The 68,786-nt window shown below is 35.6% G+C and overlaps 4 protein-coding genes across 5 annotated transcripts; 1 reads left to right on the top strand and 3 right to left on the bottom strand.

Moving 5' to 3' along the window:
* Positions 1-8,286: 8,286 nt before the first annotated feature.
* LOC132172663 (metal tolerance protein 2) lies at positions 8,287-16,261 on the bottom strand. The gene is made up of 12 exons (XM_059584202.1): positions 15,869-16,261; positions 14,785-14,854; positions 14,515-14,612; positions 14,171-14,316; positions 13,550-13,665; positions 11,952-12,048; positions 11,317-11,401; positions 10,196-10,258; positions 9,977-10,082; positions 9,232-9,377; positions 8,691-8,782; positions 8,287-8,599 (listed from the first exon to the last, which is right to left on the bottom strand). Exons 1-12 carry the CDS (start codon positions 16,226-16,228, stop codon positions 8,479-8,481), a joined length of 1,500 nt encoding a protein of 499 aa, XP_059440185.1. The 5' UTR covers positions 16,229-16,261; the 3' UTR covers positions 8,287-8,478.
* A 720-nt stretch (positions 16,262-16,981) lies between these two features.
* On the bottom strand, positions 16,982-30,034 carry LOC132170341 (homeobox protein LUMINIDEPENDENS). 2 transcript variants are annotated; one of them, XM_059581291.1, is made up of 13 exons: positions 29,650-30,034; positions 29,010-29,037; positions 26,574-26,704; positions 25,834-26,207; positions 25,664-25,757; positions 25,485-25,578; positions 24,657-24,786; positions 24,527-24,578; positions 24,396-24,439; positions 24,213-24,301; positions 21,449-21,880; positions 18,972-19,510; positions 16,982-18,390 (listed from the first exon to the last, which is right to left on the bottom strand). In XM_059581291.1, exons 1-13 carry the CDS (start codon positions 29,821-29,823, stop codon positions 17,497-17,499), a joined length of 3,075 nt encoding a protein of 1,024 aa, XP_059437274.1. In that variant the 5' UTR covers positions 29,824-30,034; the 3' UTR covers positions 16,982-17,496. The 2 variants fall into 2 exon arrangements, with proteins under 2 accessions (XP_059437274.1, XP_059437276.1); XM_059581293.1 differs by having other exon boundaries at positions 25,858-26,207.
* A 5,175-nt stretch (positions 30,035-35,209) lies between these two features.
* LOC132170601 (cullin-1) lies at positions 35,210-44,445 on the top strand. Its single transcript, XM_059581630.1, has 20 exons — positions 35,210-35,296; positions 35,864-36,037; positions 36,153-36,252; positions 38,395-38,580; positions 38,703-38,750; positions 38,844-39,047; positions 39,139-39,216; positions 39,814-39,903; positions 39,999-40,079; positions 40,181-40,240; positions 41,657-41,686; positions 41,768-41,854; positions 41,943-42,092; positions 42,169-42,224; positions 42,406-42,526; positions 42,634-42,795; positions 42,912-43,055; positions 43,168-43,386; positions 43,479-43,646; positions 44,016-44,445. The coding sequence occupies exons 2-20, from the start codon at positions 35,907-35,909 to the stop codon at positions 44,115-44,117; spliced, it is 2,217 nt and encodes a 738-aa protein (XP_059437613.1). The 5' UTR covers positions 35,210-35,296; positions 35,864-35,906; the 3' UTR covers positions 44,118-44,445.
* Positions 44,446-44,722: 277 nt separating this feature from the next.
* LOC132168836 (cysteine-tryptophan domain-containing zinc finger protein 7-like) lies at positions 44,723-55,836 on the bottom strand. Its single transcript, XM_059579892.1, has 14 exons — positions 55,306-55,836; positions 54,439-54,511; positions 54,200-54,330; positions 53,675-54,073; positions 52,219-53,576; positions 51,654-52,093; positions 49,681-51,560; positions 49,442-49,602; positions 48,295-48,455; positions 47,355-47,515; positions 46,224-47,005; positions 45,959-46,124; positions 45,742-45,874; positions 44,723-44,983 (listed from the first exon to the last, which is right to left on the bottom strand). The coding sequence occupies exons 1-11, from the start codon at positions 55,468-55,470 to the stop codon at positions 46,811-46,813; spliced, it is 5,124 nt and encodes a 1,707-aa protein (XP_059435875.1). The 5' UTR covers positions 55,471-55,836; the 3' UTR covers positions 44,723-44,983; positions 45,742-45,874; positions 45,959-46,124; positions 46,224-46,810.
* Positions 55,837-68,786: the final 12,950 nt, after the last annotated feature.

The raw sequence follows: 68,786 nt of genomic DNA, 5'->3' as shown, positions 1-68,786 counted from the left end.
ATTTTAGAGATATTAATTTGATGCTATTAATGTTCATATTAGGTAATGACATTTACTTTGGGGTTGAGATATTTATTGATGATATTAGGTAATAATATTTATTCTTGAGGAACTTATTAGATCTTATGAATATTATTGGAATGAATATTGATTTGAGGTTATTATATCATGATGATGATTTTATATTGATTATTTTATTGGGAGATTTAAGAGATATGATAATTGATGATTGATTGGTATAATTTGGAGTATGATTGTAATAATTGGTGAAATAATAAGATAGTAAATGGTAGGTATAAGGATGGTAAATTGAAGGTAGAATAGTATAGGGTTGGTGAAATAGTATAGGGTTGGTAGAATAGTATAGGGTTGGTGGAATAGTATAGGGTTGGTGAAATAGTAAAATGAGGGTATAATTGTAAATTGAAGGTAGAATAGTGTTTGATTTTCTCCTATAAATAGAACTCTTCTCCTTCACAATTTTCACAACTCATCTCCTCTCCCATCTCTTGCATATATTCTTCCTTCTTCCGCTTTTTACTCGGCCTTTCTTCTTTCTAAGAGTGTTTACTCAGAACAGAGAGAGAAAGGGCGAGACCAAGCGCTACAAGAAAGAAAGAACACAAGAGATAGCGGACTTTAGAAAGTAGTTTCAAAAGATATACTAGTGGTGTTAGTCATATTGGAGCAACTAGATTCCTTCATACCACTTCTAGCTTCAGTCTAGAGGTAAGTAAATTCACTACCCCTTCTAAAATTACTTCATGTCATGCTATTTATATATTCTTGTATCAAATTGTAAATGATTATTTTATTTACGTATTATGAAGTTATGTTGCATGCATGAAGGATTTCTAAAAGAATTATCTAGAAAGTTTCTATTTGTTTAAATGCTTTCTAAGCACAACAAGTTTATATTTGGAAAAGTTTTCATTTTAAGAAAAGAAAGTTGAGAAATGATGATGATTATAAGAAAGAAAAATGATGATAAACCCTCCTACATGTTGCCCTAAGATGCATCAAAAGAAGTACAAAGAAAAGTACAAGAGATGAGATAAATGTTTATGAAATGAGGGCACATGTATGGAGGAGAGTATTTTTGGCCCCAAGATAAGATAAGATGAGAGTTCGGTACCGATACTCGGATGGAGGCGAAACCACTGAAGGAGGCTATGCCAGAAGGTGGTATTCCATCAACTAGACCGATGAGTGCACCAAGAAAGAGTTAATTGACGGTCGGGCATGGCTGTGGCCACAGTTCAGTGCCATGGTCACAAGGACCCGCAACCCTCGTACACAGGGGTAATAGTGTACATGGGCCTATTATGAGAAAATGATACTATATTTTCAACGATGATATGCTATGATGATTTACAAAGATTATTTATAATGATGCATTATGATGATGATTTATAAAGATGATTTACAACGATGATCTATTACTAGATGTAATAGTATGTATATGTTACGGGAGATGCAACCGTACATACATATATTATTATGGCTAGAATTATATTTATTTGCGAAAACGATTTTCAAAACTGAGAACAAGGAGTAAAACTATTTATGGTTGTGGATTTTACTTGCTGGGCCCCCTTTGGGCTCATTCAGTTTTATTTCTTGTTTTCAGGTAGAAAGGATGCTGGAATAGGAGGCCGGAATGGGGTGGGAATAATTATTAATTTTCAAAGTCTTTTCATATAAGTTATTGTAATGATATGATATTCCGCAACTAAAGTTTAATGTTTTCTAATTTCGCTTGTAATAAAATCTCTTGAAAAATGTTTTATGCATTTTTCGTATCTTTCAAAATCAAGTACTCTGATAGACCTTATAGATCTTTGCAAAAACTTTTGTTGTGAAAGAAGAAAAGTAGCAAACTCGGCCTTAACAAGCTGGGGATGTTACAGCAATGGTTTGCAGATCTCTAATATTGGATCCTCTCTTCTTACTATTCATCATACTAAATTATCACTCAAAGATATTTTGCTACCTTGGTATCGATCTGTGTGGAAGTGACTAAGAATAAGCGCCTTCCCCGAGACCAAAAAATCTTCCTTTAGAGCGTGGATTCCTCGATACAAAGAGTGCCTCTTGTCCATTGGACGCGTGTCTGGGAGGCATGGTAGAGTCACTAGATTGTCTGCTGGTTAAAAACTTAAACACAGAAATGTCCCGTTGCAATTTGCTGGAAAACTTGTGGACTGCTTTAACTTGATGGAAAAGTTGCATCTCCACGTGATGGCTTCAATGCGTAGAACAGAATAGATGGCCTCAAACGGGGCCTTTATGAACACAGATGTTTCTTTTCCATCTTTCTGAAACTTTCCCTTTCTTTGCAATTTCTTCAAATTTTTTCATCATATTCTTTTATTCAGACGATGATCTGGCTTGCATGCTGTGTAGTGAATTCACGGTACATATGTTCTAGTTATTTGGATGGTTTAGATTTAAGTTTGGCATTTTAGATGAAGCAGCGTCGTGGGTATAAAAAAGAAAAAAGAAAAAGTAAAAAGCTAAAAAAAAATTTAAAATTCATTCCATTCTCTTCTCTGCACTCTCACTCCATCCAACTCGGACCTTTCCTCTCAACCATGCATTGTTTTTTCTTGCTATCCCTTCTTCATTGTTCGCTACCCAAAGTTCTTAGCCCAACAATGAAATTTAAAGTTTCCTTTAAGGAACTCTTTAAAAATAGTGCGATTATAGGAAAGGTAAATGAAAAGTTGCCAAAGAAGTTTCAGAAGAAAAATTTCAAGGGTTTGCCTGCTGATTTTTAGGATTTTATTCTAAAAGATGAACAGCAAAAAGAAAGTTGTGTGAAACCAAACAGAAAGGTTCTATCACATGCCCATGTAACATGGCCTTCCAATATATATGTCAATATTCTGCAACCTTATCTGATAGTTTGAATTAATGTGATTAGTGCATGATTATATGTTTTTTGTGGATCATTATTCATTTTGCTTATTATATACTTTTAATATGCAATTAAGCTCAGATGTGTCTTCAAATAAAGATTTGGTATATGCCCCGCAAACAAAAGGGGCAGATCCTTCACTTTTATGGGTTGAGATGGATGAAAGATGTTATACTAGGGAAGTTGTTATAATTCTTTGAGGGGCTTATGTGCTGGAGGTAAGAGAAGGTAGAAGAAGATGAGTTGTCGAGTTCAGTAAGTGGAAGGTTATGTGTGAAAGTGAGGTATTGGACACGTGGGCTAAGCTGTTGAGAACAGTTAGCATAATTGGAGAATAACTAATTGGAGGTTGGGTCGTTCGATGGCTATTTGGGGGTCAACGCACGTGGGCCTTTGAGTGGTTGGGTTGGTTTTAACTAGATTGGGAATAATTCTCTACAGCTGGGCTTATTGTATAGTTTTGTTTGCTATAAAAGGCCCAAGGCCTACGCTTTGTAATTCATTCAGACTTTTGGCTACTAGCTTGTATGTTTAGAAGTAGATGTTACTTAGCTTATAGATTTCTGTAGTGAGGAGACTGATCATCTCGAACTGATTATTGTAAAAATCTACTTTAAGTCTGAATGAAGAGTGAGGTTTTATTCCATTTTTCAATAGATTCTTCTTTCAAATCTTGCTTGAATATTTGGAGTGTAACAAGTGGTATCAGAGCACTTTCTTGGCACTAGAGCTTTGCTGGACGCATCTATGGCTGACAACAACAACAATGAATTGGCCCAATGTCAAAAATATTCACAAATGATAGAGGAATGGCATGAGGAATTTCGCCAAAGCATGCTAGAATATCATGAGGAAGTTTGACAGACCATGGAGGAATTTTGTGAGGAAAGTCCCAAGTACTGCAGTCAAATGAATTGCGAATTGGACAATATGCTTAATATTTGTCGAGAACTTGAAGAAGAAGAAGTGAACAACATGCCAAACCAAAAGGTGCTTGACACATTAAAGGGCGTCGACGATCAAATGGAAGAAAGCTTTGATCACCTCGGGTATCACGACGCTCACAACGATGATGACTTTGCCATGATTCTAGAGATCGAATCCATGGAGTTGCAGAGGGGACATCCGGTTCCTAAGCATGAAAATGAGCATTTAGATCTACCCATAGAACAAATCAAGAAATCGAGGAAGGAAGTCCAATAAGCTGCTGATCTAGATGAAGCATTTGCGAAGAAGATATTGTGCTGGGTCCAAGAGCGGCCTCTGATGGAGGAGATGGAACAAAAGTTGGCGATTGAAGTCTGGAGCTCCTTTTTGTTACAATATTTGATTATGTATGTTGTGAATGTCATTTTCTTCAAACATCAATGGCGTTGGAAGTTAGGTTCAGCTCCCACAACCTGGCTCCTTGCATTATGTATGGAAGAGGATAGGTGCTTTTGGCAGTGGTTGAGCTACTGGTTCGTTGGCAAGGCCAAAACCCTGAAGAGGCTACTTGGGAGGCTTTTCATCGGTTGAAATCATCTCATCCACACCTTGTGGACAAGGTGTTTTAAGGAGAGGGGTATTTGTTACAGTTCTTTTTAGGGACTTATGTGCTGGAGGTAGGAGAAGATAGAAGAAGATGAGTTGTCGAGTTTAGTAAGTGGAAGGTTATGTGTGCAAGTCAGGTATTGGACATGTGGGCTAAGGTGTTGAGAACTGTTAGCTTAGTTGGAGAATAACTAATTGGAGGTTGGGCCATTCGATGGCTGTTTGGGGGTCAATGCACGTGGGCCTTTGAGTGGTTGGATTGGTTTTAACTAGACTGGGAATAATTCTCTACATGTGGGCTTATTGTATAGTTTTGTTTGCTATAAAAGGGCCAAGGCCTGCCCTTTGTAATTCATTCAGACTTTTGGCTATCAGTTTGTATGTTTAGAAGTAGATGTTACTTAGCTTATAGATTTCTAGAGTGAGGAGACTGATCATTGTAAAAATCTACTTTGAGTCTAAATAAAGATTGAGGCTTCATTCCATTTTTCAGTAGATTCTTCTTCCAAATCTTGCTAGAATATTTGGAGTGTAACAGAAGCGAAGTGATCACTATTTTCGCATGGTGGTTGTTGGTGATCCAGGTATCATGCTGAGTGAAATTAGTATACCATATCATGTTGCAGAGAGGTTGCATATTTCTAAGCACTTGAACTGGTGGAACTTTGATAAGTTGAGTAATTGTTGTGGACTATGTTTCATTGAGAAGGAAGAGGTTTATGTGGGTGTGCATTGTATCAATGTGATAATAGCTTAAAAGTGTATTTTCTCTATTAAAATAAACTTGATCATACTTTATGTTATACAAATTCTTGCATTTTATATTTAATTGTGGAATAATGTTTAATTATTAAATGTGAGCTTAAAATGATATTATAGTGCAAGTTGTTGCCTTTTGTAGGAAAAATAAAAAATTAAATTAATAAAGACAACAAAAGAAGGCATGTTCTTCTACCTTGTGAGTGTACATAGAGAAGCAAAAGGCAAGAAAGATCAAAGCTAGAAGTCAAAAAGCCAAGCCAAACAAAAAGCAAGCCAGGCCAAAATAAAAGCAAGCATAGCCAATTACAACAAGAAGTCACGTGGAAGCCAAGAGAAGATAAAGCAAGAAAAGAAGTGGACCTTCAAGCCACTTACATGGGGCCATAAACATGAAGAAAAATTTTAGGGGTTTGCTTGCTGATTTTTGGGATTTTATTCCAAAAGATGAACAACAAGAACTTTGTGAAACCAAACAGAAGGGTTCTATCACATGCCCAGGTAACATAGACTTCCAATATACATGTCTTAATTCTGCAACCTTATTTGATAGTTTGAATTAGTGTGATTAGTGCATGATTATATGTTTTTTGTTGATCATTATTCATTTTGCTTATTATATACTTTTAATATGCAGTTTAGCTTAGATGTGTCTTCAAATAAAGATTTGGTATATGCCCAGCAAACAAAAAGGGCAGATCCCTCACTCTTCTGGGTTGAGATGGATTAAAGATGTTGTATTTGGGAAGCGAAGTGATCACTGTTTTCTCATGGTGGTTGTTGGTGATCCACATATCAAGCTTAGTGAAATTAGTATACCATGTCATGTTGTAGAGAGATTGCATATTTCTAAGCGCTTGAACAGGTGGAACTTTGATAAGTTGAGTAATTGTTGTAGACTATGTTCCATTGAGAAGAGAGAGGTTTATGTGCGTGTGCATTGTATCAATGTGATAATAGCTTAAAAATGTATTTTCTTTATTAAAATAAACTTTATCATACTTTATGTTATACCAATTCTTGTGTTTTTTATTTAATTGTGGAATAATGTCTAATTATTAAATGTGAGCTTAAAATGATATTATAGTGCAAGTTATTGCCTTTTGTAGAAAAAAAAAAAAAGAAGATAACAAAAGTGTTTCTACCTTGTGGATGTACGTAGAGAAGCAAAAGACAAGAGAAAAATCAAAGCTAAAAGTCAAAAAGCCAAGCCAAACAAAAAGCAAGCCAGGCCAAAATAAAAGCAAGCGTAGCTGATTACAAGAAGAAGTCACGTGGAAGCCAAGAGAAGATAAAACAAGAAAAGAAGTGGACCTTCAAGCCACTTACGTGGAGCCACAAACATGAAACGAAAGAAAGAAGAGAATTGTAAAAGAAATAAAAGAAAAGAAGGAAAAAGCCTTAGTCCGTGGTGGTACTTGAAGACAAGGAGAATTTTAGAAATTGAATACACCAAAGTAAGAGATTTTGAATAATAAGAAGTGTCTGCAAAAGGCGCGTAAGTTTGGGGGGGTAAATGAAGTTTCCCCTAAAAGAAAGAAGGAAAAAGCCTTAGTCGATGAGGGGTACTTGAAAACAAGGAGAATTCTGTAAATTTAAGGAAAACCTAACACAAAACAAAACCAACTTTATATATAGAACAAGAGCCGCAGCAGACTACACACGATAAAAAAAAATAAAGAAGCGATTGGGCTGAGGGAAGACGCAGAGGAGAAGAGAGAGAGAGGGCTTCATACATAGAATTTATTCAAGTTTCCATGTCTTTTTATTTATACATTATTAAGTATTATAATATTATGAGTAGCTAAATTTCTAGCTATGGCTAGGGGTGAAGTTTAATATTTTATTATGTGTTCTTGAGACAATTATTGTTCTTCATAGATTAAATGACTGAATTTTGGGGATGCTTTTTAATTTGAGAATAATTTCATGTGACAAGTTTATTTTGACTCATTGTGATTTTTGTTTATATCAAATACGTACTTTGTTTGATTTGTTATGATTCGAAAATATATTGAGTGCTTAATTTATTGTCACGATGTTATTAAAAAAAAATCAAATTATCAACAAATCCATGCTCAGTCTATTTTATATTTGATTGGTTCTTAATTCTTTTTATCTTCCGATTAGGGGAATTGATTTTCTACATAATTGAGTAAAAATTATGTCTCAAACATAACGTAATATAATGCTAGGTGGACCCTCAAAACCTTAGGGCTAGTTTGGGAAGACAATTCTTCTCAATTTTTTTTTTCCCCCTCTTTTTTTAGTTGATTCGACACCACTAACACTCAGCTCAACTCAAAATTTTCAACTTTGTTCAAAATTTTATATTCTTCAAACAACTCAAACATAATCTCAACTCTTTTTTCTCTTCGATATTCACCATTTTGAATTCAGTTCAATAAAATAAAAAGAAAAAAAATCGCAAACCCAAATGAGCCTTAGTGTCTTTCCCATTAATTTTATCAAATCTCACTTTTATTAATTTATTTTTGTTAATTTAATTTAATTTGTAGTTTGCTTTGATTATTTTTATCTTAATAGTTTATTGCTTCATTTATTCTCTTTAGTTTAATTGCATTGTTTACTTTCTAAATAGTTGCTTTTAGTTTTCTATGGTTGGCCACCTCTTAAAAGAGGGATGGCACGGTCAGCTCTAAATACTTTTTTAAATTTATTTTTGTGTTTTCTCACTCCAAAATCGGAGAGATTTGGATAATTCAATTCTAAAATATGCACATCATTTTCCATCTATTTTAGGGATTGACCAAATTGTAATGAAATTGTAGTTTGAGTTTGAGGGTATTAACAAAATGGCAGTTTAGGGATACTTACCGAATGATAGTTTAATCATTTTGGAATTTGAAGTCCAAAATATGCACATGTAGGTCAAGTGTTACACATGATAGCACTTTCTAAGGCATAATTTGGACTTAAAAGTGAATTTAAGCAAACCCCAAAATCCCAAGATTATCGAAAGCCTCCAGCTAGTAAACAGGTTTTTTTTATCAAACCCCCAATACAGCGATTAGATATCTATTGAATGTGAATGAACAAAAAAAAAGGCTTCAGAATAAAACTTAGTAGTTTCACGACTCATTTAGACACAATTTTTCATCTTTTCCTACCCCCGTCGCCTGGGGAATAGATTCATTCTATTGTGTTGGTGCTTCAGCGTTCTAAATTATTGCTTGTTCCTACCTAAAAACACCATAAATATACAGCTTATATATTCTTTCTATTTCCTCTTCCACGCACAATTGCTATTCATGGTTCAACTGTGGCATTGGATGCCCCAAACGTAGCTGAACGCTGACATGAACGATATTTGAGGCTGCCTTCAAAATCTCATTTTCTGCTTCTTTTGCCACCTCCATTGCATCTCTGGAATCAGGAAAAAGAAAGACCAAAGTGTTTGGGGGTGTGACTTTAGACATCATAAAGAAAATCACCAAGATTTGATTACTAACTTTACCTTATCAGCATTTCAGGGGGCATAGAAACCTCAATTTGGAGTAAAACCTTGCCTTGCAACAAGTGGCGTGTTATGCGCTCCACAACCATTATCTAAAAACCCATTTCCAATTGTCATTTTCGAATCACATTACTACAAGTGCGGTCATGTAATATACACCGCTAAATGCATCAATTTAAAATTTTGACCATAAAACAGATACTATCCATTTCAAACAAGAGTTGAAGCATATCAAACAAGATGTTGCACCTATAAGTTGCATGAGACTCAAAAAACAATCCCAAGAAGATTCGTTTTGTATTACTTAATTTCAATTTAATTGAAACCATTCAAGGATATTGCCAGCTATTTTTAACAGAAAACAATCAGATGACCAGCCCTTAGTTAACTTAGAAACTTCATACACATTAAACATGCTATACTTCAGTGCTTAAAAGACATGGAGAGTGGAGCCCATAGGTCTCCATTGAATTCATACATCACCACACAATTCCAAAGTAAAGCATAGCTAACAATAAACTGATAAATTTGACTTCTGTACCTCAGGAAATTTTGACGAGAGGATATTGGAAACAACTGCTTCAACATCTTTATCCACAGCAGGAATATTTCTATTTTGGTACGTGGTTCCCTTAAAACTTTCTTGCTGGTCGGGCATGCTGGGGGATATTTGTGAAATTGCAGGATCTACAAGAAATTAGAACTAGTGATGAGGACATAGCATGAGAGTGAATGTGTCACCAAACGAATGAATAGGAATGGTCATTCCATTCCACCTTCTTATATTCCTAGTAATACCCATTCTTATTTCTAGGTAATCATCATTCCAGGTGTACAAAACGTATCCCAAGTCTCATATTGGTTTTTTAATGGTAGAACTAGGCTTTTATAAGTGATTCCAATCAACTGTAGTTGTAATTTTGATTAGTAATTTTGGAATATAACATAAATGAGGCTAGCGCTTCATTGGGTAGTGACAAAAAACCAAGAATGCTTCAAATTTCTTCTCCAAGAATAATGAAGTCTAAAAAGAATAAAATAAAATTTTGACCATCACCAAAGACAACTTTAATCATTTGACACAAAGAGAGAGGAAGAAAAAGTTGGGTGACCACCAAGCTAGAATAAATTTTCTAATAAGAAGGATCAATTGGATAACATTTAAATTAATCTCTTCTTCATTTCAAAATCTCTTTGCTCCAGCAGAACTTAAAGAACCTTTGACACTAGCCCCTATGTGGTTTGTCTGGAAGAATTTAGAAAAACTGTAAAACCAAGCAGTGTACCTATGTGTATGAAAACTTCAGCAACTTCAGGATGGAGCTTGTGAATTTGATGACGAACATTTTCACCAATGTAATGTGCAGCACTAACACTACAAAGAGGATCAACCTGCAAGCAAAAGTAGAGCCTAATAGTATCGACAATATCACACAGATGCAGTTTTGCAGTCAAACCAAAATCTATATGTAGCACGAAAGATTCTAAAAATCAGGCGAACCAACCTCAATATGTACATCAAGATACAGAGATGAACCAGCCCTCCTTCCTCTCAATCGATGGCATCCCTGTAGACAATTTCAGAGGATATTCAGAACAGAATCCCAGAATAGCATGATCATAACTGAAAATATCAGCAACCATGGGCAAATGGATGCCAAAGTCCAATAAGTTGATCAAATTAATCCTCAATAGTAGCTGCATCTGGTATGGTATGATTTCTAGAATTTAAACGACACCACAGCTATTCCAATTCGAACTTTGATCCTTATTCATGTTGTTAAGTAACTTAAGTTGGACAACAAATCTCCAGTACCATTGTTTGGCCTTGTAGTCAGCTCATAGGAGTTACTTGAAAAAAAAAAAAAAAAAAAAAAAAAAAAGTCAGCTCAAAGGAGTTTGATTATCTCCTTGGAACTTCATACAATTTTTTTTTTTGATAAGTGGAACTTCATACAATTTTTATACAGACAACTTGTAGCAAAGAGTTGATCAATTATTTTATGTGTATTTGTGTGTGCTCAAGAGGTTCTGAAGACTACTTATCAAAAAAAAACACAGGTTCTGAAGACTGACAAGGTTTTTCTCTGCTCTAAATTATTTTCAATTTCCATTCCAAGGGAAGCTACATATATCATTATATAAATTTCTCAATTTTTTTTTATATATTTGTATATTTAGAGAGAGAGAGAGAGAGAGAGAGAGAGAGAGTTCTATACAAACACTATTATAATCATCTGGCCCACCAAACAATTATTTGAACTGCGTTAGGGAAAAAGCTGATGTACCAAAGGTGCCAAGTGACTATTCAAATTGCTTTGCCATCCAATTAAGCCTGGCCTCAAAAATTTGGATAAATTTAAAAATTTCAGAAACAAAATGGGGAATCTAGTCCCACGCAATTCCCACTATTAAATGGGTAACCATAAATCAAACTACAAAACAACTAATTTGATGAATAGTTTGGATGTTTTTCCTCTGTGAAAAAGAACCACAAATATAGACCGATAGCTCACACATGAAGCAAATAACAAAATAAGGTCAAAGATTAAAGGAGTATGGACAACTTTTCTAGCAACTGTATAAATAATTCAATATATAACCAAAAAACGTTTTTGAAACTTACCTTGACACTCTCAGTTTGTAGTATTGTTTGTTTAATGGGATCCAACTGTTCTGCTGGGATCGCAGCATCCACCAGTTCCAAAACACTAAAAATTGGACCAAAAGAACACTCACATTCATGCTGAACCAACTAAAATTATTTTCCCTTACACTTTGACAAATACTATATGCCAGATTTCAATATTTAAAAAGACGATTAGAAATTTGAAAAAGAGCATACTAAATTGGGTTTACAGGCAATGAGTCCTAATAGTGTTAAAGGGCTTGCCAGCCATTTATGCCTCTCAAATGAAGCATGGTTACTGTTTAGCCCAGCTACACTATCTGAATACCTTCAAGAGATACGGCCAGAATGAGTGGACTTCTTTATCCAATTAATAAGGCTTCACATAAGCATGAGGAATTTAAAACTATGGTAAACAATGCAACCATGCAAATTTTGACAAAAAGTTACTAATGCTGAGATTCAAGACTCTAAACATATTTTGGCCGCTAAATAAAATTTTGTTAATAATTTATGCAGTATGACCTCTTCAAAGTTCAAACTACTATTTAAATTCATGAGAGAGGCACCACTCAAGTACTAGCAAGAAACAATGCGCGTTGTGCAGATATAAAGCAGAACAACAAATATACCTTTGATACCCACTTTCAAGTCCAGCTTTTAGGATCATGCCCGAGACAATAACTCCAGCAAGGGGATCTAGGAATTTAACTCCAAGAATAGAGCCTCCTAAAGTTGAGATGAATAATACAAGGTCAGCAAGTTTTCACAAGACTGAAGAGCACCAGGTCTTCGAAGAAAATTTATAAAGAAAAAGTTGAATAAACAGAAAATATGAATATGGTTGAACTCTCCAAAGGCATTTAGTCAACATGGAACCACCAACCATTTTTGGAAGGGAAGATGAAATAGTGCATATGCACTGCATCACTCATCATTTATCCAAAGTCCAATCAAACTCAGATGGATTTTGGAAAGCAAGATTGACGATACATTTTGAACAATATATGTCAATAGATGAAAAACTACGATAAACAATTAACCCACCCCAGAGAAAATTGAACCCAAAAGGGAGGAGGTTTTGCACAAAAAATTAATGGATAGCATCAGCAAACACATGACATAGGGAAAGAGGAAGTGCAATGAAAAGGTTATCTTCATTAACTGCTTAAGCAGTGGGGAGAGAGGAATTATATTTATTATCTCTCTGAATTATTTTTTCCAAATTAATCACACACGCTTTTGGAAGATATATAACCTACATCCATGAAGGTTTTTTAATCGGATATACAACTATATATCATCAGGTATGGTATCACTTGCCTTCACAAATATCATCCCCTTCCAAGTTTCAACCACTGAAAAACAGATTCTCTCACCATTACAAGCATCAGATTCTGTTTAAATTAGTGTGAATCAAATAAACCCAGTCATAAAATTTAAAGAACCTTAAGTGTGGTTAGTGATATGATCAGAAACTTCCACAAGATTTCTGACATTCAACAAAAAACATTTCATGTCGGTGCCTTAATCTGTGAGTGAAAACATTTTTTTATCTTTTATTGTATAATTACTGCAATTCAAACTCCAGACCAGATTCAGGGTTACTGGTTATCTGTGCTATTTGATATTCTATATTCCACCGAAGTGTAAACAAAACATTTCATGTTGGTGCCTTAATCTATGAGTGAAAACATTTTTTATCTTTATTGTAGAATTACTGCAATTCAAACTCCAGACCAGATTCAGGGTTACTGGTTATCTGTGCCATTTGATATTCTATATTCCACCGAAGTGTAAACAAAACATTTCATGTTGGTGCCTTAATCTATGAGTGAAAACATTTTTTATCTTTATTTTAGAATTACTCCAATTCAAACTCCAGACCAGATTCAGGGTTACTGGTTATCTGTGCTATTTGATATTCTATATTCCACCGAAGTGTAAACAAATCTTAATCATTACTATATAAATGCTTAACACAAAACATTTAGCCAAATATACTAATCAGCAGTGTCTCAAACTGCACAATATACATAGATCGATAAACATGGTTTGCAGCTGTTAATGCTCCCAATTGAACACAATTATGGATCACCCATACTATTGTTGTAGGCATTGAAGAGTTACAAACAAATTAAACTGATTTGCTTCACAACAAAGTACAAAATAACATATTTATATTTTACTCTGACCAAACTGAATATTCATTAGAAGCAGGGCTCCTTACCAACACCAATGAGAGCAACTACAGATGAAATAGCATCTGTACGATGATGCCACGCATTTGCTTTCATGAGCCCGCTGCCTTGTCTTTCTCCAGCTTGTTTTGTTATCCAATAGAGCCTATGGCAATAACAATGAGAAGAAGAAAAAAAAAAACAAAATCAAGTAATGTAATTTGAAAAGAAGACTATAAAGACAAACAATAAAGTTAGAAATAAACAATCAAAACATAAACATGGCATCAACAGGTGGCAGGACCAGAGAAAACCAGTTAATAATTCACAAGGACCACTAGTTGCACCAATATTAAGTGTGCACTAGAGGTTGAAATTCAGTAAGGGCAAGGGCAAGGCCAAAAAGAAGCCAAAGATGCAGATATATCTAGGGATAATATAAGTAAGGGAATCAACAGAAAACGTTGGCCTTCAAAAGTGCCAATAGCAAAGAAGATTCATCTAAACATCCTCTATAGTTTGCTAAGGCTTTCAATAAAATAAATAGCCGTCCAAATAATTAGAACAACTTTAAGAAAAAACATAAATGAAAAGAAATATATTTCAATAAACCAAAGAAGAATGAGGAAGAAATTGTTCCACAAATTAATAGACATAAATAACTTTGGTACCCTTCTTTAACACATATTGATACAATAGTCATATTCAAAGCCAGGATGGGATGATCCATGTCAATTCCATGGTGGTGTTGATGGCCATGTGCATGTTCATGTGTCAATGACTGACCAACTATTTCAGGATGTGACGACAACACTTCCTGCATATGTAAATAAGAGATTCCAAGTAAGGAAAGAAATTAAGCAGAATATGATACTATAGTTTCATTCAAACATTTGAATTTCCAAAACTAAATATTATTAAAAGTCTTTCTTAACTCCTACTGAGATTTATAATAAAGTTTCAAAGGAACTAAATTTGAATCGAGGTGGGAAGAGAGAGAGGAAAAGCAGTCTACTAGCAAAAGCTGTAAAGAATGCCATGCAATACCACCAGCTGTAGCCAAAAGCATACAAGAGATTCCGAGGGCTCCTAGAGTCTCAAATTTACCATGTCCTGAGAAAAACAAGAAAGGAAAACAATTGTAGAACTGCAGCAGCATTGCAAGAGAAAAGTTATAGATTATATTTGACTACAAGCATAAAAACCAATAGCACAGGCTATAATTGGCTATATATGCATAAATTGAGATTAACGGAGTAGCGTGTAGGTACAAATCAAGAGTGACCATATGGGTGTTCTTTGTCTTTAGGAGCCTTTGCAACTTTAAATGACCATAGAGCAACACCACTAAGAACCTGCAAGATAAAAAGATATGATCATGGTTACCAAAAAGTGAACTTTCCTTGAACACAAATCCAGGAAAGAAGAGATGCAAATCAGTCATGCAAAATGCACCAGCTCATTACATGATAGAATACTACTCATTACAATGATGACAATATAAGAACATCATAGTGGATATGCACAAAGAAAGGAGCAAATAATCAAGAAATTACATCTTGCAAGAAATTTGCAGTCTTTCAAGATTCTAGCATACCACATTGTTAATAAATAAATAAAATAAAAGATTAGCAATTACCATGTCTGTGTTTAGCCTACTCATCTCCAAAACATTGAAGCGTTGTACATCAATTTATGATGAGGGGCATTAATTGAAGAATTTTTCAATTCTTTGAGGCAATGGAGAATTTTGCAGTGATAGCAAAAGGACAACCTAGGTGCGCCCATGTGTTAGAACAGTTGCCTATAAGAGTAGTTTAAACTTTTACCACTAAATGATCGCTTTGTTAATAATTTGATATTATCAGGAATAAGTCTATGACCTGGGTAGAAAACTACGAAGCACAACACACCACTTATGACAGGTGATGAATTTCTACTTTGCATTATGCAGTATGGATTTCAAATAACACTTCCCAACTGTTATTTCAAATACAAACGATTGGGGGGCTAATCACTTAATACGTTTTGGTTCCATTTCTGTCCAATGGAATCGAATTCTGAGATCACAAATTTAATTCATGACCAGAGGCTAGAAGATGCCACATAGCTAAAGCTTATTTAAAACTAGTAGTGCTATTACTGTGTACCTACTCTTCTTTTTTCTGTCAGGATTACTTCTCAACTGGCAACTACCAAAACTACACAATTCTTTTCTTTTCGTTTCTTTCTCTATTCTTCAAACAAAACAACAAGAATGCCAATAATTCACCACAAAACACAACATGGGCAAGCGAGAAACATAACAATTTCCACAATTCAACAGAGCACACAACATGGGCTAGTTCTAAAACTGCCAATAAAGTTACCACATCGGAAATCGAATGCGCCGCATCGGCAATGATCGCGGTGCTACCAGAAAGATAGCCAGTCAAGGACTTTCCAATAGCCAAACCAATATCAGAAGCGAGACCCAGCCGGAAAACGTTCTCGCCGTCCTTCCCCAAAACATGATGGTGGTGATGGTCACGGTCATTGTGGGAATGACCCAAATGCCACCTTCTGGGGATTTTGTAAATGGGATTGTCATAGAGAGTTGGGGAAGAGTCTTGGAGATGGGAATTGAGGGATTGGATTATGGGATTGGGGTAAAAATTCTTCTGGGTGTGTGAAGCTTTTGTTATGCAGGCTCTGTACAGGGGACTGAGACTATGGAATCTGAATCCCATTGTTTGGGGCCTTTACTTTGCTTCAGTTTTCGCTGAAATGAGAACCTCCCAAAGGACTTTATAAGGGGATGGTTTGGAACTTGGAAGTTAAGGCAGGTACATATGGGCCCCAAACTATTTATAAGAAATGCCAAAGGCCTTTGGGCCCCAAAGTATTCATCAATTTTTTTTATTTTTCCAGTATTTTTACTTTTTACATCATATTAATCACTTTTTATTATTTATTTAGATCTTTCTAATTTTTTTTATTTTTTTTTACTGCATTGTAATGTCTATTATGAGTTTTTGTTGGAGACTTGGAGTGACCTACCTCTTTCTTTCCTATTTATTGTTCTTTTATTAATGCAGTCTTACTTTTAACCACAAAAAAAAAAAAAAAAAAAAAAACGAAAGCCTAGTAGCAACTAGCAACCTCCTCAAGACTAAAGTTAATTGGGAAAATACAAGTGATATGCATAGACTTGCGGGTTCAAGTCCAAAAAGATTAACTGATAACAATATGAAAATGTCATTTTGTATTTTTTTCAACATGCTCATACTTTGCTGGGCATACTCAATCCACCTTTAAATCAATCTTGATTATAAATTAAAAATTAAAAAATTCAATGATAAATTAAGCATGTCATGTTAACCAAGTATGCTAAGAGAATGCCAAATAGCATTTCTCAAAATATGTTCATCATGTTATAAATTGATTCGATCTTATGACCACGGTCTGCAGCTCTTATGTGAATAATTCTTTTTTCCTTTGTTTTCCTTTTTCCTTTTTTTCTTTTTTTCTTTTTTTCTAAGGTTAATTTGAGAAGTAATTCTCATTTATCTAAATAAATGTCCTCAAGCCTTTCAAGGTCAGCTTTCCACCAGCTCTAATAATCGTAAAAAGTTTGCAGTAAAAACTCATGAGCTTAGAAGTAAATTGAATACGAGTATAATCATAGTTTTTATTTATGTAATTTGGAAACTATAGTTGTTTAGATGGGCCAAGCGAGCCTAATTGTTCCAGCTTGGTTTTTGTGCGCAAAAAGAGGAAAATTTTGGCAAGTTTTTTGATGCTTTTTACTCGGTTAAATAATCAAAAGTTATGAACACATTGGATCGCTGCTGCGATTGTCGCTAATGAAGTCCTCACCCCAAAACCCTTTCCAAGCCCGAAACTTCCAACTCCACCTCCATATGCCTCCCAAGTGAAACTCCATTAAACAAATCCACTCTACCTGGAATATAGTCAGTCAGGCAGTTTTAAGACCAAGCCGAATATAAGTACAAACTCAATGCCTCCGGTCACGCCACTTTCTGTCTCCATACCTATTATGGTCCCGGTATCCAGAAAAGTTCCGTTGTCTAGGTCGGTCCGGCCTATGATTCCATCCGGGGTTTGTTCTAGGTTCCGAATCCGGGAAATTCCTTCCCGACGTGTAGTCAGAAGTTCTAGTAGGACTATTCTCCGGACTCCATGATTCATATTCTTCTTCAGCCACATGCTCGTTTCTCTCCCAAGAAGGACCTGGCTGCAACAGAGGCTGCCTAGATCCTCCAACCAATGTGTTATAATTATTTTGATTGGCTTGGGAACGATAATTTGGATGTTGACTCTGGCTAGCTCTCCAAGAATCAGAAACAGGGTGAGCTGCAGAATGCCGGGGCTCAGGCAAAACTGTTGAGGGATGCTGTGATTGCGACAAAGGATGCGATGGGAAGGAAGCAGGTGCTCTTGAAGGTGCATTCAGTGTGACATATACAGGTGCAGGTTTTATGTTACTCGTGCTTTGGATCCGCAATGCCGACGGTGCATCTCCGGTTTGTAAGTTATGTAAGGGTGCGCCCATGGCAGATAAATTCTTCGCGGTTAAAACTACTTCTGAATATGGTGTTTGTCTAGTTGAAGAGTTGATAGGGAGATGCTGGTGCACAGAGGGCAGTTGCTTTTCGGGTATGATGGTAGTCATTTGAGGCAGCGAGTAAGCAGGCATTGTTGCTGCTGCAACTTGCTGTACCATTGATGGAGCACTTGCTGGCTGTTGAGGTGGAATGAGGTTAGCTGCTGTGACTTGAGACAGCATCAAGCTGGCAGAAGCCGCTCCCGGTGTGGCGTACACAACTCTGTTAGCCATTGAACTTTGTTGCGAAAATGAATCCTTGGCAACTTCTGGTCTCCATCCACTCTGCAAATTGATTGGGGTAAAGACAAATTAGACAAGAGGATAAAACACAAACAATTCTTCAGTAATAACTGTATAGTTTTTAACATATTATTTGTTAAGGTTTTCTATAATAATAAAATCATTATTTGTAAGCTAGGCATTGCAGCATAATTTTGATACCACAAATGACATGCACGATAATGACTCTTCATATTTAATCATCAGTAAGGGTTTAGGGTTTATAGGGAGTATCTCATGAAAAGGGTACATTGCCGGGCTGTCTCCCAAGCGTGGGGTCCATGGAAATGGTTCCGCACGTGTGAGAGGGACCATGAAATATACCCATTCGAAGTGGGGAAGAATCTTATCCCCCACATCTAACTAGTCGCCTCCACCAAAACCCTGATTTTTTTTTTTTTTTTTTGGGCAAAATCATTAACTTTTTATTATGGTTATGGTAGAATTAGTGATTTACAAGAGGTAGCACTATTTGCACTCCATGGTATTGGAAAAGTGGAGAGCATATAGTACCGCCCTTGCTAGATTTGCAATAAATACGTGATATCTGGCAAAAAGTTGCAGCATGAGCCCGAGTGACACACCGTTCCAGGATTGCTTGAAGGAGTTGGGGATGGAAGTGAAACTTCGATCTTGTCCTCTCCTTTTCCACCTACCATATTAACACCACCACCCGCTAAACCAATCCCGCCGGCTTTAATCATGTCGAGTAGTTTCACAGTGTCTTCACTTGATAAATTGCCAGCTTGGCCAGAAGTCAATGCAAATACCAATTCCGGGTTTTTTAGCAAAACGGCAAGCAACTCAAGATCCGGTTCGGCCGTGCTTGCATTACCAACTTGAGACAACGCCGGTGCCAAAGAAACAGCGTTGTTTACAACTTGATTAGATGTAACCTGTGTTTCTGCAGCATCTGCATCAGGCAGCTGTTCAGTTGGGATTTCTGGGGTCAATGTGTCATCGTGGTCCATTTCAATGTCCCACGGTTCCTTGGGATTAGATGGGATCTCCTGGACCGTCTGGTAGATGGTTTCCTTCTCGCGACGATTTCTGTTTTTCTGAAATTCAACCTCTTTGCTATTCTCACCGGCACCGACACTCCAAAGATCATTGTGTTTCATTTCTGCAGAAAGGAAAAGGGTATAAAAGGCTGAAGTCCGCAGAGCAGGTTATTGAAACACAAAAAAGAGTCGTCCACCAACAAAAAGTAAAAAGAACTTCAAAAGAAAACCAGGAGATGGAAGAGAAAACCAATGCAATTTCTAGTAAAAGTACTGTGTTCATGATTACTACACAATATACAGTTGGAGAATCTGCAAATCCATTGAATTCTACTTTGCTAATCCAGGTAGCAGGACGTTTTTCCCCCACTATAATGGGTAAAAGAACAACGAAAAAAAAATAATAATAAAGATTAAAATATTGTGGACATTTTTCCTCCAGTAAGTCAACTGACTGCTTTCCAACCGTTAAAAGTTGCACGTTCAGAATCAAGGTGATTGCTTCCCACGGCACATCTGGTAATTCCTTTGAAGGTTAGAAGATTGGTCACGGTTAAAAGTGATTGACCCAGGTGTCATATGGTCAATGATCTAAAGAACATATTAACAAACTAAAATTTACCATATAGACAAAAAGGTCACTGTTAAAAGTTGCCACTTTATACACAGCAAACCATGTAATTTAGCCTTGCATTCAATAACATCCCAAAATTTGGATTCTGACTATTGCACCCACTATGTACCTTACACATTGTTTCAACCACGATAAAAAGCCAGGTCTGCTAAAATTAGCAAGAAGTGCAGCAAAGTGATTGGGCAATCAAACACCAACGGAAAAGAAATGGTTCTATTTCAGATTCCATACGTTTTAATTATCTAAATCAAAGTTACTAAAAGCAACTGATATCACCAGATCAATAATATTAAAACAGAAAAAAAAGGCCAGGGGGGTGAAATAAGCTTATAATGTCTCTTAGAAGATTAAACCCAATAGATGCCAGAACAAACAGAACGGAATGATTTAATTTTCAAATGGCATACAAAAACACTTTTACGAAATTCTGCCACCAGTCAAGGCATCTTCTCCACTCGAACTCCCAGCAATGTTGCCATTGAAGCAACAGCTTGCGCCCAATAGAGTTTGCTCCATCACAAGAGTTGCAGCCATGCATATTTACTGAATTGTACTTAGGTCAGACGAGGCAGAAATCCTACCCCAATTGCAGTGTATAAATGATATTCATGCTGAAGGTCTAAGGGAATGGAGAATTTTTTTTTTTTTATATATATATATATACATATATGTCAAATTAAGGGCCATATTCAATTGCTATACATATAAATATCTTTTTTATGAGAATCTAATTAAAATTATGATGGTTTATAAAATCCTTGCAACTTGCAAAATACATAGCCTTGATAGGGTTAATTAAGATCTCATCCATCATCAACCAAAATCATCTGATGCACAGTTATTATGATTCATAGGAAGCAATCCATGACAAAGCCACATCAAGAATTTTTTTGATAAGTTAAAAAAAAAAATTAAATAAATAAGTAAAGCCACATCAAGAAATTAATTTTTACCATTGCCAAAAATTTAAGAGGGAGGAGGGGTTCCTAAAATTTGAGATCAACCTGGTGTCTGGCCACCACATGGTCCTCGGACTCTAATTTCATCAAATAACAAGAGACAGTTGAATAATATTATTTTGCATGGTAACAAAAAGAGGTGCATACAACTGAACCAATGCCTGACTTTTATACAAGAAAAGAGCATAGCATGTGATTTGAATCCTATTCAAAAAAAAAAAACAAAAAAAACACAGTTGGAGTGGAGAGGGGAGGATAAAAAAAATATTAACATCTGTGGTTGACAATGATATGAATCTCCCTCATGAAAAATGTGGGAGTGCTTAAGATATTCCTCCCTATTGCATAAGCTTCAGCAACTTCTCAAAGTGGTCAATTAATTTTGCTGTCAAGATCTATTATTTCTACAAAAATATTATTGGCAAAGTTAAAAGAAACCAAAAAAGAAGCATTAAAAGCAAATGTACCTGGTGGTGACTGCCATGGGATCTGAACCCTCTTGCCCTTATACCATACGGGTTCCTTCAAATCCATTCTTAGCTTCAGCTCAAGAGGAGCATCCGGCCTATTAGAAATTTTAGAAGGGAGTATGACAGGTTTCTTTTGTTCCTCAATTTTAGGCCGAATAGCTGCTTTAGATATTGGAGTCAAAGTGCTGGGCTGAGTAGTTGAAGTTTTGTTCAGACCTTCAGTTTTTGCTTCTTTACTTTCATTAGAAGAACTAGTTTTCCCATACTTGCTCTGCATGAATAAAGCACGCATTTTCGCCTTTTGTATATCATCAGCAGACATTGGACGACCTTGATTCACATGTGCTGCTCTTGTGGCCTGCGGGCTTCTTCCTGCCATTTTTTGGCTCGGCTGTTCCACCAACTGAACTTTTCTGCGTTCTCTAGTTTCTGTTGCCAGATAAGGATATGAACTATAGTTCTTCCGTAAATATTAAAACTGCACAACAAACATTCATGTGTTTCTTTCTTATTTATTTTTTACTTTTGCCTTTTTCTTTTTTTGTTGGCCATTTAGATATAGAAACATAAGAGAATACCAGAAAAGTTCTCTAGTTTAAAGATTTTGCATACAGTCGAATCTCAAGGGTAAGGTTGATATTCCAAAGTCTGCAAACGTCAAACTAAATACAGTCACAATTTGTCCTGCATCACCACCATCTAGCAAGTTGAATTACACAGAGGCAGCAACTTTGAGTGTCAAAGGGAAGAAAGCGAGTGGAAAGAGGATACATTTTAACACGGACAATAACTGACTTTACTCGAATCATATTTTCCTTAATCGATTTAGATGAAATCATAGATGAATTCCGTCACTGGCCTTTCTGGCCCTTTTTTTTTTTTTTAAAGTACTCAAATATCATTAAAAGCAAAAAGTGCTACTTAGATACACAGGGAGTATACAGGAGAAACACCTAACTAGGAGGCCAAAAAAAAAAAAAAACAACAACAACAAACAAACAAATTATGAAAACTAAGCTCCGAGAGAGCTACAAACACAGCTGTCCAAGTATAAAGAATAAAAAAGAAAAAGGACTCAAGCTCCACCAACTTCCTTCTACGGTCCTCAAAACTTTTGTCATTTCTTTTCTTCTAAAGACACTAGAAGAGGCAAGAAGGCACTAGGGGAGCCCAAGGTTTTATAGGTGAAGATATGGGGTTGTATCCATTATATGTATTGAGGATTGTGGCACTAGGGGACGTGGGTAATCTGTAGCCAATAATTTAGCAATTCAATCCATCACTTCTTCTCCAACATGAATTGGCTAAATGGAATTTCACTTCATTAAGTTGCTCAGGATCTGCCAACAATTGAAGCAAGCAGATAATGGGTGTAGTGACCAAAGTTCAGTGTAGAACTCAAAATGCTGTTACAAATTTATGTGCTTGGATACAGGAAGTCACCAAAAAAAAAAAAAAAAAAAACAATAATAGAACTTTTGAACTTGGATCTTTTGTTTTCCTTCTTCAAAAACTTCTGAACTAGATTTTGTCCACATAATAATTGAGAATCCCTCTTTCCCTTTAAAAAGTTGAACTGGCAAATATTAGCTGCCTCAACCATAAGATTTGACTGTAAAAAAAGCAAATTCACAATCTAAAGGTCCATCAAAAGGGGGAAAATCACAAGTTAAAAAATAACAAGTAAATAACCATTACAAACTACAATATTTCAGACAATAAAAAGAGATGACACCAAGGTGTTAAAAAAATTTGTACCTGTCATGTCAATGTTGTATATTTACAGTAATATTGAGGGTGAACACTTAAGTAAAAGAGTTAGCATCTGAATCTATGCACATTGTGATTTCTGAAGATTGACCTTTTAACATAAGAGTTAACAGCAACAATTGCAGCGTAATAGCTGCTATAATTGCAGTCATCATCATTGACTTTATATGGTACAAATTTACAGAATACTCGGTTAATTCTAAACAATAATAATAGCCACCAAGCATGTGGATTCTCAATGCCAATGTAACAGCATAAAATATCCTCACTTCTTGTTACCTAAAAATTTCTAACCCAAGAAATACTATCTAATGAGCCTTTGTTCTCATCATAACTGCAGTTGATTCACATTCTTTTGAGAGTATACCAGTACTCGCAAAAACAAGAGATCTTCAAGAACACAGATAATAGGAGTACTAGCAATTAAATAAACATATTCCACAAGGGCTTCACACATCAAGATTTCATTAGAAATTAAATTTGAAATCTTTGGGGACCAGGTTCGAACCTAGTTGGTGAGGAATCTAATATAGGTGGTGCATGCCTGTTGGTAAGGCTTCACTGAAACACTGGACAGCTAGAGGGTACAAATCAGGAGTAGCGTCTGATCTTATTATCCAAGGTCCTTTGGCAAACCTTCAGCCCTCAAAGAGGGAAAAGAAATCACATATATTGATAACAGAAAACGCGTTCAATTTACATTCCACCAGATTTATATGCCCTTGATTAGTCCCTGTTGCCAATATTCTAGATGACACAATAACACGAACATTTCAATTAAGAATGCACCAAGATATGTATTACTAAATATGCTCATGTACAGGGGCACAGTAGATTAAAAGCCAACACTAAAGAGAGATTTCATTCCTAAACAAATGCCTTTTATTTTTCACAATCCTTTTAAAACCATTCGAAATGTATAAAAATTACTTGTTTTTCTTAATTAAATTTTTTGAAAAAAAAAATTAATAATTAGCAATCCCAAGGATACGGGTTGAAGAGAGACCTAGGATCTGCTTCCTACTTGAATCATCCGAAGGTGCTTGCAACAGCTTCAGTGCTTGCGGAGATTCCAATTTCCTGAAAAAGAAATTTATGCTTATTACTTCCACAATTACCAAAAAGAAATGGCCAACCAAGCTAAACTATGTCAGAACCAAAAATACATTCACACCTTAAATTCGCTAAAGTCCCATATGAGGAAGCAAGATCGTCTTCCTGTCCAGCAAGAAAGAATAATTTGAAACCTTGCACAATGTAAATCCTCTTCTAGCAAATGTGTACTAAATTTTGAGAAGTGCTTACAGGAGCATCGATACTGGACTGCCATGATTCTTCATCCATAATTTCCCCAATACTACAAGAAAGTAGAGCAAAATGATTAGAAACTGACTTAAAATTCTTGCAAGTGTAGGAGGTGAAGACATGCACTTGCCTCTGCTTCAGCATTAAATCATTTTGCATGTCACTAGCAGATTTCAAGCCATTAGGTTTCTTCATTGCTTGGCTTCTTGCCAATGATTTGCTCCATCTTGATAACAAAACTCTTGCCCTGTTTGATATGTCTGATCTTCAAATCAGATAAATGAGATTCAAAAAAATCACAAGGTGCAAGAAATACAGCAAAAGCACCCAAATTTGTTTTTTTATATATATAAGTTATTGGCCCCAAAGGTCACCTGAAAAATCTTTAATATGTCGAACAAGTTAAAAATACTTGCAAAGAAAATGGCAAAAGTTAATGCTTTCAGATTATATTGTCAACGTTGCCCTCTCAACAAATTATCTCTTAATGACCAATACAACACACACAGCATATACTGCTGATTTTTCATCCTCACTTCCAAAGTCAATAGCCAAGGATGGCTAAACAAAGCATTCATCCAGAATCCAAAAGCACACAAGACTACTGGGTACGAATAATCGCTCACCAAGGATTTCATAATGAAATTTCTTCTCATTACATAGATTTCAGAAAGAGCTATGTAACACAGCTACATGGTTCTGGCATTAATAAAACCTGAGTTATTTTATATAAGAGATACGAAAATTCTGCAGTTCCTATACTTGATATCTTTTCCATTCCAGCTAAGTAATGAGCCTATCAACAGAACTATTCTCCAGTTAAGGATCAAACACGATGCCTAAATAACCATCAAGTAATAGTTCAACCATACAGAGGTGAGTAGAAGAAAAATAATTACGGAGACAGAGGGGAGAGTAGAGTACAAGGCACAAGATAGTCTCTGCAACAAGAGCACACCTGATGACCTATAGAACCGCAGTCTGTTAACACTTTGCAGAATGGCTGACATATGTACTGGAAGAGCTTTATGTAGAGGCAAATGGCAAAGAACCTAGAAAACAAGTTAATCATTGAAATCCTAAGCAATGTGTATAAAGCAAGTACATACTATATTAACTGCATAGACCCGTATATACCTTAAGAATTACAAGAAGTACACTTGTTTGCTCTTCAACTGCTGCTTGACTCAACCACGTGGCTAAAATCATAACACCACCTTTAGTTAAAAACCTGCAAACATAATAGAGGATGGCTAGATCAAGCGAGTGAAGAAAAACAAAAAAAAATACGGAAACATACTGCCAACCTCAAACAGTGATTCGACAAGTACCAACATAATACTGAAGAATTTTGTATCTGCAGGATCCACTCCATCAGTTTCACCTGCCCAGAAAATGCTTCTTCTTTCCGCATCAAAATGAAAATATTTTCAACAAAATGTTTGTCTTCGTCATCTAAGCCAGGTAGAGCATCATCCTGGGTTGAGCAAGATGGTGCTTCTTCAACGCTGGCAGGACCAACAGAGTTTAAGGGAACTGGTTCAATAGGTGTCATAGGATCAGAGCTTATTATTGCACCATCATTAGGTTGTTTACATGCACTGGGTCTCATGGCCTTCTCCCTTGACAACCGGACTAGTTTCCTTACTCTTGAACGTTGACTATTAAAAAAATCACGAACCTATAAATCAACACAACACCAAGGTGTAAGACTCAACTAAGATGAATTTTCTTTTGATAAGTAGACATAACTAAAGATAAATAAGCAAAGAGTGCTAATAAAGGTTTTGCAATCATGAAGAAATTGTTAAATCTGCATCTTTGGAAGATGGTTATATTGAACAAAAAAAAAAGTAACATCAGGGCAAAAGAAGAAAAAGCCATTAATAAACCTCTATACCATCTGATTGTATAGGATATGCCAAAACCACTAACTGGTCTTTCCGAACAGAACAGCATAAAGGGAAGAAAATAAAATAAAAAATAAAAAGTCAAGTAGACAGCATTTAAAAGAAAGAAAACCGAGAAAATAAGAACGGAAGAAAACCTGTGTAATTGTAACGCCAAAAAGAGCACTGATCTCACGGGATTCCTTCTTACTAATAGCATCTTTAATAGAAAAAACTGATTGCATATATTTTACAGCCTTAGGGTTTAGCAAATCTCTAGGCCTTTTACCTGCAAAATCAACAGTTTAGTCAGACAGAGACCACATGTGGGCCAAGACAGGCAATACTTTACATATACCAAAGCAAACTCAATATGCAGAAAAAAAAAAAAAAAAAAAAAAAAAATCAACAAGCAAAGAAATATCAGAGGCTCTCGTGAGCAATGGGGGTGATAAGTTTGTTAGTCTCCTCACCTTGGCCGCCTTTTGCATAATGGGGGATAGACATCGTTGGTCCATTGCCCCGAGGAAAAGGGGTGTTAAGTTTGAGGTTGTATCCGTAGACCATTTTACAAAGTAGGTAGAAGTAGAGACTCTCACAAACATAACAGCCAGAAACATTAAAAACTTTCTCCAGAAATCGGTGGTGTGTCACTACGGAGTTCTAAACGCTTTAGTCACGAACAATGGAAAGCAATTTGACTATGAACCTTTCCGAGAATTGTGTTCCAAACTTTATAATAGGAACTACTTCTCCCAGGGACATCTCCAAGCAAACGGACAAGTAGAGGCAACTAATAAAACTATCCTCAAGGTTTTGAAGAAGAAGTTGGGAGAAAAGAAGGGAGCATGGGCTGAGGACCTTCCCGAGGTTCTATGGGTGTATTGAACGACTAGAAGAACTCCAACAGAAGAAACCCCCTTTGCACTAACCTTCAGCATAGATGCCGTAGTCCCTATTGAAATTCGATCTTCCAGTTTCTGAGTCAAGAATAATAATAAGGGGCTCAATGAAGAATGTATAAAATTACACATTGATCTTTTGCAGGAAAAAAGGGACCGGGCACAGGTTACCATGGCAGCCTATCAAAAAAAGCAGTCCAGTACTTCAATAAAAGAGTCAAGCAGAGAGGCTTCAAACTCGGAAATTCGGTACCACAAAAGGTGACCCTAGCAACCTGTAACCCCGTAGAAGGCAAACTAGCCCCCACTTGGGAAGGACCTTACTAAGTGGTAGGATGTCACCAAGCAGGAGCATACCACTTGAAGACTATCAAATACGGAACACCTGAAAAAATTTATCAATGAATGTAGATTGTCTTCTCTTGTAAAGCAATTATGGCATAAATAAAGTTTTGATGCATCTCAGAAGTTTCAGTCATCCTTTTTCAAATTCCATCTTAACCTCAAAATGTCTCGAAAATTGAGAAGCTTACAAGCTTGTTTCCGAGACCAACAAGGTTCCAGGATTTTTTAAGTCCTAACCTCGAAATGTCTTGGAAATTGAGAAGCTTACAAGCCCGCTTCCGAGACCAACAAGGCTCTATGATCCTAACATCAAAATGTCTCAGAAATTGAGAAGCATAAGAACCCATTTCTGAGACTAACTAACTCAAACTTGCACCCAAGTATAAATACTTAACTGCAAGGTTTTAGGGGGTAAACCTACCAATCCAAAGAAAGAATGAACATACCTCCCTCTTTCATTAATCTAAAAGTTCTCATATTTAAGAAACATTCTTGGAAAAATCACAAAAAATCACAATTTTTTGTCATTTGTTTACAAAAAATAAAAATAAGCAAAAGCAAAACCCTATTCTACTGGTTCTAGTCACTCTCGCAAGTCACCATGTCGGCTTCAAGATAAATTCTCATTATCCTCGCTAACACGTCAGATAAGAGAATTGGGGGGTAACTATTGAGAATTGGGCCAATCAAATAGTCCAACTATTGAGATAGGCTGGAGAGAGTCCCAGAGACCAACAAGGCCCAAAACCAAGCCCATTATCCATGAAAATCATGGATAATGGATTTCTCGAATTCTTCAGGAATCACTACAGGAAATCCCAGATATTCTATACTGAGAATCTTTGTAGCCATTTCAAGGAAGCATGAATCTTTGGAATAACGTCTCAATATCGGAATTCTCAGGATCACACCAATCTGAGGAATTAGGGATCTGATCAATGCCAACCACCACACACTCCTATATAAGGAGGTCTCATTCCAGGTAAAAGGGGTCAACTCTCTGTTAATACGAGCTGTTATTATTATATAGAACAAATAGTTAACTTGGGCACTGGAGCTATTACCGCCGGCACATCTCAGCAAGCTCTTTTGTCTAAATCCTCTCTTCATTTTGCAGGTATTCATTTGTCCAATCCAAGTATTCACCCAACCAGATACTGTTCCAACATAGCTCATTTAATTTATTTGGTTTTAACCCTTTATTTACTAAGACAACAAAAAGATAAAAGAAGACACAAGGCATTTACAAGGCAGAAAATCAAATTGTTGTTTTAACAAGATCTACATTTTGATAATAGTCATTCACAATCACCAGGCACTATTATTTATCCTGCGATGATTTCTTACCAATTTTTATTGACAAAGCACCAGCTGCCTGCGGGGAAAAAAAACAAAACAAAACTATTATGAGTAAATGCAACTAAAATAATCATATCATAAAAAGACAACTACAAGTTTATACCCAAAGAAAACCACAATCAAAGTTATGAAACAAATAACCAGTCGTTGCATAGCATATCAGATTATGCACCACCTAGCATCAGTAATTACAGCATAAACTGTATTAAACGATAACTCACAATGTGCCTAAGAAACTCAAAACAGCATCTAAAGTAGTCAATAGTTAATTGCCTAGGCTCCAGTTCTTATCCAAAGAAACAATAGCAACCAAAAGTGACACTTCTTCTTTAGGAAATGTCAAAACTTTAAGGGCTAGACTTGCCTACTAACATAAAATATAAAACGTAACCTAAATTAATAACATTAACTGCCGTTCACAATATCCTAACGGACACAAATTGTTCACTGAGTAATAGCATTCACAATTTATATATAATTACTTGATACTTCTTTTTCTTTTTTAATTTTTTGGCCCTCTGTTTGGTTGCTGAGAAACCGAAGCAATTCCAAATCCACACTCGTTTCCTTTATTTTCCGTGAAACCCGACAAAAGTACAGAACAAGAATTGAATATTCAAAAGCGCACCATTTCTTGGGAGAGAGGATTGACGCCGGTGAGCTTGCACTGGGTGACAACGATTTTCTGGAGCTGGTCGATCTGGCTGTGGAAGAGCTCCCTCTGCGATTCCACGAACCTCTGGAACGAGTCAACGGAACTCCCAATCTCTACCTCCGAGAAATCGTCCTTCAAGACCTCCATTATCGACCTCGAAGCTCGACTTCCCGAAGCTCAGCGTATCAGAACCGTACAGACAAAGCATTAAAGACCCGAACCTACACTAATCTCTGGATATGGAAAAATATTGACAAAAATTAGGGTTTAGGGTTAGGTAATTGCAGAGATAGAGAGAGGAATTGCGAATAGAATAGGAGCGAAGCAGGAAAGTAAAGCCCAGACTCGCACGTGGATAAAATTCCAACGAGCGTTAACTAATGCAGCGGGTTTTCTTTTTTGTAAGCGGGTCAAGAACTCGCGCCCGGTAGAGGAAAATTCCTCGTCCCTCTTGGTTTGTGACTTCTCTTTTTTTTAAAACATGGACATTCGATTTATAAAGTATAATCTTAGCCGATTGAGTTATTCATTAAGGATAAAATAAAGTATTTTTTAAAATTATCATTTGATTAAAATTCATTAACAATCAATCACATGCTCAATGGTAATTTTAATAGTTATATCATTCTTAAAGTGACACAAAAAAGACTTGTAGCATTATTCCACCCGGCAACCTGATTCATGATGAATCACATTTACAATATGAACCCTTTTTTTTTATTAAATCATATGAGTTTTTTTTTTTTTTTTTTACACATGTCCACATAAGAGGGGGAGGAAGATTCAAACTAATAACATGCTTCATGAGGCATAGTCCTCAACTGATTGAGTTACTTCTTTGGGACATAATATGAACTATTTATTTTAAATTAACCATTCAAAAAATTTGTGTCTAGTTTCACGTAAAAAAATAAATTTGCATCCACTCCTAAGTATTTCATAGGTGGTCAGCCACCCAAAAACAATTATTTGTGGTGGTTTGCCACCCCAAAGTACCCAATAGAGGCGACCAATCACCTCAACAATTTTTAGAGGGATTGTGCACTCTTTAAAATAGCTAATAAAAATGGTTTAACCATCCCAAAAGAGACTTTTGATAATAGTCAAGGATTTGGGGTGGCCCGACCTCCCCCCACAACTTTCTCACATCTCCACCAACCAATGTCTTTTCCTCTACTCCTCCACAACCTCCCTACTATTGTTGGGCTCCTCTCCCATCGCATGTTCCTATCTTATCTCCGCCTTCATCATCCCCTTGCAAAGGCCACCTTAAAAGTATATTTTGGGGTGGTTCAACCACTTTGAACTCGCTTTTATGTGTGATCCGCAAAAAAGATGGCTTTGTCGCTAGAGTGGTTCAGCCCCACAAAGACCATATTGAGTGCAACACCTGGATAAATTAAAAGTTAAGATAAATTGAAAATTCAAAAGGAAATTAAATGTTAATAAAAGGTATGTCTAAGTGACGCATGAGACAATGCATATGGTTGGATCTCATCATGGACAACGATTGCACTATTAAGTATCATTGAGATAAGGCCAATGTGGTGACCGATGCATTGAATTGAAAGGCAATCAGAGAGTTGTCGTCTTTGGTAGCCGCATAATTGCATTTGATCACGAACATAGAGAGGCTAAGCCTAGGGGTTGTGTATGAGGGAGGATTGCCATATATGATTGCCATGGTGATTCAGCCAATAATGATAGAAAGAATTAAGAAGGCACAAGATAAGTATCCAAAGTACATCAAGTTTAAGCTTGAGTCCAACAAGGAGAGGCACACTACTTATATGTTATGAGAGATGGGATTCTTAAGCATAAAGATGATCTTTTTGTAACTGATGATGAGATGTTGAAAAGAGAGCTTATCGAGGAAACTCACCATTCTCTCTACATAGTGCATCTGGGAAGCACTAAGATGTACCGAGACTTGAGAGATTTTTCTGGTAGAGCAACATGAAATGAGATGTTGCCAAGTACGTGGAGCAATGCTCTACATCAACATGTCAGCAAGTAAAGGCAGAGCATTAGCAGCCAACAAAACCCCTCTCAACTACTTTCACGTGCTATGATGAAAATGGGAGAAAGTCACTATGAACTTTGTTATATGATTGCCTCAAGCGACAACAATGTATTACGTGAATGATTTTGCATATCATAACACAATGCATGATGCAATATGGCCAATAATAGAAAAAATGACAAAAATAATCAATTTCATCTTGATTAAGGTTACAGATTCAATGCATAGGCTGGCAAAACGATGCATTAATGACATTGTCAACTTGCCTGAAATACTAGTTGCCATTATCTCAAATTGAAATCTTGGTTCTATGTTACTGTTATGGATAAGTATGCATAAAGCCATTGGGATGAAATTGCAGTTTAGTACAACCTATCACCTATAAATATTGAAGAATATGTTACATATGTGCGTGCTCAACTTCAAGCGAAATTAGATCCAATACTCACCATTAATCAAGTTCGCCTACAACAACTTTCTGGCAACCATTGGTATGATATAGTGCAGGGCGTTGTACGGACGCAAGTTTTGCTTATAACTTCTCGTTTTTTATATAAGTCATGTTAGAATTATCTAAATTCCTTGTGGCACTCTTGTTCACTAAAACTCTTGTTCAATAAAAAATACTTTTAAAACCACAAACTCACCTTTCAACATAAAATACAAAAGCTTCTAACAATATTCACTTTTTATAAGCATAATCATGGAGATACAAAACTTAAATTATTAGTGTGTATACACTAGTCAAAATATGTCGCGTTTAAAACATATCGATATCAATAATTAACTTAACACAACTTAGCCACTTCAAAGTAAGGCCTCCTATTACCCTCATGGATAATAATCTGAATGCGCATATAGGTTGTGTTTATTAATTAGCCTTTTTGGTAACACTTGTAAAATTATCATTATTTTACAAGTGGATGTGTGAATTCACAATCAGCAAGTAAAAATACCATGGCATTTAATGTATGTGACTTGAGCTCCTATTTTCCTTTGAAAACAAATCCCTATATCTAGTGTTTACAACACAACTATTACAAAGCATGGTTTTCGTCTATAAATTGCCGTAGCCGTTTTGCAAATTGCATGTTTTAGAGAGAGGGGTTTACACATAATAATAATAAAACTAAACTTTATTTTTTTTTTGCATTTTTTTTTTACTATATCTATATAAATTCACGGTCCATAATATGAAGCAAGTAAAACTATTTATAACATGTTGTAATGTAAATCTTCACCATAATATATATACACTGATGTATATTCTCAAACATAATACTTATTTATCATATTCTTTAGACATTTTATTAGGCATATACACCTGCCTAACTATTGGGTTTGCTAGGCTTTTATTTATCTTATAACATTAGGGTATTAAGTGTATACTCCTACTTACCCGTCATAGTTTGTTAATATGACCTCATTTAACCACTCAGTATGTTAGTACTTTCTCCCTAACTCAGTCGATTAAGCTCACAACTCAATCAAAAGAGAGGGTACTGGCAACAACAAGCCAATCTTCCTGTAATTGCTCTCAAACCTTGCCTTTTAACAACTTTTCACTACAATACAAAATTAATTTATCTCTCACTCTACCTTGGCTAATGATTTTTGAACCAATGATTGTTGTATTTTTTTTTTGTTTTGAAAGAAATACATTCCAATTTCATTAATAATAATCACGAGCATAAAGCTCTTACATCGCAGGAGCACAAAGCCCTAAAAATGCAAATTATAGCCGAAGCTATAAGGATACAACATCACCTAAAACCCCCGCTAACTTATGACTAGTTTTCAGTTGAAATAACAGATCTGCATAAGATAGACGCAATCCAATGCATAGGTAGCGCAAATTCCTCCTCGACTTAAAAGCCAGGATGAAGTTCATGTCCACAACTCGAAGGTCTGGACTAAAATTCACATCCACGACCTAAAAGATCTGGACCAAAGTTCAATTCACATCCAAGCAGGCAGATCGAGGGGCCAAGCCTTATTACAAAACAGAAGCAAGAAAACCGAAATAAAACGTAGGCGAACCAAAGAGGTAGAGCCTTATTACAAGCAAATAACAAAAATGAAATGCATACAGGGAAAAAACATGAACAAAGACAATACAAGAAAAATAAAACAAACGGGAACAGGCACACACAGCGTGGATGCTGATTGTGCACTCGCCGAAAACTGACACCGGAAGGGAACGATCGAAGCTCAACGCGGTGGGGATGCGAAAAAAGGCCCAAAACAGTGGACAGAGGGTGGCGAAACCGATCACCAACTGGCCGGAAAACCATCGCAACATGGGACGTTGAAGCTTATCGCTAGAGGGGCACGAGGAAAAACCCAGCAACGTACGGTGGGCGGAGGAGATCGGCGGCAAACACAAAATAAAACTGGGGAGAGTTTGAAAGAAACCCTCAAAATCAACACCCACACCGAGTGTCACACATGTAAGGCTACAAGAACATCACACAAAAAACACAGCAAAAAAACAGAAAGGAAAGGAGCAGAAAACAACTAGAGAGCCCCGCCAAGGACAAAAGCGAAACAAAGAGGAAGGGGCGGCAGAGAAAGGGTAGGGAGGAAGTAACCCGGGCCAGGGACATCAAGTAAATTACTGGCACCTGGTGCAAGGGCAGGCGAGGGGGAGGAGGGAGGCAGCAAACGGCCATCCCTCCTCCCCTCACCATGGGAGAGGGCTTACCTGAGGCTGCGGCGCTAGATTGTTGTATTAATTAACTAGGTGAATCAGTATAAAATTTATTTAACGTTTAACCAAAAAATAAAACAATATATTTTTTTATATTGCTCAATCTCCTTCCCTTGCCCCAATATTGTCAAAGGCGTCTATTCCTCGTTTGTTTATCTCTTTCTAAATTAAATTTACTACTTATCATGGTATTATATGTATTGGATGAAAGTTTATAGTTTATAGTTTATTTAATTTGAAAACATAAAAAATTGAGGATCAAGATTGTTTTACGTCAAGATTTTGTTTTGTTACATCTAATAGTATTTATGGTGTCACGTTATTTAAAATTTTAAATAGTATAACAACATATATATATACTATTAAGCATATAAAATTTAATATGAATCTATATTTTCATTTGAAATTGAGTTAATCATATTATTATTATTTAAAAAAAAAGTAAAAAAATAACACCAATCACATATCATTAATATTATCCTGAATTGGAATCTTATAGAAATGTAGCAGCAAAACAATTGTGGGTCGAACTCTAGGGACAGAGCTTTTAATGGGCACAATTGCATAATACGAGTCGCAACACGGCAGTAGTGTGCACTATCGGTTTAAAACAAGCTGACCCATCAGTATCAACGGCCGCAATTCACCTTTCCTCAACTGGATGGGAATCCACGGGGCCCACCTTCACAATTCGTACGCGATTTCTGAGTGCGTGTATAGACTTTATAACTACTAATTAATTACGTCACACGTACTTATATATATTATTATATATACACACAAAAGGAACAGTGGGTTTTTCGTTTTTCATTTTCAGGCTTGATTGTTAGGGTTTTTGGCTCAATTATTTTCCGCTTGTCTCCTCGGTACTCCAATCGAATACGCAGGCAAGTTTTTCAATCGATTTCGACCTCTTATTTCGAGCATTGTTTCCGATCAATATTGTGTTTGCGTTAGAGCTCGATTTCTCAGTTATATTATTGAATTTCGTTTCCGCAATCGCTGTCTTGCGGAATCATCTGGAATCGTTTTATAGGGGTTTCAGTTCGCTGTCATTATGGCACGCATTGTGATTTCTTCTAATTTCAAAGCGCTTTGGTAAATTAATAGATAATTTTTATTTATTTATTCATTCTCTGCAACTGAGTAAATTAATAGATAAATTTTGGGGTTAGGGTTTCGCAATAGCGCTGGTTTGAAGTTCTTGATGATGTCTTCTCGCAGCTCTTGATTGTTTTCGATATAATTTTAGCCCAAAAATTCAGAGTTATGAATGTGGTTATGTATAAAAAAAATTGTTTGTTTCTCTGTATCGTCTTATTGAGCAAATTTTGTACAAGATGTTTGTGTCAATTATGCTTATAAAAAAAAAAAGATGTTTGTGTCGATTATGCATATACATAATATAACTTGGTTGAGATTGTGATTATTTTGATTTTGTTGTGGATTTACAGATTATTCTAGTTTGACTTTGTTTTTTAATCGGCCTTTACTACAATGGACCGCAAGATTATTGAGCTGGACCAAGGTTGGGATTACATGGAGAAGGGCATTACGAAGCTAAAGAGGATTCTGGAAGGGTTGCCGGAGCCTCCTTTTAGCTCCGAGGAATACATGATGCTCTACACGTATCCTTTTTTTTTTATTTAATTAGTACATATAATTATTCTTTATATAAACACCTGTCATTTGAGGCATTCATGTTTGTGCATTGTGATTGTATTTCCTTAATTCCAAGTATAGAACAATCTACAACATGTGTACCCAGAAGCCCCCTCACGATTACTCCCAACAGCTCTATGACAAGTACCGTGAGGCGTTTGAGGAATATATTACTTCGACGGTGAGAAATATTGGCTTGCTTTTTTCTTTTTCTTTTTTCATGTTTTAATAAGTATCATAAGGTGTAGAGTTGTAGGCTATTGTGTGGATTTATTTCAACTCCCAATGGGAATATTTATGTCATGTAATTTGATCTTTGACTGTGATTGTTATGTTTTGTAGAAGTCTCTCCTTTCATGTAGGAAAGGACTTATCTTAGAGGTCCTAGAGTTTTGTGGAACTTTTGCACACAATTGATGCTTAAAAGAAGAGTTTTATGGTCTGAGGTGGTACTTTTGGTTCTGAAAGTGTTTTTGTACCATGGCTTTTGGTTGGTTGCATATAACTTTTTTTCTTGCATAGATGCATTATTTTTGTATGAAATTGATTAATTTTTTTTCCAGCCTCTTTGTCTTTCAATACCAAACTTTTTTTTTTTTTGGATGAATGAGTAAATCTTTCATGTATCACACTGAAGTACAATGCTCTATAACTATTTTTAAGCTAGAAACTCCTGGAAACAACCAAGTTTCCACACTAAAACCATACACTAAGGATTAGCCAAACTATACACCACTAGGACAGCAATCTAAACAAGACAGAATCCACAATATGTACACCCACAACCTATCTGCATCACCAAGAAACAGAGACAAAAAGCCAAATCAGCTACCACCAATCTGTTCCCAACCAACAGAGGCTAGTAAAGCAAAAACCAAGCTGCATCAACTCCCCTGCAGCACTATCAATAGCCACCTTAAATTATCATCAACTACATCCAAGACAGCAGCCCCTGCCCACACTAAGCCAGGAGCCTCATCATTCACACTCTGAAGCAAGTACAAAAATCACTGCACATAGACACACTATCCTCAATCCTCTGCATAATCATACCTGAGTCTGCATCAGCACAAAATGCTCAGCCACACCAGCAAATCCAGTTACACCAGCAGATCCTATTCAGTCTCAGCTTTAAAAATGCTCTCCTGCAAGTCCCAATTCTTACATAATTCTTCATTTTCCTTGCTTCTCTGGAATCTTACCTTAAACATAACCTGAGTTTGAACTTCCAATCTTATTTTCTGGCTAAGCTTCTCCTCAATAAGTAAGTGATTCCTGTGCGTTATATTATTTGTCTCCCTTCATATGTTGTAAACAGATGCACTTAAAACCAGCTTACATAAAACAGTTTCAACCCTTTTCCCTTCCAATCCTTTAATCCTCTTTCCACAATAGCATCCCATCCATAAGGAGGATTATCTATCAAACAGTTTTCCAGATTCCCCAACCCTACTTTTCTGCAAAAACTACATAAAAAAAAAAGAAAAAGGTTTTTCCCTTCCATAAATCCTCTACAAAATACACAAAGAATGTTTCCAACAAAACCCCATTTGAGCAACCTTTCACCCGTGGTTAGGTTATCACAAGCAACCAACCATAAAAAATAAAAGCCTGCATAGGAATTGCCTCTGGAAACCAAACTAATCTCCACCAAGAGACTGGTTGCTGTTTGATCCGAATGATATCCCAAGAATCAGCACAGTTGTAAGTCTCTTTCTTAGAGACGCTCCAAGTAGGGTGATCCATATCTCCAATACACACCAAGGACAGTTTGCTTTGAATCTTAACAAGGTTTTCAGACCTTGTCGCCTGCCAATACCAATTTTTATCATGGATGACAGTAGACAGCCTAGTGTTTAGATGACTCCCTGCACCATAGATGATCCTAGGACCATAAGTTTCAAGTAATATCCCATCAGGATGCCAATGATCCATCCATAGAAAAATGTTCTCTCCACTCCCTACCTTATACAAAATAAACCTTCTAGCAATGTCTCTTAATGTATGAAGCTTTCTCCAACACCATGAGCACCTTTGTGGGATTTTACTTGCCAAAAGCATTTGCCTTTTAGCAAATATTCGTTTACCCATGCCACCCATAAGGATCCAGCCCTTGCAAATAAGGTCCATATATGTCTCAACATAGAAGCCTTGTTCCAACCCTCCAACCTCTTAATACCCAAACCCCCCTCCCTCTTAGGAACACAAATCAGATTCCAGCTTACCTTAGCTCTAGCTTTGACAATACCATACTTGCTTCTGGAGTCTCTTACTTTTTGGTTGTTTTAACCCATTGTCCTCCCTGTTTAACTTTATGTTTCAGGTGTTACCCTCTTTACAAGAGAAGCATGATGAATATATGCTGAGGGAGCTGGTGAGAAGATGGTTAAACCACAAGGTTATGGTGAGGTGGCTGTCACGCTTCTTTCACTATCTTGATCGGTATTTCATTGCAAGGAGGTCACTTCCTGCACTTAATGAAGTTGGACTAGCCTGCTTCCGCGATCTGGTTTGTTATAAGTCACTCACTATTTATGACATTTACTTTGGTCTAATTCCCCTGCATGTCTTCTGCTTCAAAGTTACCTTGGGTGGTATGAGAATGCATTTTTTTTCTTCTTTCAAATCTAGGTTTACCAGGAGGTAAAAGCTAATGCCAGAGATGCTGTAATTACTCTTGTAAGTTTGTTGCTTATTGATCGTGAATTTTTTGTAAGATTCTATATCTTGTAATCCAAAAGGTTTAGCTACTCAATGTGTGTGGACCAACAGATTGATAAAGAACGTGAAGGAGAGCAAATTGACAGAGCACTGTTGAAGAATGTTATAGACATATTTGTTGAAATTGGAATGGGACAGATGGAGCTTTATGAACAAGATTTTGAAGCACAGATGCTTGAAGACTCTGGTGCGTACTATCGTCGTAAAGCATCAACCTGGATTTCAAACGATTCTTGTCCAGAATACATGTTGAAGGCAAGTCTATGCGCACAAAGATTCTTGATGGTGTAGTTTATGTTGATAAACTTTGTGATTCTAACATCTATTATCTCATTAAATTGTATAGGCTGAGGAGTGCTTGAAAAGGGAGAGGGACAGAGTTTCTCATTACCTGCATATAAGCAGCGAGCAGAAGTTGGTGGAGGTTAGTTAGTTAATGTTTATTTGTGTATAACAAAATACATATTAAATCCATGTGTAGTTGGCTTCTTCTTTTTCTCACATATGAAGTGGTGATACTTTTCAGCAATCCTCCCTTTCCGAAGAAAAAAATAAAATAAAGCTATTGAGTGGTGTTGCTTTAAATAGCCATGCATCATTCCCAGAAAAATAATAAGGACCTTCTGAAGTTGGTATTATTCCATTAAAACACTTCCAATTTCCAAAATTAAAAAAGAAGAAAAAGGAAGTTGAATTAAGGAGCATTATAAATTCTTGGTAACTATTTTTTATATGTATTTGATACAAATATGCCCTCTGATGAGATGATAATATAGAAATAAATCAGAGTGGAGTGGTGAACAAGTTCCTCACATATGCATTATATATGTGGCACATATGACACCACCCCTTCTATATGGAAGTCTCTTTTTTGGCTGTTAAAGTAACCTGGAAAGAAAATCCTGCAGCAGAAAACATTTTCATTTCATCCATTTGTAGTTGTGGATGCATACTAGTACTATTTGGAAAAGATTTTCTGTGGTTTCTGTCTACTCAACTTAGCCGCATGCTTGGTTTGTAGAAAGTTCAAGATGAGTTGTTGGTGGTTAATGGGACACAACTGCTTGAGAAGGAGCAGTCTGGGTGTCGTGCTTTGCTGAGAGATGATAAGGTACTTTGCTCTAAGTCTTGTGCTTTTGCAATTTTTTTTTTTTTTTTAACTATTTCATTAATGCTTTATCTATCATCCTGCCCTTGCTATTAAAGGTGGAGGATCTTTCTAGAATGTATAGACTTTACCATAAAATACTGAAGGGCTTGGATCCTGTTTCTACTATATTCAAGCAGGTCAGTTGTTTCCTGCTTACATTTATTTTGATGAACAAAAAGAACGTCTCAGATGTTCAGAGACATCTTGTACTGATTCTTTGAGGGTTTCCCTGTTGTAGCATGTTATTGCTGAAGGTACAGCCCTGGTCCAACAGGCTGATGATGCTGCTAGTAGTCAGGTTAAGTATTTTGATTTATTCTCCTTTAATGTAGTAAAATGTATATCTTTGCACACATGTTTTTTTGTATTCCTTTGTTGTTTAGTCGGTGTGCTTAAATTGCCTTGTGCACATGTTAGGGGATATTCTGTGCAGCTTATATTTGTGTTAAACAAAAGATAATTCTATTATTTGAAGGCCCAAACTTCTATGTTGTTTTTGTCTATTTGTATATTATCAATGTTACGTCTTTTTTGGCATTTAGTTTGTTCGTGTTTCATCTGTTGGCCTTAACATGAGGTACATACCTTTTATATATAAAGCCGTAACCAATGTTCTTGACTGGGTTTTATCATCAATGCATTTTGAAGGGTAGTTTAATTGGCTGCATTTTCTCTCTCTCTCTCTCTCTCTCTCTCTCTCTCTATATATATATATATATATATATATTAAAGTTAAAAGACCATTAGTGGCTCTTTTCCTTTTGTCTTGTAGATCTAGTTAACTTTTATGATTTTCAACCTCATTAGGGTGGTTGCTTCTCTTGTATACTTTTCGTGTACTTGAGCTTTTCTTTTTTGTCAATAAATTATTATTCATAAAAAAAAAAAAAAATCATTAGTGGCATGCAAAGAGCGATAATCAATTGCCATTTAGGTGTTGAGTTTTACTCGAGATGGGTGTTGTTACATATGAAGGCTTCATTAAGTTCCATAAGATCTTCGCACTTGAAAGCTTATGCTTATTCTTGTAGTATTTCAGAGTAGCTAGTTATGTGTTGGGTATAATTGTTCTTTTGTTATGTGCAATTTGTTACGCCCCAAAAAGTACTACATAGAAAGAAGAACAAGATGGATTCTTAAAAGTGTTAAACAAGATCATTAATGTCCTGCAACATCTTTACTTGTTTTTGTTTTTGTTTTTGTTGAAGATACATGATCATTACTGCTGTGCGAAGAGGGATTATTAAGCAAGAGGTTAACATACAGCTGTTGAGTTTTACTGCCACACAAGTGCTATTAGATATATATATTTTTTTAAAAAAAATTATATCGGATCCTGGCATAAGAAAGCTTTTGTTTGTTCGTGTAGTCTATTAGAGTACTTTATTAGGTATTGGGGTAATGATTGATTTGTGTTATGCAATTCATATAGTTAAATTAAGTACTACGTGGAAAACAGAAAAAGATGGGATAGATTATAGCAATAGGGAATGAAATAATTCCATGTGATATTTTCCTATTATGATATTCATTTTTTAGATTTTGCGATCTTTCTTATTCTTTTCGTCTATGTAGGAATTATGATGCTACCTCGGTTCCTCTATGAATTGGTTGACTATAATGTATACTAGCCCCTTTGTAGGTTATCAGCTTTTCGTCTTTGTTTCTTAATTGTTGATTTTGGTGCTAAGTCTTGATTTCCTTGTTTCTGCAGACTCCAAATGGGGCTGGGGTGCAGGAACAGGTAAATCTTTTAACCTATACTTGTAGAATTTTTAGGAATTGTAAGAAAGGTTAAAGATGGATTTAGTTGTGCGGTCTGCAGGTCCTTGTCAGAAAAATAATTGAGCTGCACGACAAGGATATGGCATATGTGGTTGATTGCTTTTTGAACCACAGTTTGTTCCACAAGGTTTGTGTTGAAAAATACTAGTTGTTTGGACCTGCCTTATCACTTTATGTGTGTCTAAAAAATATTAATAATTTTGAGTGTCCATTAGGCCCTGAAAGAGGCTTTTGAGGTATTTTGCAACAAGACTGTTTCTGGCAGTTCAAGTGCAGAGCTACTGGCTTCATTTTGTGATAATATCCTCAAGAAGGGTGGGAGTGAGAAGTTGAGTGATGAAGCCATAGAAGAAACACTCGAGAAGGTAGTATTATTAGTTTTGTGCTGTACATATTACTGGCGGTGGCACTGGTCATAATCTATGTTATTCTGGTCTACAGGTAGTGAAGTTGCTCGCATACATTAGTGACAAAGACCTTTTTGCAGAATTCTACCGGTAATCACTAATTTTTTTAGTAGGTTTTGACTTTGTTTTATATTTCATTTGTTACTGTTGGAACCTTTGAGCTTAATCAAGGGTGGTTGCCTCGGGATTTGTGGCATAAATGGATAGTTTTGCTAGAAACAGTCAGTATTTTTTTTTGGTTGTCGCTGATTCTGCATTGCTGAGACTGCAGGAAAAAGCTTGCTCGCCGGCTACTTTTTGATCGAAGTGCTAATGAAGAACATGAAAAGAGTATACTTACCAAGCTGAAACAGCAGTGTGGTGCGCAATTTACATCAAAGATGGAGGGGATGGTGAGTTGGCTGTGATTATTTGGCCCAAGTGTTGCATCTGTCGACATTATTGTTCTGTCAATTTAGATAATGCTTGGCATCTTTTGTTCTTTTTCTTTCTTCTCCAGGTGACAGATTTGACACTGGCACGGGAAAACCAGAACAACTTTGAGGATTATCTTCGTAATAACACAAATGTAAATCCTGGGATTGATTTGACAGTCACGGTTCTTACTACTGGATTTTGGCCAAGTTATAAATCATTTGATCTCAGCCTCCCTCCGGAAATGGTAACATTTACTTGTTTAGATGATGGGCATGTTAAAATTTCCACCGCTAATGTTAGTTTGCTGTGAAGTAGTCAGGTTTACTAATATATGTTATATTTGTAATGTTTTTGCTTCAGGTCAAGTGCGTGGAAGTTTTCAAAGGATTCTATGAAACAAAAACAAAACACAGAAAACTAACGTGGATTTACTCATTGGGCACTTGCAACATTAATGGCAAGTTTGAGTCAAAAACCATTGAATTGATTGTGTCAACCTATCAGGTAATCTTATTTTGCAAAATTTTCTATGTTGTTTAGTGGGTTGGAACTAGATTATTAGATTCACGTGTTGACTCTGAATTTGGGATCGTAATCTTCTGTTTATATTTTACAGGCTGCTGCCTTGCTGCTATTTAATAACGCTGATAGATTGAGTTATTCAGAGATTATGACTCAATTGAACTTGACCCATGATGACTTGGTTAGATTGCTCCATTCTCTGTCATGTGCCAAGTATAAGATCCTGAGTAAGGAGCCAAACACAAAGACTATCTTGCCAACAGACAACTTTGAGTTCAACTCCAAGTTCACAGATAGAATGAGGAGGATTAAGGTATTTAGCATTCTCACTTTTCAATTGCTTTTACCACTTCCTTCGGTTCTTCTATATTAAAGGTGATAACTTTTGAAAATTTTCAACTGTAGATACCGCTCCCTCCAGTGGACGAGAGGAGGAGGGTAATTGAAGATGTTGACAAGGATAGGCGATACGCTATAGATGCTGCAATTGTGCGCATTATGAAGAGTCGGAAAGTATTGGGTCACCAACAATTGGTTATGGAGTGTGTTGAGCAGTTGGGCCGCATGTTTAAGGTCTCTCTCTATTCTTTCATCTTCTGTTTATGTGTTGATGCTACATATGATAGTGCTAAAACACGGTCATGGAAGCACTTAAACAATGATGACACTGTTTTCTTAAGATATTATTTTGTCGGCATTCATCAATTGTATCATGAAATCTGGCATGCATCTTACTGCAAATATTATGTTTTTCTTACTTCATTTTGGCTTTTGAGTTGCATATAATATTAATATATGGTGAGCATTGTTTTAGGGGCCATTGGTTCCAAAACAAAGTATTGAGTTCTGTAGAAATGTCAGATGATTCCATTTCTTTTATGTTATTTTCCTGGTTTTCATTCTCTATACTAATCCAACTTAATAATGGATGCAAATGTGCAGCCCGATATTAAAGCAATAAAGAAGAGGATGGAAGACTTAATCACCCGGGACTATCTGGAGAGAGACAAGGATAACCCGAACGTGTTTAGGTACTTGGCATGATTTTGCTACTAGTGCCTGTTGAACGTTGCAAAGCTGGAGCTGTTGATGGTTTGTTTAATCACGGTGGGTGTTGGTGTAGGGGGCCTTGGCATGGACCTGTGATGTTCTTGGAAAGGAGTAGGGGGGGGACATTATTATACTCATTATAAATTTCTGTAAATGCTTTTCGTTACAGCTTGCTGTGCCCCTTTCTCTAGTATATTAGGAAGGTAAAATTCAGGAGTAGCGAATTTTTGTGTACCACCTTAAGGGCAAATATATTGTGATTTACCTATATAATTACCCTTTCGGAGAAGAAAATTAATAGGAATGCCCATTTTTAACATCATTGGTGATGCCTGATAATCAAGTGAGTGTTTCAGTCACAAAATCCATGCACTTTCTAGTTTTTACCAACTTGACCCATTAAAAATGTTTTATGTTATTTGTCTTGTTTTACTGGGTTAATATGACAATATGCTTGCTTGTCAATCTATAATTTGGATCATAAAATTGTTCAAAATCCTTATTGGAATTATAGTAAGTTCGGTTCTTTCTCAGTATTTACAGCCGTTAATCATGACAATTATCGAGGCAAATTCATCACATGAGATGAAAAAAAAAAATTGAAGAATGAGAAGATGTAAGATTTTATTAATAAGGATTGGACAAATGTTGCTACTATTATACACGTGTAAAGAGTATGCAAGTCTGGAGATGGGTCAAAATCTCGTCATCAATGAGTTAATCACCATTTACAAATCAACCAAAAATAAAAGAGACAAAGTAGGCTGAAGTGAATAAAGAAAGTCAAATTTTCCCCTGCTGCAGTCAATAATCCACTAGCCAACCGTACTTCCATGGCCACTGCGTTTTAATTACTTAACCTGCATCCACATGCAATTATGTTAGTATTAATAAGACTTTTAACTCTAAATTACATAAACACATAATCCCCAATATAAGCATAATTCGGAAAATAATATCTAATAACTCTTTTTTAACTATAAGTTGCGTACTACATAGAACAAATTCGTTATTCCTGTTTATTTTTGCTTTTCTTTTCCTTCTTCTCGGCATATAACTATAATTTTATATTACTTATGTTATTAATTTGATGGAGAATTAGACAGCCGTCTTGAATTACAAGTAGCCCAAAGCTTGGTATTAAAATAAAACATTTAAAACTTGGGTTTTAAAATTGAATTGATGCAGAGCACAAGAAGCAATAGCTATAATTTTCTGAATATTTATGTATCAGAGTTACAAGTAAATACCAACATAAAAAAAAAAGTGGTAGAGGGGCATTTTGAACACGCTCTTGGGGTCTCCTATTCAAACCATCAACCTATAACTCTTTATAACTTGCTAACACGTGTTAGCATGTGGTTAGAGCCACGCTAGTTATTAAAAAAAATTAAGACCCTCTAACCACATGTTGACACGTGTTTTAAAAAAAATATTGGTCTAGCATTTTTCTATATATTAATACTAAAAAAAGAAAACTAAAAATGCAATTTAAACCCGTAATAAGTAACTCTCTTGACACTAATCAATTGGGAGGAAATAAGTATTTCATAGACATATGAATTGAAGTTTCATGTCTTCATCAAGTTTAATTAGGGGGTGAAAAGAGTAACTTCACCTGTTACTGTTAGATCCAAATGTACTAGCTGATGGCATGGTATTACACTGCCTCCAGCCCTTTTGAAAAAAGAAACTTGAGCGGTTCTGATATGAATGCGAATCAATGATTTGCATATTTACAAATATAGACACTGCCAATTAAGAAAATAAAATGAGTTAGAAATGAATGAAGAATAGCAGTAAAAGCAAATCTTTCACAACAGAGCACCACAAACCTCTAAAGGAAAACACTTGATGAATGCAGTTCTGAAAGCTGCATGGTTGTTATTACTGTAATTACTTTCTTGTATATAATTTTGGCTGACTTATTCCTGCTTGTATCTATCAACAACAAAGAGAACATTGTTCCCACCTACAATAATATAAACTATAGAAGACCACCTGCAAATATGCATAAAACACAAAGTCAGAACAAAAACAGAGAATTAGAAACAACAGGTTGATGGAAAAGAAAAGATTGATGTAAAAGAAGTTGCCTACATGAGACTGCCATTTCTTTTATGCTCTATACTCTGAAGTGTCAGTGCTGGTAAACCAATATCACAAAATTCGAGCACATTGGGGCAGCTCCCCATGCTTCAAGTTGTCTCCAACCAAAGTAAACATCAAATTGAGAGGACAGAAAAACTACAACTTCCTTAGATGAAAAATGAGGCCAATTGAAGTTTCGGTATCAAAATTCAAACACCCCAACTATTATATCTTCAACCACAATCCTGAAGGATCATATATCCACTTACATTAAAAAATTGCAGAATCACTTTGGCAGAACCTTAACTGATTCACACTTCCTCAATTTGCCCCTTGTCCAATTCAGAAAGCAGATACGGCCCTTAAATGGTTCATTTCAAGATGCCATTACTCATCTTGCATCACAAAAATGTATATAGTGCACTAACTTTGCAAGTTGGTGATGACTAGTCTCTCGAGAACTATCATGCAGTGTGGCAGAGAGATCCAGGTCAGCCTCTTTTTCTTTGTTCCTTAAAGGCTTAATACACAGGATACACCAACCAAAATTAATTTCTTCTCATGGTTGAATTGTCTCCATAACCACTTTTGATTCTTTAACGGCTAATGGCCTCCATTGCAAGCCGTACCAAACGTAGACATCCCTCAACATCTTGGAAGTTAAAATCAAGAGCCCTTTTAATGGAAGAGATACTCTCCCCACATTTGGTCTCACCTAAGCTTACATTAGCAGCTGCAAAAGCAATTCGTGATTTCCTTGAGGCTTCCATTGCAAAATTTACATCCTGTGCCTGCATATCATCAAGTTTGATTATGCTCATATACAAATAGAGTATAATATGGAAAAGAAGCTCAGTAAGACATTATAGCTGTTGTATCATAGGTAAGATTACATTATAAACTTGATGTGGTTTGGATGGAAGTTGTGCTGCCCATACATAAAAACCATTCCAAGACACATATAGCGAGATATTAAGCAGGATGCTTTTCATCAAGGGTATTGAGGAAAGATGCATCATTTGCATATAATATTCTTCTCCTACTAACAATGTACATTTGAAGCCTAGTTGGTTTATAATATTATTATTCTTAATATTCTGCAACAATTTAAGTTTATAAACAGGATTAATATATGCTTACAAAGCTGAGCAACCGCACAAAGTTGGGACGGCTTTGGGCAGCAATGACATGGTTTCCAGCAACTTGGGGAGAGCTAACACCCTTTGATAAGGTAACCTTGTCCACTGTGGTGGGGTTGTTTAAGTTGTCAAGATCAGAGGCAGATGAAGAAGGAGACTCACCTGAATAATGCAACAAAAGAATGACATCACATAACAACAAGAATGGTAGTAAACACCCCTTTTAGTGTTAATTCAGTGGCATATAATAAACTCTGAAAGGCAATTTCTAAAGGAAAAGAACGAAAAAAAAAAAAAAAAAATCATTTAATATGACAAAAAAAGGGCACCCTCGTGGGCCTCGTCACAAGCTCTTCTTTTAAACATGGATTTTAGGCAAGCATACTAATGCATGTACCACTCCACCAATTAGAGAGGCCAAACAAAATTGTTTGTAAAAAACAGTCAGAACAGAATAACCAACATGTGTGCCTCTATATAATTTGATTTTTCACTGAAACTTTTTGGGGGAAACTACATTTAGCCTCCTCTAATAACCACCCTATTTGAAATGTCCCCTCAATGCTTCAATTTTGCAATTACCCCCTTCTTTGCAATGTCCTATTTCCGCGACCCAAAATGAAAAATGGTAATTTTTTTGCTTTTATTTTTTTCAGAATTTTTTTATTTTTTGCTTATATATATATATATATATATATATATATATATATATATATATTTTCTGATTTTTTGCCATAGGTTCATCATACAACTATATCAAATTATTAGATGTGTGCATTCACTTGTGTGTGACATTTACTTAGAACTGTGGGAAACTGGGGATTTTAAGCTAAGAAGAGCTTATTGTAGCTTTAATGCATAACAAGTAACTATGAAATAATTTCCCAGGAAAAAAAATTTGTTCCCACAGAAAAACAACAATTTTACTAGATTATAATTACCAGGAGGAACCATTTGTAGAGCAGTTTGCAACTCGTGGCGATCTCTACTTGCACTAGTATGTGAGAAATAAACTACCCTCATATAAGCCACCTCCATGCATTTGTAGGCCAGAGCAGCAGCAGCCATGTGTTTGGATTTCTCATATTCATGGGCACAAAACCTATTCCATACAGCAGATGATCAAAATGACAGGCACGATAGCTCCAAATGCTTATTCAAATTTACAAAGATCAACAAATCCAGAACAATTTCAATATTAAGATAACCAAGTTCCAGATAGCTGCAGTATTATCCAGACAATTAAAAATTTATATGCTATATCTCTAACAATTGGGAGAAAATAGAATGAGAAAGAGTTACAATCACTACAGATTTACATTAGTCAACTTAACCAAATGAAAAGATGGTTAAGAAAGCTTCACTAAGAATGAAGAAGACCACAAAGATGAATCCCAAAGGTTCAAGCGAATGAGTCTCAAGCCTCTCTCCCCCTCCCCCTATCTCTTGTCCTCTCATTCCAGAACCCAACACTGGCTCCTATAATCTCCAAAATTAACCTTTAACTAAAAAATGAACTCTTTGATCTCAGACCCAAAAGCCCTCCGCATACAAGTCACAACAAATGAGAGATGGTATCCATAGGTTACAAGCCAAGATATTGCCTACAACTTCACATCATACCCCTGTATTGGGTAAGGTCTGAAGTCTGTATGGACCCACAAACAGCAGAGTGGGTGCACACATGCAACGGGTGTGGTTTAAAATATCATGACTCATAAGCCTCAATCCATTTTAGGAATTAAAAAAGTTAAGAATTAATAAAGAGATGGCCATGATACAGAACCACTAAGGACTGCAGTTTTGACAAATTTTAAGTGATGTTACAATGTATGACATTATGTGGCACATTCAGCCTCTTTAACCCAAGTCAAACCAGTTCTTTTAATTTACTATTTAGTAATGAGCAAAACATTTACATATTCATGGTGCCAGGAATTCTACGTCCTGCTGTGAACATTGCTTATTACTTAAACAATGACTAAAAAAAAGAGAGAAAAAAAAAAAAAAACAAAACAAAACAAAACAAAGGGAATCAAGAACAGAACAGGTAAACCCCAAAATTCCATGCTTTATATTTTGACTTACTCGCATAGTTTTGCAGTGCTACTATACACTTGCTTCGATTGAATCATCTCACTATGTTTGGAACTCTCAGAGTGCCCAGACTCCAACAGATAGGCTCCATAAAGAAACTTGAGGGCCGCCTCAAAGTAAAGTTCCGTACTCTCAAGATTTGACCCAGAGTTCTGCAAAAAATAAAAGTGGCAAAGAATTAGGGCAGAACAAACAGCACCATCAGTAAATCAAGCAGAGACTGTGAAAACCTTAAGACGATCAGCCAGGTGTTTTAGATCTTTAGCTTCTTTCAGAGCATTGTTAGCAGCCTGGCTGGAGGAATCTCTTCTAGCAGGACTAGGGGCATCAAGTTCCCTGGCCTTCGGCCCATTCGGTGTGGGATGTCTTGAACTACTGTGCCGAGTTCCATTCTGCTGATCAGCCTTTCTTATTTGTTTTCGCGGCTTAAATGCATCATCACCTTCAGAGGCATCAACTGCTGAACTATCTACTCCATTTCCATTTTGGGACCCAGTAACAGGTCTGGGACAACGGTTCAGTGTTTCAATTTGAGGTCCTCCAGACGGTGGTAGCGGTAGTGACTTCCCTCTCGCAGAAATTAGCCCAACTTGATCAGTTTTGTCAGAAGGGAACCTCTTTGAAGATCTTTCACCATCACAGTCTTGCAGCAGATTTTGCTTTGTTGTAGACGATGCATCTGGTCGGCAGGTAGAATCTACTTTGATGTGTGAACCATCATGCTCTCCAAGCTTTAACTGGCTCTCTCTTTTGCTACTCTCAGTTGACAGTTTTCCTGCAAGATCTTTCTTACTGACATATTTGTTCTCAGCTTCATCTGACTTGATTCCAGACTTCTCCTGCAACTGGTTTTTACCATCCCTCGGTTTTACTTCATGGGAAGGAGAGTGGTCTTGAAGGTCACAGAGAGAATCAGAAATCTTAACCTTCCCCATATCAAAGTCAGTTTTAAAACTCCGGTTTTTGTCCTTCATCCGTGAAGAGGACCCCTTCCCAGACTTCCTTGGACGAGACTCATTAGTACGAGGATGGCTGTCAGTCTGTCTTTCATCATCATGGCATTGACTTGAAGACTGTGGTTTACTAGGATATGGAGTATCCTGGCCTAAATTATATACCCCACCATTTGTAAGATGGCCATTTGCAATATTAGAAGAAGGCACAATCTGAGCTCTAGCTTTACCATCTGATACATGAGTAAAGTCCCTGTCTTGAAAGTCAAACTCAGAGGACCCAAGGGACCTGTGATAAGCCACATTGAATGTTTGGTCCTTCCTTGCTGTCCCAGATCGATCACTCCCATCATCATCTTCAGCATCTGAGCATCTTCTTGGACTACCTACGGCAAAGAGACCAGTATCCGGAAGGTCATCTTTCCCCTTGAGGTCCCTACTTGCTGATGTAAGCTTTTCTGGATTAGAAGTTCTCATAGGTGATGAAGAAACTGATTCAACTGGTGAGCCTTTCACTTCCTGGAAGCTGGCCTTTGTTTTATGGGAACCAGAAACCTTAGAAGAGCTTGAAGTGGCTGCCATGGAAGGCTGTAGAGATCCCAAATCCCTTCTCAAAGAATCCATACCATCCAAGCTTCGCTGAGACAGATTGCTCTCTACATCTTTCCCAAGTTGATGGTTCTTTGCATGACTACCTTTTTTGTCTGTTCTGCCACTGTCTCTACTTGCCTTAGATTCTTTCCCCTCAGACTTGGATACCCTTAACTTCTTTTCCTTCCTGTAGTCATCGGGGTTGAACTCCTCCTTCACTTTCCTCTTGTTAGAGTTTTCTCTAGTATCAGAGGTTCCCAATTCCAAGGAAACTGGAACTCGGTGTTTTTCCTTCTTAACGGAAGCATGTAGGCCGCCCGTTAAATCATCCCTTGAGTCCTTAAACGAAGAGCGTTCATTGCATCTAGGCTGATCCTTCTCAAATAATGCAGTAGAAAAACCACTATTTGCGCTAGCAGCAATCTTCCCAGTGGGTCCGCCGTGGTCCGACACCCCATCTTCATCAGTAAAATGCATAACTTCAGTCTTGATTTTCTTGGAAGTTCTAGAACGATCTTGATCACTATTATCCTTTCTGCTTTTCATCTTTAAATTCTTTGTATCACCTGTATGCATGGTTTATCAAGAAGTTAATTACATAAAATAGAAAATAATGGAGTTTCACAAACACATAAATTTTTCGGCTTCATATACAATACCTCCATCAGAATAGTTGTCACGTACTTTTTGCTTCTCTTTATGTTTTTTCACAGGTAGGTCACTTGACTTGCTTTGCTGCTGAAAATCAGGTTCTCCCATCAGAGGAGATTGGCTCACATCATTTAGGGTCCTACCTTTCACTGAAGCCGGCAAGTTTTTCTTCATTGAATTTGACAATTGAGGGGGACCATCTTTATATGTTGCATCTGATGGTTCTTTTAATCCATCTTTCTTTTTTCCACCACAAGACATAGCATTTAAACCAATATTTTGGTGGTTTTGGTCAGGGTGCCGAACATTAGCCAAGGTTACTCCAGTTATAACCCCACCAAGATTACCATGCATGTTAGTTTGACTTTCAGGAGCAGGAACTTGGTACATTGCAATTAGAGCTTTTGTTGTTTCCTCCTCGGTGAAACTACACCGATTCATTCCTCGCCTACACACATTTATGGATAGGTCAAGAGAGAGAGAGAGAGAGAGGGGAGGGAGGAATACTTAAATGCTACTGGAAATAAAACTTACAGCCAGTCACCCACAAAAAAAAAACAAAAAAAAACTTACAGCCAGTCAAGCATGCTACATAGCCACTTCTCGGGTAGGTCTTTAGGGCTTGTACCAAAAGGAAGAAGCCGCCATTTATGACATCTGTCACACTGGACCCAAGTATCGAGGTCTATCACTGAAGGAGGCCCTGTTGCTGGAACTGCATCAGAAATGAGCCCATTCCCATAGCATGGACCTCCATTTGAAACCACTTTAGGATGAGCCTCTGATGTCAACAGCTTATCAAATTTCTTAATGCTTGATTTTTCACATGAAGCATTGTTAATGGAAGCTATGTTTTTCTCAACCACCTCAAACTCCTTATCTTCAGAAGGCACTTCCAATTCCATTTGGTTCTCTTCTTCTTCCAATTTCCCAAAGAAATCTTCATATTTTTCTCCAGCTCTTCCAAGATCCTTTTGTAATTTCAAGTCTTCCACTTCACTTTTAGAGGTATAATTGTCTACATGAGTGCTCTTTTTTGTTTTGGGAACTGATGAAGAACCAACCCTCAAGCTTACTTTTGGTACCTCTGCAACTTGGGTGCCATTACTTTGACTCCCCTTCGATTTTTTCTTACTCCCAGAAAGAGAATGTTCCTTCTCAGGAGGCAATCTCATATTGTCTTTTTCATGGACATTAGCTTTCTGATTAGCCTTCTCCTTTAAAGGATCTGTAAGTTCAGTGTTTAGAGCTTTCCTTCCCTTATAAACATTTGAATCAGACTTTACTGAGTCATAACTTTTCTCTCTGTTGGGATGGGCAGCTTTTTTCGGATATACTGAAATGTCATCGAGAGAACTTGCTTTCTTCTCTTCAAAAAACTTTCCAGCTGAACCAGCCTTCGACTTCTCAAACCAGTCATCCTCTTGAGAGAATGTTGGCCCCAATTGTTCCTCTTTAGGTAGCTCAGAGAACTCTTCGTCCTCTAGCAAACCCATATTGGCTTCCCTTGATGCATAAGAGGCCCGGTCTTTACCTTTTTCCATGTCACCATCAGCAGAATTTGAATTAGAAAGAAGCGGTAGCTTCATAGTCTTAGAAATAAGCTCCTCACAAGCCAATATATCAATGTCTGGTTCCTTCCTCGATATAAACCCATTGCCCTTCCAAGCACCGTTACTATTGCAACTCTTCAATTCTGCTGAAAGATCATTTCGCTTTAGAGACTTTGTTTTCTTCTCTCCTAACACTTTCTCATCAGCCTTTCTAGAATCAGACCCATTTGGTAGTATGTTCAAACTTTCCAAGCCACCCCTGCTCATAGGCATGGATCTATAATCTTTCATCAGCTTTTCCTTTTCACCCAAGTCAATAAGATCATGGGAAAGAGGTGATATGAGTAGATCCCCGTACACCGGAAAGGATGTCATAATCTGCTCAAACACAAATACAAACAAACAGATTCTAATTTATCTTGTGCACATATGGATAAGAAAATATGGGATAAGAAAATTACAAGAAGATGCTTCACCTGAAGAATACTGGAGGGAGATTCAAATGGGATACCTTGGGGTTCCCGGGACATCCCTTCACTTTCGGAAGGGCTGTCATTCAATGATGACGATGGTGAAACATCAAGACCAAGACCACTATAAATTGCATTTTTTCGTGTTGATAAGTTATCAGAACCCACTTTGATTCGAACCTTCAGTGTTTTATGGTCTGATAAATTAGTAAGTTTCTTGTTATTAGATTCATATCTAGTACTAACTTCCTCAGCACGAGTAAACAATGTTCCAACATCTTGTTTGACAGACTCCTTTGTGGATGGTTCCTTCAATATAGGCAATGATGTGGAACTTGTAGAAGTTGCTCCAAGTCTCACTGATTGAGGTGCACTTGAAGAAACTGAAGAGTTGTGATGGCCACCCTGTGCGGTAACATAAAATGCTCAACTAGAAATTCTTAGATGAAAAATTATTTGATCATAAATTTCTCATTTAAATATAATTAATATATTATAAAGAAATGATGTATCATATGCTTAAAAATAAACCTCCATTAAAGAATTGTTTGGAGATCTAGTTGTGTTGTAGTTCTGCACTTTTGGAGGACTCCTTGGATGAGATGAAATAGGAGATCGTTGATAGGTAGGTAAAAACGAGCCATACCCTCCAAATTTTGCCCCTGTCACAATCAAATCATTCTCAAACCATCGATTTAAGAGGACCTCCAAATAATGTGGCTCTCAAGCTTTTGGGGGAAAAAAAGTTGTTCTCCTTTTTCTTGACTTACCCAAATTCTCTGCAGAAACCCCACCTTCAAAATCTTTTTGAAAGTGTCCCAAAACATTTTGAAGTTTCTCATCCTTAAGAAGATAAGAAAGATACGTGTCATATAGAGCACCAAAAAATAAAATAAAGATGCATGAACTAGAACAAAAGGACATTTAAACTGGGCATAACACATTTATAAGAGGTTAGATAGATTGTAAAGCTAGCACTTAAGAAATTGCACTTCACCATCCTACAATACATTAGCCAATTCTCTCGACCTCAACTCCATATTCAGAGAGTTCCAATCATGAATTTGAAGTTTCCATAGTTTAAATCTCAGGATGCCTAAATATTGATTCTACATTTCCCTCTAAACTCCTTGGTGAAAGTGATGAAACACAGATTTAATGACTAACAACATTGTTAAAGTACTCAAAAGGAACATTACATTCCCGACTACTGAAAAATTTTGTCGGATATCCGTAAGTATCAACTCATGAGCTAAATGTCGTCCTACCATGACTAATTACTTTTCCGGAAGAAGATCAAGTCTCTACATTAACTGAACTACTTAAAACAGCATTGCCATCAAATCAAAACAGGGATACTTCTCTTACTAATTGATCAAGATGAATTCACAAAAGCCATATTTGCAATTCAATAAACAAAGCCATGTTTAAGTTCTCATAACAAGGTCTTGCACTGTAATTTTCTTTTCTTTCCCCTTTTTTTTAGTTATGGATTCAAGCTTGGATCTAACTCAAATAAAGTCAAAACATAACAACTATTTCTAGCACCTCTAGAACAAAATTCACATTAAAAAACAAAACATATATATGATACTTGTTTGAAGCACAAGAACATGTTTAAAAAAAAAGGCCCTTACAATGTAAGACAGAGCAACATCTGGGTCGATGCTGGCGTCGTCATCGTCGTTGTCGTTCCGGTAAGAACAAGCTTCGCCTTCTTCAAGCTCAGTCTCGTCCATGTCTCTCCCACCACCGCCAAATCCTAACCCTAGCCCCTTCCTTGCATCCCCAACAGAAATCATCCAGAAAAGAAAAAAGAAAAAAACTTTCTAATCAAACCCTCAAACCCATAGCTCCCTCTTCACATCCCCGCCTCCAAATCCAAAACTCCCTCCGACCCATTTCACAGAAACAAAAACCCACCAAGAATTCTCTCTGAAACAATCAAAACCAGCCCCGATCGCGAATCACACCCCTCCAGGATTCAACAAAGTTGAATGATTCAACTCTTAAATATCAAACTATTCAACTTAAACCCAATGAAAATCGCTTCGATTTTGTTTTCGTTCTCTGAAAGCTTACAGCTTCGGAATCGTTTTGGTGCGATTTCTTCAGCTGGAATCGAATTAGCACATTCTTCTCTCTCTGGTTTTGGTTTTTGGTGTATACAGCAGCCGCGTTTAATTTTATTTTATTATTTTCTTTTCTTTTATTTTTCCTTCAAGGAAAATATTTTTCGCTTATTTTAACAAAGACCACATAGTAATGGACAGAAAGGACAAGAAAACAAAATTCATTTGCTGGAACATATTATGTGTGATTACTATTTTGGCCCCTATGTTTTACGTTTTTTCCTACAGTGGCCCTGCAGGAGAGCGTGAGAATTTCCCCATATCAGCCGCCTTCTACTGCGCGTGACATGCACACATCATTCCATTTATTTTCAAAATTTATATATTTGGCTTCACTCCAATGAAAATTTGTAAAAAAAAAAAAAAAAAAACTTAGCATTAATTAGTAATCAATGCTGGTATAAAAGCAAAGATTATATCTTAGATTTTGAGGAAAGGTAAGAATGGATTTCCTGGCGAGTTGGTTGGAGTTCCATTAGATGGGGAATGGGAGTCTTCATACCAAGCATGAATCAACTTTTATGGTTGATCATGTTTAACCTAATTTAAGCTCAATAATTGGGAGATTTTATGACAAAATAAATACAAATTCATATAGGGCTTGAGAATCCTTATGAGTGAATTTGTTACACGGAGCATGCAATTAATATGTAACAGAAGTTTCATTTAATTCTATCACAAATTATCATCATTTGATCCTAATCAAGATTCTCAAACTTCACTTATTTGTAGTTGCCATATGCATGTATATACTTGGAACATTTTTTATATATTTAATAATGTACATGTTGTCACATAGTGAATGTCACGCTATCAACCCCTAATCCCAAATTAGGATGACTGGGTCTGGGAGTGCGACTTAACCATTTGATCATAGTGGAAAAAAAAAAAACAATAGATTTATAAAATTAATTTTAAATTATCAATGGTACTATAGGATTGAGGGCCGTTATACAGAACAACAAAAGTGGCAGATCCAACCACCGAAACTAAGGCCTAACAGGCCAATGCATCATGGTGATCATAAAAAATGTACATATAGAAAAATATTAGGTTTCCCTTTGTAGGTTCTTCTACACTTTACTAAGCAGTTATTTGGTCAATGTTTACTGAAGAGATTGTGAGTCCATAACTTAGTAAGTAAACATTAAAATAAAAGGCAACAATTATAATATATCAACACGATAAATAAACAAGTAAATCAATAAATTTGTTTAGAGATAGTTTACTAAATCAGAAGGTCGACGAGCTTTAATCACATAAATTTGTTTGGAGAAGTTTCTTCCAATCAAATCCCTCATAATTTTAATGAGAACCATAATTTGCAATAGGGCAAGTTACATCTATTCTTGGGCCCATTGGCTTAAGTCTATTGACTAAGCCCATCATTTCTCATTTAAATGACATGGCACTTTTTTTTTTAAGGAATATTTGGAATATTTATTATCTCAAAAAGATTCGTAACAAGATCACACAAACAGGGAGGGTTGCTCATTCCATACAATATCACCTACACTTGGTGGGGCATCCTCCAACCAAGTAGACATAGTGACATGGGTGGCAACCAATTTAGCAAGCGCATGCGTTGCATTATTGGCGTTTAACAAAACTGGCGTTTAACAAACCACGTAATTCTCTTTGGATATAGTCGATAAATTGGCCATAGCTGGTAAGACATGGCCCTTCTGAAGCAATAGCCTTGATGACTTGCAAGGAGTCACCCTCAAAAAGAATATGAGCAAACCCCATTTCCTTGCAAAGAATAATAGCATATACCACTACTAGTACTTTAGCTGAAGTTGGGTCAGTTTGAATAGACAGTGACAAACTTCGCGCTACAAGAAAGTTACCAGTCGAATTGTGAGCAATGAATCCTACACCCACACGTCCTTCCTTCGTATTCAGCCCAGCATCCCAATTTATCTTGATCATGTTGTCTGATGGGGGCTTCCAAATTCCAATAACGGGTGCACTGTCAGTAGCAACCTCGCATTGGATCTTAGTATTTGCTTTTTGCAAAATCTTCCAACGTTAATTTCAACGTCTAACATGTCACATATAGTATTTAAGCCTTATATTTTTGTGAGTATATGGCAATCATACAATTTTTTTTTTTTTTTTTTTTTTTTTGTGAATTGATGAGAATTGGTGATATGCTTTTACAATAATTAACAAGCTAGCTAAATGTGACATGGTAATCGAGATTATAAAGTTGTGTCCACCAATTGATATGTGCTTTTCACATGAATTACCAATCATGTTTATTAGGATAGAATTTTTGAAAGTAATACTATAAACTAATATTTTTTTTTATCCTACAATTATTTCACAATAGTGAAGTGACAGTTCCAACCAATTCTTAAATCATTATTTATTAAAAAATAAAAAAATTTAATGATTGGCTGATATTACCACGTTAACATTATAAAATATTTGTAAGAAAAAAAATGTGATACATAATATTATTTTTTCTAATAATATTCATAATATGATACATAATATTCAATGATTGCTTGATATTATCACGTTAACATTATAAAATATTTGTAAGAAAAAAAAATGTGATACATAATATTATTTTTTCGAATAATATTCATAATATGATGTCATCTTTGGAAAACTGTTATATATTAATATCATCTTTGATTGGATGACATGGGATTAAATAAGAAAATGCATTCAAAAAATTAGAAGCATTTGATAGAAATGACACCCCAAATTAGTAGATAACAAAATGGTCTTTTTTGTTTGAGGAGTCAACCTTCCTCAAAAAGCCCATTTACAAGTCAACCAGTTCAACACATAGTTGTCCAGAAGCGCGTAGCCCAACAACACTCAGTTGAGCCTGCGTGTCAGGTGGCGCCGTGGCGGAACCCACCATGCTATGTCTCACCCGACATTAATTTCTTTTACTACTCTTTATCATTATTTTGGATAATTAGAAAAATGTTTTTTTTTAAAAAAAAAAAAAAATTTATGAAAACTAATTTTGTGAAATGAAAATAAAAGATTAATCCCATTGACCCAGATACTTTTTTTAATTGACAAAACTGCCCTTATGTTTGTGTGGTTCTGTTGCATGATTTATCTATTTTGAATGTTTTAACTTTTAAGATACTTTAGATAATTTTTTAAAAAAAATATTTAAAGCAAGATAAAATTGAATTATTTAATAATTAAAATTTTATTTTATTACATCTAACACGATATAAGATGATATTATGTTATTTAAAATTTAAAAATAACGGTGTTTAATAACTTGTTTTTTAAATGATTTGAATTTTGTAAAATTGGACAACTTAATAATTAGGTATCCCAATAAACATGATTGGTACTTGAAATGGTTGGTACATTAATTCAATGCAAGCCATGTGCAAACAAAAGATGCTTGCTTTTGTTTCACATTTTGCATTAACCAAAATCGTCAAATGTTCGTATCACCACCACACTTGCATGATCCACATGGTTATTCCTTTTGTCATTTGGATATGATGATTTTTATTAATCAAAAAGAGCAAATGGTACATTCTATGGAATACGATCCTCTTTCTTATTTAATTTGAAATTGATAATATTTAGAGGAAACTTCAGTAAGCCTCTCTGAACTTTCAGCCGATTTGACAAGCATCTCCGGAATTACCAAAACTTTCACTTAGGCCTCCTAAACTTTGGTTTGCTCTCACTTTGGACCATTCTATTAGTTTTCAATGTTAAAGTCAAACAGTTTGACTTTTTATGTCCATTTTACCCTCACTCCAAAACTACATCGTTTTGGGATCCAAAACTACAACACCTACCCAGCCCAAAACGACGTCATTTTAGGCATTAATTTTTTTTTTTTTTTTTAAAAAAAAGAAAAGTTTGATTAAGATCTCGAATTAATAAGTCCACTTTAAATTAAATCTTGTTTAAAGTTTTCGACTGACTCTTTTCTGTTAACTAAAGTCGAATAGTTGATTCTATGTTCATTTTTATTTTCAATATTTTTTGGGGATCCAAAATCCACATCGTTTTAATCCAAACTATAACACTACCTGAAAACAAAACAACGCGCCATTTTTTTAGTACCATTTTTTTTTTTAAAAAAGAAAAGAAAGAAAAGAAATAAAACGGGTGGTTCGTGCCACCCTCATGCCAAAATGGGTGGCCTGCCTCAACTCCATCCGCGGTCCAACACTAAAAGGATCTGGCGAGTATCGAGCCTGACTTCTGGCCGCAGCCGGTTCACTCTCACTTCGGGGTGGTCCTACCACCCCCAAAAGCACCTCGATCCCCCCCCCCCCCCCTTTTTTTTTTTTTTTTTTTTTTCTTTTGGTTTTAGTGGCCGAACCACCCCCTTGGCCATGGGGGTGGTTCAAAAACCCCCATACTAGCCAGGGGGGTGGTTCGACCACCCCCATACTGGCCAGGGGGTGGCTCCACCCCCTTGGCCAAAAATGGGGTGGTCCGGCCACCCCATTTTGGCGCCCGATTTGGTCTTCTTCTTTCTTTTTTTCTTTTTTTTTTTTATTTTATTTTATTTAATATTATGCTTAAAATGACGTTGTTTAGGGTTGGGTGGTGATGCAGTTTTGAAGCCCAAAACAGTGTAGTTTTGGATCCCAAAACGACGTAGTTTTGGTTGAGGGTAAAATGGGCATAAAAAGTCAAACTGTTTGACTTTAACATTGAAAACTAACAGGAGGGTCCAAAGTGAGTGCAAACCAAAGTTTATGGTGCCTAAGTGAGAGTTTTAGTAATTTGAGGAGTGCTTGTCAAATCGACTGGAAGTTCGGGGGGGCTTATTGAAGTTTCCCCTAATATTTATTTATTATAACAAAACTAATGCATTTTACTCTAATCTTATTGGGATGATGCGGTAGGAAATGAAATTCAGTGTAATTTCCTATTTGAACTGTTAGTAATTTGAATTGGTAATGTGAGAGATTCATATAAAACTCACATATTCAAATTAATTTTGGATTGTCCTGTTACATATTAGGCAAGTGAATCCCATATGTCATATGAATTTCTTATATTACTTGCTCAAATTACTAGCAATTCAGACATATATTTGTTACCCGTGCGTAATGTGAGAGACACATATGAATAAGTAATGTGAGAGACACATATGAAACCCACATATCCAAATTAATTTTGCATTATCCGGTTACTTATTTGGCAAGTGAATCCCATATGGGTCTCTTACATGACTTGCTCAAATTGCTAGTGACTCAGATATTTGTTGTGCATAGTGGGTAATGTGAGAGACCCATATGAGACGCACATACTCAAATTAATCTTGCATTGTCAGTTACATATTAGGTAAGTGAATCTCATATGGGTCTCATACATTATCTGCTCAAATTGCTAGTGATTCGGACAAATAATTGTTGTGTATTGGGGGCATTTGATTTGGTTTTTATTAAAAGAGAAAATTCAAAAGCTGATGAATTATAGAATTTACTATATTTAGCATTTCTAAAAAAGGAAAAAAAAAAAAAAAAAAAACCAGAAAGATTTTGGCATGCTAAACGACCTTATCCATTTTTCAAAAAAGTCAAATGGTATGAAGGACATGAATAATATAGTCCACAATTCCTCTACGTGATTGGGGAAGAGTCATGAAGGGATCATTCTCACACGTAGAGACGTGACCCAATACTTTTGTGCACCCAATTTTTATATACCATCTTTTTCAACCTCATTGGCTCTCAAGTAGAGCTCGGTTGTCCACCTTCCCATTATATAGATAAAATAATTGTTTTTTTTTTATAGGGCAGAGTGATCGACTAAAATTACTAGTATATCATTAAATTCTCCGTCCTATTTAATATTATGCGTAGAAAATAAAAGGAATATGATTTATAATATTTAAATATTAATTAAATAATTAAATTTATCATTTCTTTTTATTTAATTAATGATTTAACACTCAAAAAATTCGTTTGAAAAAAAAAAAGTATTTGTTTGATAAAAAAGAATTAAAAACGCTTTTACGAGTTTAAAAAACCTAAAAATAGTCAAAATGAACTTTTACAAAAGCTTAAAAATAAAGCATTTGTCAAAGAGTATTTTTTTAACTTACAAGCTTTATTTCTTAAACACAATCTCAAACATGCTCTTAATATGGTATTAAAGCAAAAGCCTTAAGTTCGAACATTATTTTCATAATTCATCTACATTTTAATTGAATATTTTATATGATGTGTCTCACTTATTATTATTATTGTTTTCATAATTGAATATTTGTGATTTAAGGTACTAATACTAAACCAGTTGTCCTGTACCACGTTAATTTGAATACTGACATGATGATGACAACTAATTATTTTCTGTGTATTATCTATTATGGTCATGTATAGAGTAATTGTATATATATATATATATATTCTGATGGACGTGGCACATAAAAGTTTTGACGGATTCAAAAGACATAAAAGTAAGTCACCTACGCATCACAGGTCATCTTCTTTTGTTTGATGAACTAATGATAAGACTTAATCTGTCGTGTCTTTTTTTTTTTTTTTTTGAAAGGATAATTTGTCATGTCAACATACAATGATAGTTTTCTATATATATATATATATATATATATATAGTTTTATCATTTGCATAATGACGTAAAAAAAGAGCGTATGAGTAATCTTGATTTTTTTTTTCTTCAAAATATTAAGGACTAAATTGATGCAATTAATAATTTATAAATAAAATTAAAATCTAAGACGAAATGGTACATTTACTTAAAAGGTATATCATTATGCCACTCGTATAGTCGCTTTTACCTTTTTGCACATGTTTGGGAGCGTCTATTCAAAGCCTTAAAATGATTTGCATTTTGCGGTGGAAATTGAAAGCCTTGATGTACATCAAAAGCCACCTAGTTTATAAATTTCATTATGCTTAAATTATATATTTTGGAAAAAAAAAAAAATACACTTAACCCTCTAAGTATATCCTCTTTTGCATTTTGGCGTCTAATAAAAGTGACATTTTACCTTCTAAATAACTTAATTGTGACAAGTTAGACCCTCCGTCAACTTTTTTTGATTTTTTTGGATGAAAATTCAATCACTTGCGTCGCATGTTTCTTTTAAGATCAAACTTTCTAAAATGAAAATATAAAATAATTAAATATAAAATAAGAAGGAAAAATAAAAAGAGAACAAAAAAATTAATTTTTTTTTTTTAAAAAAAGTATTGCACCACCCCCATTTGGCAATTTGGGTTGTACCCATGACCTATTAGGGTGCTTCACCGTGCTTGTTACCCCCACAGCCCATTGAAGTGGTTCGCTACTCCCATTATGACCAATGGAGTGACTAAGCCACTCTTTGGCCAAATCATGCTCGATTACCCCCAAACTCTTTGGGAGTGTTTTGGCCATCCATTTTGACTATTGAGAGTGATCGAACCACCCTTAATAGCATGGTGTGGTTGAATCATGTCAATATATATATATATATATATATATATATTTAGAAGATTTTTTTTAACACATAATCTTTGGGGTATTTTGGAAAGTTCAAGTTGTTAAAAGTCATGTGCAACGCATGTGATTCGCATTCCGTCCAAAAAGACGGAAATAGTTAAATGGAGGTTTTAACTTGCCACAAACTCACAATTAGGTACTTTGGGCGATCAAATGTCGCATTTTGAACATTGGCCGCTAAAACGTAAAAATCTGTATTTTCTCCTATATTTTGATTTTACTAACCGATCTCATTTCAATTAAAGCCAATCACATACCTTGTAATTTATCTTTTTTAATCTTGTTGGAAATTAATGGAACGTCCATGTGGGTTAGTGCAGTTATAATCATAATTAAGACTAAACAATAGTGGTAAGGTAGCTATTTGATAACTCCCGGCCAATTTTGATTGGAATTGAGCTCTACTATCATGTGTTGATAAACCTCTCTTTACTAGAACTACTCCATTTTTGGGACTCTAATAGGGAGACAATATGTTGATTATTAAAGGAATTGAACGTATGTTTCATTAAATACATTCATAGAATAGAAAGAAAAAAATTTTTGTTCCTCTCTCTACATCCATAATTTCTAGACAACCATCAAGAATTTGAAGTGTGAAAATTCTAAGGACACTCTAGTAGCCTCCTAGATGGTGAAAAAGAGCGCTAGTTTATGAGATCGTGCATTGGATGTGAGCTGTAAGAATAGCAATGAATCCGACAAATAACCTTGATATTACAATTCTAATGGCAGTATTTTTTTTTCTTCATAGTATTAAATAAGAACATTTATAGTTACATTCTTTTGAAAAATATGGTCCTAAGTATTGGCAAAGGAAAAACATATCAATATACTTTGAACTTCATTATATTTTCGATCTTAAGAAAAAGTCTAATGTAATAAATCTCCTAAAAATACTTTAGTGTATATAGAAAATGGAAGGTCATTTTATTTTCTCCTTGGGTAAGGGGGCAAATATGTCATGATTAAGGAAGAAAATAATACATTTTTTTTCAGGTTGTTTAGGGAGGGTCACAATATAGTTTTATATTTGAAAATGTATTTTTATTCATAGGATGAGTATGTGCTTTTCAATATACTTTGAACTTAATTATATTTTCAATCTTAAGAAAAAAAGGTTTAATGTAATAAAACTCCTAAAAATACTTAGGTATTTAGAGAAGCATGAAGGTCATTTTATTTTTTTTCCTTGGTTTAGGGGGCAAATAATTAATGATTAAGTGGGAAAATAATACATTTTTTCAGGTTGTCCAGAGAGTGTCACGATATAGTTTTATATTTGAAAACCTATTTCTATTCATGGGACGAGTATAAGCTTTTCAATATGCATTGTATTTCATTATATTTTCAATTTTAAGAAAAAATCTAATGTAGTAAAACTCCTAAAAATACTTGGGTGCTTAGATACAAGGGAAGGTTATTGTATTTTTTCCTTGGGTTAAGGGGGCAAATAATTAATGATTAAAGGGAAAATAATACTTTTTTTTTCCAGGTTGTCCAGTGAGGGTCACAAGATAGTTTTATATTTGAAAACCTATTTCTATTCATGGGAGGAGTACATGCTTTTCAATATATTTTGTAATAAAACTCCTAAAAATACTTTGGTGCTTAGAGAAACAGGAAGGTAATTTTATTTTTATCTTTATTTAGGGGGCAAATAATTCACGATTAAAGGAAAAATAATACATTTTATTTATTTTTGGTTGTCAAGGGAGGGTCACAATTAATATAGTTTTATATTTGAAAACCTATTTCTAATTATGGGCCGAGTATATACTTTGAACTTCATTATATTTTCAATCTTAAGAAAAGTCTGATGAACTTATTTCTATTTATGGGATGAGTATATACTTTCAATATACTTTGAACTTCATTATATTTTTAATCTTAAGAAAAAGTCTAATGTAATAAAACTCCTAAAAATACTTGGGTGATTAAAGAAAAGGGAAAGTCATTTTATTTTTCCTGGGGGGTGGGGGGGGCAAATAATTATTGATTAATGGGATTTTTTTTTTTTTTTTCTAGGTTGTCTAAGGAGGGTTGCATTCTTTGACTTCGTCATTGACTTATACACTGAAAAAGTACAATTATCAAACAAATAAAACTATAAAGTATGACTTGCATCTATGATTTGTGTGCATAGAACGCAAGTTGAGGTGTCATATAAGTAATTAGAGACGCATGACACTCTCAACTTGTGTCTTGTGTGCTCAAGTACAAGACTTAAACTATTGATGCATATGTAACTTCAAATCATCAATTTCTTAGGCTCCCCTTGATGTTGTTATTTTATTTATTCTCACGATTTCATACTCTTAATTAGAATTGAGACTCTTTTTTACATCACTAACTTTTAGGCCTTTATAACAGCAAGACAAGCCATGTAGATAGATAGAGAGTGAGGACACTGCACAATGAAAGAAAATTTTGAGGGAGTCGTGTGTGAGATATTGAGAAAAAAAAAAAAAAAAAAAAGTTACTGTTTGTCCCTACAAAAGCAAAGTTCGTACTTTTGTTTTCTCCTTTGAAGAAGATTATCTTTTGTGAGAAAGTGAGATTTTGGTGTATTGGAACTTTGCATTCTAAGTGATTTTCTCTTCACTATTTTGTATTTCATCTTTGATAGTAAATTTAATCATGATCACCTTCGTCTGTGAATATACCTCATATTTAGTGAACCACATGAATCTTGGTATTTCTTTGTGTGAGTGTTTAGTCTTATTTACCATAATTATGGTATTTTGCACAAAAGATGGTATCATAGCATGGTTCGATATTTACATTAATGATTACGGCAAATAAGATCAGCATTAAGTATGAAGTAGATAAGTTTAATGACAATAACAACTTCTCACTTTGGCAAAGAATGATGAAGATATTTTGATTCATTAAGGAGTCTATAAGGCGTTATTGAGAAAAATAAAGAAACCCTAAAAGATTAACAATAATGAGTGACAAGAGATTGATGCCAAGGCTACTAGTATGATCCGTCTTAATTTGTCTAATTGAGTTATTCATAATGTATTTGATGAAGAGAAGTGATAGATGATTTTACAAAAATTATAGAGTTTGTATATGACGAAAAAATGTGATGGATAAGTTGTATGTGAAGAATCACTTATATGGATTACAAACAGAGGAAAAATACATATTTGCTTGATCACCTCAGTAAGTTTAACATATTGAATACATGGTTGTTAAACTTAGGAGTGAAGATTGAAGAAGAAGATAAAACAATACTTTTGCTAACATCGCTCCCCCAGCATTTGATCACCTGGTTACAACATTATTGTATGAGAAAGAACCTTTAGAGTTGGAAGAGGTGATAGGATATCTCATATCACATGAGACAAGAAGAAAAACTGTCAATGATCAGACCAGTGAGCTTGTGGCGAGGTTTAAAACAAAGCGCAGAAGAGATAAGTCTACGAAGAAGAATGACAGAAGTAAAAAGTCTTAGTCTAAGTCACATTCTACGAAGGATGAAGAGTCTCGATCAGATGCAAAAGTTTTGGAGTGCTATTATTGTCACAACTTACAAGACAATATAGTATTTAAGATTTTGCAAGGTGATGAAACGAGAATTGGAAGAGAAAAAGAATAAGAAAGGTTATATAGATCCAGTTAGTGTTTCCAATGATGAGGCGATGATAATGAGTTTAGCACAGATGTTCTCCCAATTTCCTTAGGTACACATTCTCTCACAGATTCTTAAGTTTTGGATTGTGCTTGCTCATATCATGTGTCCAAGTAGGCAATGATTTGAGACATTTAAATTATATACTATTGGTATTGTTAGATTCTTTGGGCTATAGTTATTCAACCAAGGGTTGAGTTATGAAAATATCTAAATGTGCTTTAGTGGTAATGAAATATGAGAAAATTGGCAGTTTTTATAAGCTATTCGGGAAAAAAGTACATGTGGATTTGCAACATCCACTTCAACATAATCAGATAATGATATTACAGTTTTGCGACTTGGTCATTTAAGTGAACTCAGTATCTTTGAGCTTCACAAGTGAAATTTGTTGAAAAGTAGGAAGTTATGCTAATTTGGATTTTGCAAGTACTATGTGTAAATGACGCAACAAAGAGTTAGTTTTAAGGTGGCGTCTCATACAAACAAATATATTTTTGACTATATTTACTCAAATATTTGGGGACCAGTAACTATTGTAAATTTCATTGATGATTTTTCAAGAAATGTTTATGTTTATTTTATGAAGCACAAATTAAAGAGTTTTACCATCTTCGAGCAGTGGAAAACGCAAATGAAAAATTATATTGAAAGAAATGCTAAGTATTTGAAGTCCAATAATGGACTGGAGTATAGGGACACACAATTCTTGGAGTTTTGCAAAACGTAAGACATTACTTGTCACTTCGTACAAAGGGACTCCAAAATAGAACAAAGTTGTTGAAATGATGAATTGTTGGAAAAAATGCTAGATGCATGAGGTTAAATACAAGAGTGCCAAATAGTTCATGGGTTAAGACAATTAATTATGCATGCTTCATTACCAATCGATGTCTATGTACAAAAATTGATTTCAAGGTTCCATAAGAAGTATGCTCAAATAAACTGGTTGATTATTCTGTTTTGAAAAATATTTGGTTGTCCTATATACGTGTTCACGTGCAGAATGGAGAGTGATCAAAATTAGATCAAAAGTCATAAAGTGTATACATCTTAGTTTGGAAACTGGTGTGAAGAGCTATAAGCTAAGGGATTTAGTTTCCAAGAAGAAAATTATTAATAGAGATGTGGTGTTTGATGAGGCCTATATGCTAAGAAAGAGTGAGGATGGAGCATCAATTGATAGCTAGAGAGGGAAACAAGTCATTAAGGTTGAGTTTGATGGTCAATGTTCACCAATAGATAAGACTGATGATGAACAGTTTTCAATATTCTCACATAACTAGAAAGAATCTCTTTTTTTTTTTTTTAAGAAAAAAGTAGAGATCAACGCGGTCGAAAAACACCAAAGAGATATAGATTTGAGAGTATAGTTTGTTTTGCTTTAGTAACTGGTAGTGGAGATCCAACATCTATTCATAATGGTATGCCAAAAGAGGTGAAGTCACTACATAGAAGTAAAACTTAAAAATTGATAAATTTTCACAAATAAAAGAAGGTTTATGGTGCAAATGAGTCTAAAAAAAAAAAAAAAAGGAGTTGGTTGATAAAATTTTTAGCTAACGAGATTGGTAGAGGAGTGTGATATTCTGTCTAAACCATGTCCTATGCTCATGTTCAAAAGATGCTTGAGCTTAACTGGCACTTGTGGATTGTGATTTTCCTTGGGGGGTTTGACAGAGACATCTTTTTAAGAGATTTGTATTGTTGTGACGATGAAATTCAAGTCAAGACAGATATTTGTTGACGCATATGTGATTTAAAATCAATTAGGAGCTTCTCTTCTTTGAAAAGCCATATGGGCATCTATGTGATGCCGCATGGTGAAAGAAAATTGAGGGAGTCGTGCATGTGATAATGATAGACAAAAGAGAG

This window comes from Corylus avellana, chromosome ca2 (genome assembly GCF_901000735.1).
Source record: "Corylus avellana chromosome ca2, CavTom2PMs-1.0".
In the NCBI taxonomy this organism is placed as follows: Eukaryota; Viridiplantae; Streptophyta; class Magnoliopsida; order Fagales; family Betulaceae; genus Corylus; species Corylus avellana.
The sequence above is the reverse complement of the archived record's forward strand: the minus strand, read 5'-3'. Positions and strand labels throughout refer to the sequence as shown.

Coding starts and splice junctions, on each gene's coding strand:
- LOC132170341 (XM_059581291.1), bottom strand. CDS start 29,823: ATGGAGGTCTTGAAGGACGATTTCTCGGAGGTAGAGATTGGGAGTTCC. Junction 24,440..24,526: donor AGTCCAGTATCGATGCTCCT/GTAAGCACTTCT, acceptor CTTGCTGGACAG/GAAGACGATCTTGCTTCCTC. Junction 18,391..18,971: donor CTTCAAGCAATCCTGGAACG/GTGTGTCACTCG, acceptor ATCAATTTGCAG/AGTGGATGGAGACCAGAAGT.
- LOC132170601 (XM_059581630.1), top strand. CDS start 35,907: ATGGACCGCAAGATTATTGAGCTGGACCAAGGTTGGGATTACATGGAG. Junction 40,080..40,180: donor TTTCTACTATATTCAAGCAG/GTCAGTTGTTTC, acceptor TCCCTGTTGTAG/CATGTTATTGCTGAAGGTAC. Junction 42,225..42,405: donor CTTTTTGCAGAATTCTACCG/GTAATCACTAAT, acceptor CTGAGACTGCAG/GAAAAAGCTTGCTCGCCGGC.
- LOC132168836 (XM_059579892.1), bottom strand. CDS start 55,470: ATGATTTCTGTTGGGGATGCAAGGAAGGGGCTAGGGTTAGGATTTGGC. Junction 54,512..55,305: donor ATGTTGCTCTGTCTTACATT/GTAAGGGCCTTT, acceptor TATCTTCTTAAG/GATGAGAAACTTCAAAATGT. Junction 52,094..52,218: donor TGTAGCATGCTTGACTGGCT/GTAAGTTTTTTT, acceptor AAATGTGTGTAG/GCGAGGAATGAATCGGTGTA.
- LOC132172663 (XM_059584202.1), bottom strand. CDS start 16,228: ATGGGATTCAGATTCCATAGTCTCAGTCCCCTGTACAGAGCCTGCATA. Junction 14,613..14,784: donor AGACAAAGAACACCCATATG/GTCACTCTTGAT, acceptor TGTTTTTCTCAG/GACATGGTAAATTTGAGACT. Junction 14,317..14,514: donor ATTCTTTACAGCTTTTGCTA/GTAGACTGCTTT, acceptor TTACATATGCAG/GAAGTGTTGTCGTCACATCC.